This window comes from Salvelinus fontinalis, chromosome 32, assembly GCF_029448725.1.
Source record: "Salvelinus fontinalis isolate EN_2023a chromosome 32, ASM2944872v1, whole genome shotgun sequence".
Taxonomy (NCBI): Eukaryota; Metazoa; Chordata; class Actinopteri; order Salmoniformes; family Salmonidae; genus Salvelinus; species Salvelinus fontinalis.
Genome location: NC_074696.1, coordinates 44,982,353 through 45,054,441, shown reverse-complemented (window position 1 = coordinate 45,054,441; position 72,089 = coordinate 44,982,353). Strand labels below are relative to the sequence as shown.

Here is a 72,089-nt window from a genome sequence, read left to right as displayed (position 1 = left end):
CCAGGCTCTGATCACACGGAGTCTGCAGCTAACCTGTTCTTTAAGAAGGCCCGGGCAGCTACATTGTTCAGTGTGCCACCTTCACTGGCTTTTCTTACGGAGCTTCAGAGATGCTAGGCCGACACGCAAGATGGCTTTAACTCATCCTATTTCCTGGTTCTGAAGAAAGACGGAAGCTTCGGTCCAGTTCTTGATCTAAAATGGTTCAATGTTTTCCTAAAAGTTCTCCCCTTTCACACGTTCTCCAAACCGTAGCCGCAGGTTAATGGTTCACGTCCCTTGACTTAAAGGATGCTTACTTTCGCGTTCATGTGTTACTGGAACACAGGCATTTTCTACGGTTCACCTTCCATGGTCAGGCATACCAGTTTGCGGTATTACCCTTCGGTCTCTCCCTAGCTCCTCGTGTCTTCACAAGATGTGTGACCACAGCCCTGAACTCCCTCCACCTACAGCGAATCAAGATCCTTCCTTACCTCGACAACTGGCTCATCTGCGTCCTCTCTCGCGAGCGTGCGGCCAAGTGCACAGCGCTGACACTGACCCACGTCCCCGCACTGGGTCCGCACTGGGTCTTACTGTGAACAACAAAAAGAGCAACTTCACACCAAGCCAAAAGGTCTCCTTTTTTAACATGTCTCTGAACTCCCGCACTATCAGGGCATGTATAACACCCAGTGCGTGGATAGCATTCTTCTTCTTCTGCAACAATTCCAGTTGAGTGCATTGGTGAAGGTACGAACAGTCTAACTGATGGGCATGCTCGGACTCCAAGCGGGACAGAAATACCAAAATAGGGGTTACAAGGTCATGCTACCCTACTCTTCGGCTGTAGAGGAAAAGAGCTACCTGACTGCAGGTGTCCCTCTCAGATTCCAGCAAGGCGGGAAGTTGTGACGACCGGAGCTTCATTAGCAGGCTGTGGAGCAGTGTGGTAACACAGGTCTGTACGGGAAGAGTGGCGGCCTCGCTGTAGGAAAGAGCACATCAACGTACTAGAACTTCAGACAGTTTACCTAGCCCCGAATCACTTTCTGCCGGTTCTCAAACACAAACATGTCCTGATACGATCAGACAATACATTGACAGTGTTCCACATCAACCATCAAGGGGGAACGAGGTCTGTACGGTCCCTACAGGTGGCACAACAGCTCTTGATAAGGGCCCTACCACATCTGGCCTCCCTACAAGTCATGCATCTCCCAGGCAAGGTGAACGAGGTGGCAGACTTCATGTCGCGACAGAAACTGCCCCCGGGGGGATGGAGACTTCACCCACAAGTAGTGAAGATTATATGGCAGCGGTTGGACCTGTTCGCCTCAGAGCAAACGTCCCTCTGTTCCCTCTGGTTCTCTCTGGCAAAGTCCAAGAGCCCCCTGGGCATGGTGTTCAGTTTGAAATTAAAATATGACGAACACTTACCACACTGCATTTTGGTCCTCCTCTCCTTCCACCAACGAGAATCGTTACAGAAACACCCACCAAAAAAGGACCAAGCAGCATGGTAACTAAGAGCAGAGGGTTCTGGACTCCTGGACTTGGGAGGAGATACTAGACGGTAAGGGACCCTGGGCACAGGCTGGGGAATGTCGCCGCCCCAAGGAAGAACTGGAGGCAGCAAAAGCTGAGCGGCGGCGGTATGAGGTAAGGCAGCGCAACAGGCACGAGAGGCAGCCCCCCCAAAAATGTGGAGGGAGCACACGGGGAGATTGGCGGAGTCAGGTGATAGACCTGAGCCAACTTCCCGTGCTTACCGGAAGAAGCGAAGTACTGGTCAGGCACCGTGTTATGCGGTCAAGCGCACGGTGTCGCCAGTATGCGCTCATAGCCTAGTGGGCTATAGGCCAGCCCCCCGCAAGTGCCATGTGAGTGTGGGGATCCAGCCAGGGTGTATTCTGCCGGCCGGGCGTGTTTGGTCTCTGGTACGCCGTTTCGGCCCAGGGTATCCTGCGCCGGCTCTGCGTGCTGTGTCTCCGGGGCGCTGGGAGGGTGCAGTGCATCCTATGCCTATGCTCCGCCCGTGCCGGGCGAATGTGGGCATGGAGCCTAAGGGAGAGGTGCGAGTGGTATGCACCAGATCTCCAGTGCTCACCCACAGCTCGGTTCAACCTGTGCCTGAACTCTGGAGGGTCCGGGCTAATGTGGTCATCCAGCCTGGAGGAGTGGTGCCAAGGCTGCGCACCAGAGCTCCAGTGCACCAGAGCCCCTCATGCACATTTGTGGCCTGCTGGAGGTCATTTTGCAGGGCGCTGGCAGTGCACCTCCTTGCACAAAGGCGGAGGTAGCGGTTCTGCTGCTGGGTTGTTGCCCTCCCACGGCCTCCTCCACGTCTCCTGATGTACTGGCCTGTCTCCTGGTAGCGCCTGCATGCTCTGGACACTACGCTGACAGACACAGAAAACCTTTTTGCCACAGTTCGCATTGATGTGCCATCCTGGATGAACTGCATTACCTGAGCCACTTGTGTGGGTTGTAGACTCCGTCTCATGCTACCACTAGAGTGAGAGCACCGCCAGCATTCAAAAGTGACCAAAACATCAGCCAGGAAGCATAGGAACTGAGAAGTGGTCTGTGATCACCACCTGCAGAATCACTCCTGTTTTGGGGGGTGTCTTGCTAATTGCCTATAATTTCCACCTTTTGTCTATTCCATTTGCACAACAGCATGTGACATTTATTGTCAATCAGTGTTGCTTCCTAAGTGGACAGTTTGATTTCACAGAAGTGTGATTGACTTGGAGTTACATTGTGTTGTTTAAGTGTTCCCTTTATTTTTTTGAGCAGTGTATATTAAAATGAAAAGAGCAATTTGGTGCAGTGTTACAAGTGGCTTTGTGAATTTGTTTGTTGTACTGAGTCAATTGAAAATGTGCTTAGTTTTGAAACATGAGCCATTTTGATGATCTGTTTTGATTTTTGTGCTTAGAGTTGTGAAAATTGCACAAGTCAATGAAAACTTAAATACAGTGTGTGATAAAGCTCTCTTGATGACCATTTAATCAGATGAATTCTCTCACAATAACTCTTTATAAAATGTACATTCACTTTAGAGAGAGATATCAATACAACCCCCAAAAATATCTTGATGCAACATTCATACACATAAAGATTCATTAGTTGAATTAGTTACATGCTTTTGGGTGTAATACATACAGAGGTGCTGATATCATGCTACTTTCAAAGTAATGATGTCATCATATCACATTTATCCATTAACGTAACAGGAAAAGTAATAAAGACTCAGGATGTCTTCATGCGATCCAAGGGGTCGTATAGGTGATGTGGCCAGTACGTAGATGGAACCCCTTTGCATTCCTGAAGGCAGAAGCAAGCATCACTAGATTACACATTGCATACAGTGCCTTCAGAAAGTATTTGCACCCATTGACTTTTTTTCCAAAATGTGTTGTGTTACAGCCTGAATTTAAAATTGAGTCAATTTACATTTTGTGTCACTGGCCTACACACGATGCCGCATAGTGTCAAAGTGGAGTTCTGTTTTTAGAAATGTTTACAAATGAATAAAAAATGTAAAGCTGAAATGTCTTGAGTCAATAAGTATTCAACCAAAAAAGGTCAGGGTTAAAAAGTCACATAATAAGTTACATGAACTCACTGACTCTCAATAATAGTGTTAAACATTCGTTTTTTTATGACTACTTCAATTATCTGTATCAGTCGAGTAGTGAACTTCAAACACAGATTCAACCACAAAGACCAGGGAGGTTTTCCAATGCCTCACAAAGAAGGGCACCTATTGGTCGATTGACTATCCCAATGTATTTTATTCATTACACTTTGGATGAGTATCAATACACACAGTCACTACAAAGAGTCGTTCTTCCTAACTTATGGTAAGAACAGCTCAAATAAGCAAAGATAAACGACAGTCCATTATTACTTTAAGTCATGAAGGTCAGTCAATATGGAACATTTCAAGAACTTTGAAAGTTTCTTCAAGTGCAGTCGCAAAAACCATCAAGCGCTATGATGAAACTGGATCTCATGAGGTCCGCCACAGGAATGGAAGACCCAGAGTTACCTCTGCTGCAGAGGATAAGTTCATTAGAGTTACCAGCCTCAGAAATTGCAGCCCAAATAAATGTTTCACAGAGTTCAAGTAACAGACACATCTCAACGTCAACTGTTCAGAGGAAACTGTGTGAATCAGGCATTCATTGTTGAATTGCTGCAAGGAAACCACTACTGAAGGACACAAATTAGAAGAAGAGACTTGCTTGGGCCAAGAAACACGAGCAATGGACATTAGACCGGTGGAAATGTGTCCTTTAGTCTGGAGTCCAAATCGGAGATTTTTGGTTCCAACCGCCATGTCTTTGTGAGATGCAGTGTGGGTGAACAGAAGATCTCTGCATGTGTATTTCCCACCGTAAAGCATGGAGGAGGAGGTGTTATGGTGTAGGGGTGCTTTGCTGGTGACACTGTCTGTGATTTATTTAGAAATCAAGGCACAAATAACCAGCATGGCTACCACAGCATTCTGCAGCGATACACCATCCCATCTGGTTTGGGCTTAGTGGGACTATCATTTGTTTTTCCACAGGACAATGAGCCAACACCTGTTGTATTCGGCGCATGTGACAACTAAAATTTGATTTGATTTGAAAATGTAACTGACAATTAACCGGTAAGTCTAAGTCGTTGTTTTTTGTTTGAATTGTTTACGTGTTTGCTATGCGGGGGAAATGATAAGACAAGCGAAACTACGTGGCTAAGAACTGTTGTAACGGGGATTATTATCGTAGCAACACACTTTTGGAGTGAAGTCAATCCCACGCCGTGTTAGCTAAATTTCCATGTCTTCGGGGGTAGTTCGTAAAGGTTGAAGTGTGTATGTTAAGATGGTAAAATTATAATTATTAAGGATGAAGCGTGAATTCATGCCAGGAATAATAAGTGTGAAGTTTTTGATTTCCTCCCTTCTGTAATAAGCAGACAATGAGGTATTTTTCTTTTATTCGTGTGTTTAATCTGATACTGTTATAGCTCCGGCTGTCACGACTTCTGCCGAAGTTGGTCCCTCTCCTTGTTCGGGCGGCGTTCAGCGGTCGACGTCACCGGCTTTCTAGTCGCCACCGATCCATGTTTCATTTTCGTTTGGTTTTGTCTTCATCATACACACCTGATTTCTATTCCATTAATTATGTTCCTTATTTAACCCTCTGGCTTCCCTCTCTGTTTTGTGCGTTATTGTTTGTCATGTGGGTTCGTGTGCTTTGGATTATTTGTGTTTTCCGTGTTGGAACATTATCTTTATTTTTTGAGTAAACTTTCGCACTATACTCATATCTGTGTCCTGCGCCTGACTCCGCATTTCTTCCATTCAACAACACCCTCACACCGGCTAAACTGTTTATCTATGTAAGCACTTCAGAGTTATATCAAGCTAATTAGAAAGTTGTAAGAGTGTGCTTCACTGTATTTTCATTTACTTTATTGTTCTCACGGAAGGTGATAATTCTGACTAAAACTACAGAATAAAGCCACCAGGGAACAGCTGTGCTCATGGTTACTGGAGGGAGCTACAGTTAATACTTATCTAAATGAAATATTTCTGTATTTAATTTCCATTACATTTGCTAAAATTAAAATATATATATATATGTTTCACATTGTCATTATGGGGTATTGTGTGTAGATGGGTGACAAAACAAATCTATTTAATCCGTTTTGAATTCAGGCTGTAACACAACAAAATGTGGAATAAGGGGTATGAATACTTTCTGAAGGCACTGTATCCTGTGGCAAGAGAGAGGTCAAGGACAGTTGAACTCTGTTAGATGAAAATGCCTCTCCATGTGCATGAATCTGATCATTTAATTGTGTAGGCTACTATGTGCTGTGCTGCATTTACATTGTTAATACTTTGAGTTTACTTATCATTTTTCTTGCTGATTTTTTTCATGACATACCTGGGTTATTATGCCACTTGCACCCCTGCACAGTTATCTTTACCCTCCGAGGCTATAGCTAAATATTCTGCATTCCTGGAAAGAAAGGAGAAAGATAGAAATGTTTAGAATATCATCATCAGCTTATTTCCTAAAACCTGAGATTGTATCACATGGAGATTGATAGAGGACTCTCGTGCCCAAATGCCTGTTTTAGCACAGGCAGAGCCATTAAGGACTTACACCATTTTGACATAGTGAACTGGGTGGGACTTCCTATGGATTAAGGAAGGATCACATAATTCCATGCAGGGCATCAGGTGGGATCAGCCAATGAATTATACATGTGAGAAAACATTCCATAACTACAGGTGGCATTAAATCGCTAGGCTTTGCTTTATAACTGTTCAAACAACAAACACACCCCACCCTTTCAGTTTGTTTATTTAACTCATAGTGGTACAGATAAAAGGTTGTGTTCTTCTAACTGTCTCTATGTTTCATCCTAACCTTAATCATTCATCCCTCCATTCATTATTTATTCATCTATCTATCCATCTATAACCATTCGAACCCCTCTCATTACTTAAAGCATTTCAATAAGTTAAACTACACTGCATTTATCTCCGACTATTCCTATGTCTATTCCACTCTTTTTATCTATTCATATCCTCTATCAATCCGCGTACCCCTCTCACCTCTCTATCCATACAGGAACCCCTCTAACCTTCTTTCATCACTCCATCCATCCATAATAACTTCCTTTGTCCTTCTGTCAAGCAACCATGCATCCAACTTAAGTCACCAGATGTATTACTTTAATGTAGCAAAGCGAAGCAAGCAGTGTCAACTGAGCTAACATTCAATCAGAGACTGAATATCATTTATTTTATTGGCCGCTTATTCAGTTTCGCCATTCAGAAAGCACCATCGCTTGCATCTGCTGTGCTTTTGCCAACCAGCTCCCCAGCCTCCACCTGCTTTTGGTTCTGTTATTCTATCTATGCGGGGCATGGCAGATATTCTGCTCCCTACCTATAGCTTGCTTTTGATTGTATACATTAACTGAGCACTTTCCCCACGTTGGCAGCACCCCACAGAGCACAGCCTAAACACCAAGGCCAAATGTAGTATCATACACATTTTATGTTCAATGAAATGTGATGTCAACGGAATACATGAGTTCCCCTCCTGACACAACTATATTTAACTCCAACTTCTTTTCAAGTTGAATTTTACATGAGCTTTTAAGCTATTATAAACATACTTCTAGACTGCTGAAGCAAGCAAGCAAATGTTTTTTCAGGAAAAGTACCTTCTTTGGCTTTTCTAGAGAGTGGGAAATATGACGATTGTGGGACACAGAGATGGAAAGAGTGAGAGAGAATGGGAGTGGCAAGGAAGACGAAGATCGAGAGAAAGACAGACAAGAGTACAGGGAGAGAATATTGAACAAGGAGGAACAGAGGAATTGCACTACTCAGCACTATGAAAGAGAGAGGAGAGAACACAAATCAACCGGATGGACAGGTTCATAACAGACAAGCACAGTTGGGAGACCGTAATAGAGGACCTAAAACGAAAGAATACAGCCGCAGGAGAGGAAGTAGGGTTACAGTGTTACTCACGCGCTTTCTCTTATTGCTTCCTCTCCTGCAGCTGATATCTTTCTGAAGCAGTATACCATCTCTATGTAGAGCCAAGCCTGTAGCCCGATGATGGACACATACATCATCACCTCAGAGACTATGGAGGCCGTCCCTCTGGTGGCTAGAGAGAGAGAGAGAGAGAGATGGAGGGAGAGAGTGGGAGAAAAAAAGCACTCCGTAGGCACCACATAGGCTCTTAGCACTTACAAAACACTTACAAGCTTCATTTCAAGTCATAAATGTTTCCTAACAATTGGGATAATTGACATCGGAATTCAAATTGCTTACAAAAGCATGTCTGTATTGTAATACTGAACCTTTAGCCACCACTTTCAGGTGCACAAGCTTGCTGACAACGGTCTGGTATTCATAGAACTCATACGTCAAGAGCCGGTGGAAGTGGCAACTGTAGGTGCCCGAGTCATTGAAGGTGACATTGAAGAGGTAGATGGACGCATCCTGTATGTCTTGGCTCCTCTTACTGCCGTTCCAGTCGACGCGCTCCTCAAAGCGCTCATCCACAATGTGGGGGCCCTCCTCATCGTAATTATATATCTAATGACACAGTGAAATCTGGGTTGTTCACGTGGCACTGAAAATCTCTCGTTTCACTTCCTAGATCCCCACCCATATCTGGCAACATCCAAGTTAATGGACTCAAAAGGATACAACTGTGTTTTGAGAGAGGTCCCTTGATTAGGAAAGTATACCCAAAGTTACATACAGTAGCTGTGAGCCTACAGTGCATTCGGAAAGTATTCAGACCCCTAGACATTTTCCACATTTTGTTACGTTACAGCCTTATTCAAAAATGGATTTCAAAAAATATATATATCATCAATCTATACACAATACCCCTTAATGACAATGCAAAACAGGTTTTTAGGAAAGTTTGCACATTTGTGACTCGTTTCAGGAAACTTCGGCGTATGTCGAAGGGTCCCTACTTCACAGGAGAGACATTTGAATGTCAACTTTTTGATTTTATCAAAATGTGTTTTTTTGGCAGAAATGCCTTCTGGAACATGTAAACTTTCATGTGCCTTAAAAACAAAGTTGTGTGCCATCTGTAAATATGAATAAAATTGTTAAATTACGATCCTAGTTGGTTTAGTCACAGAAAAAGTCGGCAAAAATCCCGCTAGCCATGATTGGCTGAGATAATGAGTGGGCTGGACATGCCGAGAGATGAGTTCGGATTGGTCTGCAATACAGCATGCTTCTGTCTATTTGAGCTGGTCAGTATGTGTAGGTAATCCTGTCTAAAGCGGATAAAAAAAATATATATATTGCGTAGTAGAACTGCATAAGTGTTGCACTCCACTTTCTGGAGGACTGAGTTTTGAAATCAGTGGAATTAGAGTATGATAGCTAAGGAGATGGAGAAAACACCCGTCTCCGGATTACATCTTCAAACTAAGGGCAACCATGGCTCCCGAGTTGCGCAGTGGTCTAGGCACTCCATCTCAATGCTAGAGGCATCACTACAGAACCTGGTTTGATCCTGGGCTGTATCACAACCAGCTGTGATTAGGAGTGCCACAGGTGCACAATTGGCCCAACGTCATTCGGGTTTGGCCAGGGTAGGCAGTCATTGTAAAATAAGAATTTGTTCTTAACTGACTAGTTAACATTAGCTGGTTCGCTCAGTAACGGTACGTGCACAATCTTATTATTTGTATCTCCGAGCAATTTACTTGCTAGTCATAGCTAGCTAACATTGAACCTGGTTGGTTAGCTAGCTGTAGATTCATGCAGGGTAGTAACGTCATGAGTTGGGATTATGGTTCATTGTTTACCTACAGTTGAAGTCAGAAGTTTACGTACACTTAGGTTGGAGTCATTAAGGGAGGGACTGATGCACTGCACAAAATAGATGGCTTCATGAGGGGGGGAAATGATGTTGACATATTGAAGCAACATTTCAAGACATCAGTCAGGAAGCTAAAGCTTGGTCGCAAATGGGTCTTCCAAATGGACAATGACCAAGCATACTTCCAAAGTTGTGGCAAAATGGCTTAAGGACAACAAAGTCAAGGTATTGGAGTGGCCGTCACAAAGCCCTGACCTCACTCCTATAGAAAATGTGTGGGCAGAACTGAAAAAGTCTGTGCGAGCAAGGAGGCCTACAAAACTGACTCAGTTACACCAGCTCTGTCAGGAGGAATGTCACGTTCCTGACCTATTTCTGTTAGTTTGTTGTATGTGTTAGTTGGTCAGGACGTGAGTTTGGGTGGGCATTCTATGTTTTCTGTTTCTATGTTGGTTTAAGGGTTGCCTGGTATGGCTCTCAATTAGAGGCAGGTGTTTGGCGTTTCCTCTAATTGAGAGTCATATTTAGGTAGGTTGTTTCACAGTGTTAGTTGTGGGTGGTTGTCTCCTGTGTCAGTGTTTGTCGCACCATACGGGACTGTTCGGTTGGTTTGTACATCGTTCTTTTTGTGTAGTCTATTTTCCCTGTTCGTGCGTTCTTCGTGTTATATGTTAGTTCGTATAGTTCAGGTCTGTCTACGTTTTCGTTTTGTTATTTTGTATTATTCCAAGTGTGTTTTCCGTGTTTCGTCGTTGTCCTTAATAAATATTATGTATTTATATGTATATGTATATATATGTATATATATGTATATTATATGTATATGTATTCACAACCCGCTGCATCTTGATTCAATCCCTGCTCCTCCTGTTCGGTTGAAGAGGAGGAGGAATAACCATTACAGAACCACCCACCAAATAACCAGAACCAAGCAGCGGTGTAGAGGGAGGAAGGGACAGCGCAAGAAGGAGGAATGGACATGGGAGGATGTTTTGGACGGTAAAGGTTGCTACACATGGGAGGAGATCCTGGCTGGAAGGGATCGCCTCCCATGGGAACAGCTGGAGGCACTGAGGAGAGCTGAGGGAACCGGAGAAGGGAACCGGCGTTATGAGGGGACGCGTCTAGCACGGAAGCCCGAAAAGCCCGTGAGTACTACCCAAAAAATTCTTGGGGGGGGGCTAAGAGGTAGTGGGTCTAGGGCAGGTAGGAGACCTGCGCCCACTTCCCAGGCTAACCGTGGAGAGCGGGAGTACGGGCAGACACCGTGTTATGCAGTAGAGCGCACGGTGTCTCCTGTACGTGTGCATAGCCCGGTGCGGGTTATTCCACCTCCCCGCACTGGTAGGGCTAGATTGGGTATTGAGCCAAATGTCATGAAGCCGGCCCTACATATCTGGCCACCAGTACGTCTCCTCGGGCCGGCTTACATGGCACCAGCCTGGCCCCGGTTCGCCTACATAGCCCGGTGCGGGTTATTCCACCTCCCCGCACTGGTCGGGCGACGGGGAGCATTCAACCAGGTAAGGTTGGGCAGGCTCAATGCTCAAGGGAGCCAGTACGCTTGCACGGTCCGGTATTTCCGGCACTACCTCCCCGCCCCAGCCCAGTACCACCAGTGCCTACACCACGCACCAGGCTTCCAGTGCATTTCCAGAGCCCTGTTCCTCCTCCACGCACTCTCTCTATGGTGCGTGTCTCCAGCCCAGGGCCTCCAGTTCCGGCACCACGCACTAAGCCACCTGTGCGTCTCAAGAGCCCTGTACACACTGTTCCTTCTCCCCGTACTCGTCCTGATGTGCGTGCACTCAGCCCGGTGCCCCCAGTGCCGGTACCACGCACAAGGCAAATAGTACGCTTTGAGAGTCCAGTGTGCCCTGTCCCTGCTCCCCGCACTAGGCTTGAAGTGCGTGTCTCCAGTCCGGTGCCTCCAGTTCCGGCACCACGCACCAGGCCTACAGTGCGTCTCAGCCGGCCAGAGTCTGCCGTCTGCCCAACGGCGCCTGAACTGTCCGTCTGCCAAGCGCCGCATTAACTGCTCGTCTGTATTGAGCCTTCAAAGCCGCCCGTCTGCCATGAGCCTGCAAAGCCGCCCGTCTGCCATGAGCCTACAGAGCCTTCCGCCAGACTGGAGCCGCTAGAGCCTTCCGCCAGACAGGAGCCGCTAGAGCCTTCCACCAGACAGGAGCAGCCAAAGCCTTCCGCTAGACAGGATCAGTCTGAGCCATCCGTCTCCGCAGCGCCATCTGAGCCATCCGTCTCCTCAGCGCCATCTGAGCCATCCGTCTCCTCAGCGCCGTCTTAGCCATCCGTCTCCTCAGCGCCATCTGAGCCATCCGTCTCCCCAGCGCCGTCTGAGCCATCCGTCTCCCCAGCGCCGTCTGAGCCATCCGTCTGTCCCGAGCCATTAGAGCCGCCCGTCTGTCCCGAGCCGTTAGAGCCGTTAGTCAGTCAGGAGCCGCTAGAGTCATTTGTCAGTCAGGATCTGCCAGAGCCGCCAACCAGACAGGATTTGCCAGAGCCGCCAACCAGACAGGATCTGCCAGAGCCGCCAACCAGACAGGATCTGCCAGAGCCGCCAACCAGACAGGATCTGCCAGAGCCGCCAACCAGACAGGATCTGCCAGAGCCGCCAACCAGACAGGATCTGCCAGAGCCGCCAACCAGACAGGATCTGCCAGAGCCGCCAACCAGACAGGATCTGCCAGAGCCGCCAGCGAGCCATGAGCGTCCAGAGCCGTCAGCCAGCCATGAGCGTCCAGAGCCGTCAGCCAGCCATGAGCGTCCAGAGCCGTCAGCCAGCCATGAGCGTCCAGAGCCGTCAGCCAGCCATGTGCGTCCAGAGCCGTCAGCCAGTCATGAGCTGCCCCTCAGCCCAGAGCGGCCATTAATCCAGAACTGCCCCTCAGTCCAGAGCTGTCTCTCTGTCCGGAGCTGCCTTTCAGTCCGGAGTTGCCCCTCTATCCTGAGCTACCTCTATGTCCTGAGCTACCTTGTCCCGGAGCTGTCCCTTTATTTTGTGTTGCATATATTAGGTGGGTGGAATAGAGGGGTGGTCATTCTGAGGGGGATTAGCAAGCTGGGATTGACTATGGTGGGGTGGGGACCTCGTCCTGAGCCTGAGCCACCACCGTGGTCAGATGCCCACCCAGACCCTCCCCTAAACTTTGTGCTGGTGCGCCCGGAGTTCGCACCTTAAGGGGGGGGTTATGTCACGTTCCTGACCTATTTCTGTTAGTTTGTTGTATGTGTTAGTTGGTCAGGATGTGAGTTTGGGTGGGCATTCTATGTTTTCTGTTTCTATGTTGGTTTAAGGGTTGCCTGGTATGGCTCTCAATTAGAGGCAGGTGTTTGGCGTTTCCTCTAATTGAGAGTCATATTTAGGTAGGTTGTTTCACAGTGTTCGTTGTCGGTGGTTGTCTCCTGTGTCAATGTTTGTCGCACCATACGGGACTGTTCGGTTGGTTTGTACATCGTTCTTTTTGTGTAGTCTATTTTCCCTGTTCGTGCGTTCTTTGTGTTATATGTAAGTTCGTATATTTCAGGTCTGTCTACGTTTTCGTTTTGTTATTTTGTATTATTCCAAGTGTGTTTTCCGTGTTTCGTCGTTGTCCTTAATAAATATTATGTATTCACAACCCGCTGCATCTTGCTTCAATCCCTGCTCTTCCTGTTCGGTTGAAGAGGAGGAGGAATACCGATACACAAAATTCACCCAACTTATTGTGGGAAGATTGTGAAAGGCAACCCAAAACGTTTGACCCAAGTTAAACAATATAAAGGCAATGCTACAAAATACTAATTGAGTGTATGGTAACGTCTTACCCACTAGGAATGTGATGAAAGAAATAAAAGCTGAAATAAATCATTCTCTCTACTATTATTCTGACATTTCCCATTCTTAAAATAAAGTGGTGATCCTAACTGACCTAAAACAGGGAATTTTTACTAGGATTACATGTCAGGAATTGTGATAAACTGAGTTTAAATGTATTTGGCTAAGGTGTATGTAAACCTCCGACTTCAACTGTAGCTAGCTACATGTCTTAACAAAAGACTCAACTATGCAAGTAACCATTTCAATAGAATGTCACTGCGACAACTGTTGATAGACGTAGCTGTTAAATTCGCTCTGGATATCTACTCTGATTTCAGAGCACTCTCATCTGAGTGTGCCAGAGCGCAGAATAACTGACGAATTTATGAACGCTCAACACGTTAAATATGGCCGGTGTCAGTAAACGTCGGCAATAAAGCGTAAATTGATTCCAGCAGCACAGTCGCAGTCACCAACACTCTGGATAACATAAAAACAGCCTATCCAGCTCTGCTAGGGCGAGTAAAATGGTCTGTGTCTGGAAGTAGCTAGCAAGCTAGACAACGTTAGCCAGTTGGCCTGGGTGCTTGACTGCTGTTGTTAGGACAGAACACTCTGATCAGCCCTTAAAGAGATGGGTGGGGCTAAAGCTTAAGAGGGTGTGAACGATGCTAAATTGTTGTAGACAAAGAAAAACTCTCCAGTAACCACAGCGTAGCCTAGTGGTTAGAGCATTGGACTAGTAACCGCAAGGTTGCAAGTTCAAATCCCTGAGCTGACAAGGTACAAATCTGTAGTTCTGCTCCTGAACAAGGCAGTTAACCCGCTGTTCCTAGGTTGTCATTGAAAATAAGAAAATGTTCTTAACTGACTTGCCTAGTTAAATATAGGTAAAATAGCTACCAACACATTCAAAGGCCATTTTCTCAAAAGTGAGGTTACAAGTTTATCAACTTTCAAAACAGAATTACACTGCCGTTCAAAAGTTGGTGGACAGAGGCCCATTATCAGCAACCATCTGTGTTCCAATGGCATGTTGTGTTAGCTAATCCAAGTATCTTTTTAAAAGGATCATTAGAAAACCCTTTTGCAATTATGTTAGCACAGCTGAAAACTTGTTCTATTATTATTTGCTAACTGGTGCTAGCTTCTGCCACGAAGCTAGCACCAGTTAGCAAACACAATTCTACAATACCTCTTTCGCCATCGCCATCCGGCTTGGATTCTCTGTCGACACGACCACGTCTGGTCTGCAGACGAATACCCCATCTGCTGTGCCCTCAACCGGCCTCCGTCTGAGCAGACCCCCTCCGTCTGAGCAGACCACCCCCCGGGCTACTAACTTTAAACGCCGCGTGCTAGCGTAGTGGCGGCTTCCCTGCTCCATCTACTGCTGCCCCCTGGACACTACGATCACTTGGCTACATAGCTGATGCCTGCCGGACTGTCCATTAATTCACGGTACTCCATTCTGTTTATTTGTGTTTTATCTGTCGACTCTGTGTTTTAACTCAGGCTCTGTGTGTAGTTAATCCGACCCTCTCTGCCTAGTCATCGCCATTTTTACCTGCTGTTGCTGTGTTAGCTGACTAGCTGCTGTTATCTCACCTGTTGTTCTAGCTAGCTCTCCCAATCAAGACCTGCAATCACTTTATGCCTTACTGTATGTCTCTCTCAAATATCAATATGCCTTGTATACTGTTGTTCAGGCTAGTTATCATTGTTTTGGTTTGCAATGGACCCCGTAGTTCCACTCTCCGTACCTCTGATACCTCCTTTGTCCCGCCTCCCACACATGCGGTGACCTCACCCATTGAGACCAGCATGTCCAGAGATACAACCTTTCTTATCATCACCCAGTGCCTGGGCTTGCCTCCGCTGTACCCGTGCCCCACCATACCCCTGTCTGCACATTATGCCCAGAATCTATTCTACCACGCCCATAAATCTGCTCCTTTTATTCCTTGTCCCCAACGCTCTAGGCGACCAGTTTTGATAGCCTTTAGCCGCACCCTCATCCTACTACTCCTCTGTTCCTCGGGTGATGTGGAGGTAAACCCAGGCCCTGCATGTCCCCAGGCACCCTCATTTGTTGACTTCTGTGATCGAAAAAGCCGTGGCCTCATGCATGTCAACATCAGAAGCCTCCTCCCTAAGTTTGTCTTACTCACCGCTTTAGCACACTCTGCCAACCCTGATGTCCTTGCCGTGTCTGAATCCTGGCTTAGGAAGGCCACCAAAAATTCTGAGATTTCCATACCCAACTACAACACTTTCCGTCAAGATAGAACTGCCAAAGGGGGAGGAGTTGCAATCTACTGCAGAGATAGCCTGCAAAGTTCTGTCATACTTTCCAGGTCTATGCCCAAACAGTTCGAACTTCTAATTTTAAAAACTACTCTACAGAAATAAGTCTCTCACTGTTGCCGCCTGCTACCGACCCCCCTCAGCTCCCAGCTGTGCCCTGGACACCATCTGTGAATTGATCGCTCCCCATCTAGCTTCAGAGTTTGTTCTGTTAGGTGAGCTAAACTGGGATATGCTTAACACCCCGGCAGTCCTACAATCTAAGCTAGATGCCCTCAATCTCACACAAATCATCAAGGAACCCACCAGGTACAACCCTAAATCCGTAAACATGGGCACCCTAATAGACATTATGCTGACCAACTTGCCCTCCAAATACACCTCTGCTGTCTTCAATCAAGATCTCAGCGATCACTGCCTCATTGCCTGTATCCGCTACGGGTCCGCGGTCAAACGACCACCCCTCATCACTGTCAAACGCTCCCTAAAACACTTCTGCGAGCAGGCCTTTCTAATCGACCTGTCCCGGGTACCCTGGAAGGATATTGACCTCATCCCGTCAGTTGAGGATGCCTGGTCATTCTTTAAAAGTTACTTCCTCACCATATTAGACAAGCATGCTCCGTTCAAAAAATGCAGAACTAAGAACAGATATAGCCCTTGGTTCACTCCAGACCTGACTGCCCTCGACCAGCACAAAAACATCCTGTGGCGAACTGCAATAGCATCGAAGAGCCCCCGCGATATGCAACTGTTCAGGGAAGTCAGGAACCAATACACGCAGTCAGTCAGGAAAACAAAGGCCAGCTTTTTCAAGCAGAAATTTGCATCCTGTAGCTCTAACTCCAAAAAGTTCTGGGATACTGTAAAGTCCATAGAGAACAAGAGCACCTCCTCCCAGCTGCCCACTGCACTGAGGCTAGGCAACACAGTCACCACAGATAAATCCGTGATAATCGAAAACTTCAACAAGCATTTCTCAACGGCTGGCCATGCCTTCCTCCTGGCGACTCCAACCTTGGAAAACAGCCCCGCCCCCCCCGCTGCTACTCGCCCAACCCTCCCCAGCTTCTCCTTTACCCAAATCCAGATAGCAGATGTTCTGAAAGAGCTGCAAAACCTGGACCCATACAAATCAGCTGGGCTTGACAATCTGGACCCCCTATTTCTGAAACTGTCCGCCGCCATTGTCGCACCCCCTATTACCAGCCTGTTCAACCTCTCCTTCGTATCATCTGAGATCCCCAAGGATTGGAAAGCTGCTGCGGTCATCCCCCTCTTCAAAGGGGGAGACACCCTGGACCCAAACTGTTACAGACCTATATCCATCCTGCCCTGCCTATCTAAGGTCTTCGAACGCAAGTCAACAAACTGATCACTGACCATCTCGAATCCCACCGTACCTTCTCCGATGTGCAATCCGGTTTCCGAGCCGGTCACGGGTGCACCTCAGCCACGCTCAAGGTACAAAACGATATCATAACCGCCATCGATAAAAGACAGTACTGTGCAGCCGTCTTCATCGACCTGGCCAAGGCTTTCGACTCTGTCAATCACCATATTCTTATCGGCAGACTCAATAACCTCGGTTTTTCTAATGACTGCCTGCCTGGTTCACCAACTACTTTGCAGACAGTTCAGTGTGTCAAATCGGAGGGCATGCTGTCCGGTCCTCTGGCAGTCTCTATGGGGGTACCTCAGGGTTCAATTCTCGGGCCGACTCTTTTCTCTGTATATATCAAAGATGTCGCTCTTGTTGCGGGTGATTCCCTGATCCACTTCTACGCAGACGACACCATTCTGTATACATCTGGCCCTTCTTTGGACACTGTGTTAACTAACCTCCAAACGAGCGTCAATGCCATACAACACTCCTTCCGTGGCCTCCAACTGCTCTTAAATGCTAGTAAAACCAAATGCATGCTTTTCAACCATTCTCTGCCCGCATCCGCCCGCCCGACTAGCATCACTACTCTGGACGGTTCTGACTTAGAATATGTGGACAACTACAAATACCTAGGTATCTGGCTAGACTGTAAACTCTCCTTCCAGACTCATATTAAACATCTCCAATCCAAAATTACATCTAGAATCGGCTTCCTATTTCACAACAAAGCCTCCTTCACTCACGCCGCCAAACATACCCTCGTAAAACTGACTATCCTACCGAAACTCGACTTCTCCGATGTCATTTACAAAAAAGCTTCCAACACTCTACATAGCAAACTGGATGCAGTCTATCACAGTGCCATCCGTTTTGTCACCAAAGCCCCTTATACCACCCACCACTGCAACCTGTACACTCTAGTTGGATGGCCCTCGCTCCATATTCGTCACCAGACCCACTGGCTCCAGGTCATCTATAAGTCTACGCTAGGTAAAGCTCCCCCTTATCTCAGCTCACTGGTCATGATAACAACACCCACCCATAGCACGCGCTCCAGCAGGTATATCTCACTGGTCATCCCCAAAGCCAACACCTCTTTTGGCCGCCTTTCCTTCCAGTTCTCTGCTGCCAATGACAGAACGAATTGCAAAAATCACTGAAGCTGGAGACTTATGTCTCCCTCACTAACTTTAAACATCAGCTATCTGAGCAGCTTACCGATCGCTGCAGCTGTACATAGCCCATCTGTAAATAGCCCACCCAATCTACCTACCTCATCCCATATTGTTTTGATTTACTTTTCTGCTCTTTTGCACACCAGTATTTCTACTTGCACATCACCATCTGCTCATCTATCACTCCAGTGTTAATTTCCTAAATTGTAATGGCCTATTTATTGCCTACCTCCTCACGCCATTTGCACACACTGTATATAGACTTTTTTTTAATTGTGTTATTGACTGTACGCTTATCCAATGTGTAACTCTGTGTTATTGTTTGTGTCGCACTGTTTTGCTTTATCTTGGCCAGGTCGCAGTTGTAAATGAGAACTTGTTCTTAACTAGCTTACCTGGTTAAATAAAGGTGAAATACATTATTTATTTTTTTAACTGGCAGCTTCATTAAATAGTACCCTCTCAACGTCAACAGTAAAGAGGCGACTCCGGAATGCTGGCCTTCTAGGCAGAGATGCAAAGAAAAAGCCGTATCACAGACTGGCCAATAAAAAAAAATGATTAAGATGGGCAAAAGAACACAGACACTGGACAGATGAACTCTGCCTAGAAGGCCAGCATCCTGGAGTTGCCTCTTCACTGTTAATGTTGAGACTGGTGTTTTGCTCTATGGACAATTCCTTTAACCTCATAGCTTGGTTTTTGCTCTGACATCCACTGTCAACCTTATATAGACAGGTGTGTGCCTTTCCAAATCTTGTCCAAGCAATTGAATTTACCGCAGGTGGACTCCAATCAAGTTGTAGAAACATCTCAAGGATGATCAATGGAAATAGGATGCGCCTGATCTCATTCTCGAGTCTCATAGCAAAGGGTCTGAATAAATAAGTCATTAATGTATTTCTGTTTAAACATTTTTATACATTTGCAAAAAATATTCTAAACCTGGTTTTGCTTTGTCATTATGGGGGATTGTGTGTAGATTGATGAGGGGGAAAAATTATTTTATCCATTTTAGAACGAGGCTGTAACGTAACAAAATGTGGAAAATGTCAAGGGGTCTGAATACTTTCCGAATGCACTGTATCTGCCTATCGGCTGTCCCAGTGGCCCTAGTGACCTCTGAGATCTAAAATGTCATCCAGATTGATTCTATCTGAACTGCACGCAGCACTCTGCCATATTATGTGGTGGGGCATTGTGGTATGTGCGTACGTGTGTGCATGTGCATGTAAGCGTGTAAATCTTTGTGTGTTGTGCCTTGTGGTTGTGGGCTTAAGAATGGGCTCTGGACCATATGGAGTAAGACAGGTTTGTCTAAAGGACAACGTAAACCTAGTCCTAGCCAATCTGCAATGACGCTGTCGGTGTGATTGAAGCACAATCCTACAATCTACTTCCATGGCAGAAATTTGGACTACTATAGCTATCATAATCCATCTCAGATACTCACATGAGCAAATTCAGCTTCCCCTTTGGCCTTGAAATACCAGTTGACTGTGGCAGAAGCCTCCACCTCAGGCCTCATCTTACAGGAGATGCAGCCCAGTTTGAACCCTTTGCCTGCAACGGCCTCAGTGTCCGAGTCCACCTCTGAACAGGCCCCATGGCACAGGGACACTTGACACAGGAGAGAGAAGACATGTTATTAGTGCTTAACATTTTGGTTGTAGAAATGGATAGATTCATAATTCAACAGTACACTGAAGAATATCCATATACTGAAAGATGTGACCATACACAAATGGTCAATCCACAACGGTGGTCAACTCCACTTACCAAACTGGGAACAAAGCAGAAACAGGAGCAGCAGTCGCACAGCAGACATGTCCTTAACTGTAATGTAGCTATGAAAGTAAAGATCCTAGGGCTGAGAAGCCTCAAAAGGCTCTTCTTTGAACACTTGATAGTAAGATATTCCTTTGAGATGTTATCCAGGAAGACGTTGCTTGAGCAAAGTATAAGAAATGGTAGGGACTGAAGTTGCTTCCTCCGAAATTACCTTAGAAATAACAAAAGTAGAAGTCCCAACACCTTCAATAATACATTTGACATGATAAAATACTTAAACTAACACTTAATATAATAATAATAATAATAATAATACAAATATATTCCATCAAGCAGATGCTTTTATCCAAAGCAATTTACAGACATGCATGCATACATTTTACTCACTGGTGGTCCCGGGAATGGAACCCACCATCCTGGCATTGCAAGTGCTATGCTCTTGGTGCCATGCTCTTAGTGCCATGCACTTCTCTTTAAATGGAAACAATCTTTTCATCAAAGACATTCATTAATTTACTTTGTTACATAGGCTACTGTTTCCATGCACAGTGAGGATACATGCAAGTATTACCATGAATATTTGATTACAATTAAAGTGTTTTAGGAAGACTCTGGAGCTTGTTGATTTCAATTAAATACTGTTCCTTTGAGTGGATGATTACTCACTCTAATAAAGTGTAAACTAATAAACGCCAGTAGGCCAAGAACAGACTTTCTAGAGAACAAGCAGAAGAACAAGCACACATTTGTTGTTGTTTTGGCTATGTACTCTAGCACTATGGATTTTAAACTATATAATGACTATGAGGTTAAAATGCAGACTGTCAGCTTTAATTTGAAGGGATTTTCATCCAAATCAGGTGAACCGTTTAACTATAGCACTTTTTGTACATAGTCATTCAGGATTCTCTGTAATCACGGTAGCATCCACATTAATGTAGACGGGTTTACAAAACATACTATAGTCTTATTTACAATAAAAGGGACTCCTGTAAGAAATTGTAATCTCCTGTCAACAGTAAACGTTTTACTAACACTACACAATTACACGAATTACTTACCATTAATTTCTATTGGACACAAAATAATCTGAAGTCACAAGCTTGATGTAATCATTGCATGCTAGGAATATAAGTGAATTTGTCCCAATACTTTAGGTCCCTTAAAATGGGGTGACTATGTAGAAAGCATGCTGCAATTCCTAAACGGGTCAGCCGATATGGATGAAAATACCCCAAATGAAATCTGACAGTCTGCACTTTAACCTCATAGTCATTGTATCATTTCAAATCCAAAATGCTGGAGTACAGAGCCAAAACGACCAAAAAAAATGTATTTTGCATTGTCTCACATTTTACTGCCCTCGCGTTGTCCCTTCAGAAAAAAAATGCCTCCTTATCCCGATTCGTCCGTTCTCCGGGGGGAAAATGTAGGCTTTCCTTTCCTTCTGATGGATCAACAAATTATTTAATGAAGCGCAGTTCTTTTGAGTGGCAAAAATTATCCCACGCATCAAAGGACCCTGGATATTTCTCACGGGCTGGCATTGCGAATAATACAGACTTCTTTCTCACTGCCTGTCTGGCGTTTTTTTTACCGCAGTGCATCTGACTGCAGCATCTTCCAAGCTGAGCAGGACAACTGTGTGAAGCTAGCCACAAGGATTAGCCACAATAGTTGAATGAGGTTCGCCTTCACAATAAAAGTCCCAGCAGCCCCAACACCCTACCACTGCTGCAACTGGCTATCAGCGCAGACTTGTCTGGCAGCGAAACAGTTCATGCAGCCTCTTTTACTGACTTTAAAAAATAATACGCAGCGTCACCGCCCTGTTCAAGTGAGCACAGCACAACAAGGTGAATTCAAAAATGTCTTGTATGCTGCTGTATATATGATGTAATATGCCAGGGAGATATGCAATACTCTAGCTAAGAAAGTAATACAATATGTGGTGTAGTAAGCTGTTAGTAGCCCATGTGCCTCACTCTAATAATTTGGTCTATTTTCACCTATTCATTTTGCCTACTGTTCTGACTTGGGGGTTTTGTCATCAAACTTTGTCATCAAAGTCTGGCATTCTCTGGATTTATGGGGGGGAACTCTGAAGAAAAAAAACAGCCACTCCATTGAATTGCAGGCTACCGGTTGCTTTGCACTGCTTGCAGTTAACCACTGATTCCTTCCAAACGACTCATTGTTGAATTTGCGATTTCCAACTTGTTGTGTAATCTTTATGTCCAATGGCCGATGAGCACCGATACGTTTTATCTATAATTTCTCTTCATTATTTCTCTTCATGTGACAAGGATTAAAAAGGATTTGCCAGTAGATTGTCAAACGGATTCTTGATGGTGACTGCTAGCTAAGTAAGATGTTGACATGATCAGTCCAATCAAAGCTACTGTACATATAATGCAATTTGATGTCATTTTATCTGTGGCCAATGACCTTGAGCCTTCTTGGAAGGGCACTTGTAATAAAACTCTATGGCAGGACCCAAAGGTGTCTACCCTTACTAAGGACATTAACTTCACAATGACATAGTGTCCCCATGAGTGACAGAACACAGAGCCAATCACGGCCCCACCTGCCCGGGCCGCCACTGCAGCCGGGGTTTAACTCAAAGAGAGGTCACAAGTGTTTCCCTAAAAGCTGTCTGGGTTTAAACATCTTCTATTGTACAGAAAGTGAATACCTTAATCAATAAATATAGAGGGTCTTATTCTGGGGTCTTATTCCGTCTTGACTGCTGTTTGACAAATACAAATATCATCACTCTTATCCATAATAATCTCATCATGTAGACTAGACAACCTGCACAGACTAACCGCACTGTATCTGTGAGCTGTTAGTTAGAGCGCAGGTTCCAAGACCAGAGTAGGCCCATTTTCTATTTAACACAACAGTTTTTATGACAAAACTATTGTAGAGTTGAAAATGCAATGGAAACGCATTGAACTTTAGATTTTTATTCGGTACATGAATATACTTCAGTGGAAAAAATAGGCTACATTTTGTGTGCGCAATGTCATCACTCACTGATTTTTATACACAACAAGTCAATTTTGTGGAAATACCAATGGTTGGAAATGATCATATTTTCTTTATGCGGATTCTAAAATATTCACATGAAAATCTATCGCCAAAACAGGCAGGTTTCCATTGACCGATTGACCCCCAAAAATGAATCATTGCGACTTGGAATGGAAACAAAGATATAGGAGACTTTTTCTAAAGATCGAAAACATTTTTATTCCATTTGACAAGGGCGAATTTTTATTTTGTCAAACTTTTTTTACTGAGGCAAATGTGTTTTTCGAATAAATTATGATTGCCGAATACATTTGAAGGTACGCAGGGCACATGGACCTTGGCAATATGTTGGCACATGATAATTATTAGAATATTGCAAATATTAGCCAATTATTGCATTCTATTAATGCTGGCTTTTGCGGGCTACCTAAGACTTGAAACAGATAGGTGGGAGGGCATACAGGCTGTCGCCAATTTATTAATGCGCAATTTGTCTAAATGGGTAGGCCTAGTGAAAACACTTCAACGACTGCATTTTTATTTGACACTGTAGGTTTTTGCTTAAGCTTTTCTTTTTCATAGGTGTGACGTCATTATGTCCAGCTCTTTTTTTATCGACACACGACAGTTAGGCCTAAATAGAAACACACCCTAGCAGGCAATTGTCGATTCTGTTTTCTATGTGAACTAAATGTCGACAAAAGAAATCACTGGGCATAGCTACAAACCACGTTCCCATCCAACCATTTCATGATGTGTAATATTGTTATTATTGTTGCAATAAATAAATGTATATATATTTTTTTTAAACAACCCCCCAAAAATGTATTATATTTTAAAAAAAGACAAAAACTTGTATGTGGATGAAATACCTTAAGCTTTAAAAAAAAATCACGACTGGGCTGATGGAAACATGAAATGCATGTACAATTTTAGAAATGCAGACAGACAATTTGTTCTCTGTGTCGGAAAAATTAATAACGCGAGAAATGCCGGTGGAAATTATATAATAACCATCATATCGAAGTAAACTTGGAGTCACGTGATGAAATGCGGTGTGGTCTACCCACTGTGACTTGGGAAAGAATGCAGTTTATTCGGCTACAGATGAAATAAATTATGAACTTCACAGGGTGGTAAATGTGCAAGGTGATGAGCTTGACGTGTCTTTCCAATAAATATCGAGGGTGTTATTCTGGTGACATGATGATTGATGCTTGGTTGCAATTTGACAAATACAAATAATATCACTCTTATCCATAATAATTTCATAATGTAGGTAGCCTACATCTAGATCATACTGTATATGCAAGCTGTTGGCTAGAGCGCATGTGCCAAGACCAGAGTGGGCACAGTTTTTGTGACAAACCATCAGTAGAGATGGAATAATGGAAACCCATTTAACTTGTACATTTCATTCATGCGAATTTAATGGTAAAACAGTTCGTAAAACATGATGACTCCTTGCTCTGCCCAGTCCACCTGGCCTTGCTGCTGTTCCAGTTTCAACTGTTCTGCCTGCGGTTATGGAACCCCTACCTGTCCCAGACCTGCTGTTTTCAACTCTTAATGATCGGCTATGAAAATCCAACAACAGCTATATAAATACATTTGATTTGATTTGATTTAAAAGTAATTTGTATGTGCACTACGTCATCACGCACAGCCTTTTATCCACAAAAAGTCAGTTTGCTGGAAACTCTTTTTGTTATTTTTTTATTCCCTTGCCTGTTTGCCTGTGAGCATGTAAAACAAAAAAATATGAGTCAGGATACTATGTGTGTAGTAGACATGAGTAGGTTGATGTGTGTGATGTTGGATGTGTGTATGATTTATGGATAAGAGTAAGACTATATGTGTGATGTCCAAATAGATAATTACCAAGCCAATTTGCATGGTTGAGTGTCTATGTTTGTAACATGAAGTGAATATGGCCTTATTATTCAGGATGATAATTGTAATCCATATCGTATCACCATCATAGTTGCATCATAATTACATTAAACATAATTTTAATAGAAAAACACATCCCAGCATTTCCATAGTAATTGACGTTTCACATGATTATGAAAGAGACATTGCATTACTACAGAGTTGGCTTCACTACATTACAAATGTATCCCGTACAATATGCTATTATTCCCCAATATCCCTGTTCTGATATCTTTCCATTGCTTGATGTAAACATAGATAAACATGTGGACAAAGACATACAAAAGAAAGACAAACAAAAAACATAGAATTATAGAAAAGTTCTTGATTATAAAGAGAGGAGAGGGGGAGAGGAGCGAAGAGAAAGTGAGTGAAGAGAGCGAGATCAAGTGTGTGTGTGTGTCCATCCGTATGTGTAAGCGAGCGTGTGTGTGTATAATCGTCATAGTGTTCAGATATTTTTACGGTCCCCATTATTTTCCCCGTGGAATTTAGTACAGCCACGGTGTTATGGAGCTGTCTCTGAAGAGCTGTCGGTCTATAAAGAGTTGAACTGTAACTCTTGAACTGTTCAAGATAGACACATCAAACCAACTTTCACATGTTTAGGCTATCCTAACTTCAAATTCTTAAAAACTTTTATCAATTTTAACTATATAAGTTAGCATAAATTAGCTCACTAACAGTAACTCTTGAACCATTGAAGCTAGAGATACCAAACCAATGTTCTCATGTTCAGGCTTTCCTAACTTCAAATGCTTAAAGAATTTTTATCAACGATTACTATATAAATTAGCATAATTGAACTCACCAACCGTAAATCTTGAACTGTTCAAGTTAGACACACCAAACCAACTTTCTCATGTTCAGGCTATCCCAACTTTGTCACGTCCTGACCAGAGTTCTTATATGTTGTGCTTGTTTTAGTGTTGGTCAGGACATGAGCTGGGTGGGCATTCTATGTTGTGTGTCTAGTTTGTCTGTTTCTGTGTTCAGCCTAATATGGTTCTCAATCAGAGGCAGCTGTCAATCGTTGTCCCTGATTGAGAATCATATATAGGTGGCTTGTTTTGTGTTGGGGATTTGTGGGTGGTTGTTTTCTGTGTCAGTGTTTGTGCCACACGGGACTGTGACGGTTAGTTCTTTTGTTGTTTTGTATCTTGTCTAGTTTTCGTGTATATTAAATCATGGAACCTTACCACGCTGCACATTGGTCCTCCGATCCTTCTCGCCTCTCCTCGTCTGATGAGGAGGACAAAATAGACTGCCGTTACAAACTTCCAATTCTTAAAAACGTTTAACAACTATAACTACGAAAATTAACTATAATTATATAATGTTGCATAAATTAGCATAAAATAACCAACCCACAGTATCTCTTGAACCTATTTAAGCTAGAGACACCAAACCAAATTCACAAGTTCAAGCAATCCTAACTTCCAATTATTGAAAAAAAATTATAAACTCCAATTATATAAATGTGCATAAATTAACTCACCAACAATAACTGTTGAATCATTCAAGCTAGAGACACCAAACCATTGTTTTCATGTTCAGGTTTTCCTAACTTCAAATGCTTGAAGAGTTTTAATCAAATATAACTATTTAAATGAGCATAAATTAACTCCCCAACAGTAACTCTTGAACTGTTCAAGCTAGAGACACTAAACCAACTTTCACATGTTTAGGCTATCCTAACTTCCTATTCTTAAAAATTATAACTATATACATTTGCAGAAATTAACTCTGGGGGAGTGGGGAGGTGGGTGAGATATTGTCAATATAATTGCACAATTGAACTGTATTTGATTTGTATGTGAACTGTATGTCCAATTACAAAAAAAAGGAGCTTTGCACTCCAGACTGGGACTCATCAAAGCCAACATCAGGGCCAGGAAGGGTGAAATGGCTGAAGGCCTTCTTCTACAGACCTACTGTACTTCACCAACTGTTGGTCTGCCTACATCACTACCAGTATCTTCAGAGGGACCTAGGAGTTTGTCGGTAGGCAAGGGGTCCTCAGATTCAGGGTTCTCAATGGCAACAAGGTTTGAGGACAGCTCCTCACTGTCACTGACATAATCTGATTCCTCACTGACATATTCAGAATCATTGTCATTGAGTTTCCACATTTGTGAGTTGTCTCATTTTGAAAGACATTGCTAATGCTACTGCTTAGCCCACTAGATACATACATAAGTAACAACACTGAGGGTGTCACGCCCTAACCTTAGAGAGCCTTTTTATGTCTCTATTTGGTTTGGTCAGGGTGTGATTTGGGTGGGCATTCTATATTCTTTATTTCTAGGTTTTGTGATTCTATGTTTTGGCCGGGTATTGTTCTCAATCAGGGACAGCAGTCTATCGTTGTCTCTGATGGGGAATCATACTTAGGCAGCCTGTTTTTCCACTTTAGGTTGTGGGATGATGTTTTTTGTTAGCTCTGTGTAGCCTTCAAGACGTGACGTTCGTTGTTCTTTTGTTGTTCTGTTTAGTGTTTGGTTTTAATAAAGAAGCATGAACACGTACCACGCTGCACCTTGGTCTCATCCTTCCGACGAGCGTTACAGAGGGGCTCTAAGAGAGTGTCAGGGGTGACCTGATTGGCTGCCGGTGTGGGGATTTTGAAGATTTGTCTCCACAGATGGTTTGTTTACATAGCAGATTAGAATAATTAACGTGGCAGATTAGGAGAACTAACGCAGCAGGTTAGGCTTAGTTACGATGCTGCAGTTGTCAACAACTGTTGTCCCCAACACGACCACTAGTCACAATGGTAGAAATGTAAACAAACCATCTTTGGTGACAAATCATCAGTTTTGTAACAACGGCACTGGCCAATTGTATCCATGAATCACTATCACAAAAGGGTTTGAGTGGTAATAATTTATTTATTTAGCGTTTTATTCATGTTTTCAAGTACTGGTGGCAATCATGCATTCTGATTCTTGCATGGATTGTAATGTACAGTGGTGGAAAAAGTACCCACTTGTAAAGGTACCTTAATAGTAAATGACTCAAGTAAAAGTGAAAGTCACCCAGTAAAAAACTACTTGAGTAAATGTCTAAAAGTATTTGGATTTAAATATACTTAAGTATCAAAAGTAAATGTAATTGCTAAAATGTATTTCAGTATCAAAAGTAAAAGAACATGTATAAATCATTTCAAATTCCTTATATTAAGCAAAGCAGACGGACAAATTTTCTAGTTTTTATTTATTTACAGATAGCCAGCACGCTCCAACTCTCAATTTATAAATGCAGCATGTGTTTACTGAATCCGCCAGATCAGACGCAGTAGGGATGACCAGGGATGTTCTCTTGATAAGTGTGTGAATTAGATCATTTTCATTGTCCTGCTAAGCATTCAAAATGTAATGAGTACTTTTGGGTGTCAGGGAATATGTATGGGGTAAAAAGTACATCATTTACTTTAGCAATGTAGTGAAGTAAAGCAATGTAGTGAAGTAAAAAATATGAATAGTAAAGTACAGATACCCCAAAAACTGCTTAAGTAGTACTTTACACCACTGGTAATGCACACATATGATGTGTGAAAAATATATATTTTTAAGGTTGTACTGATTATGATGAGCTAATGCTAAGCTATTTGCCGGCAATGTATGGAGACATATTGACATCATTCAATTCATTCTGGATGTCACGTAAACGTTTGTCAGACCAAAGAAGCTATAGCAAAATGAGGTGAAGGGATGTTTCACTCATCTTTTGAGTAAACTTACGGAAATGAAGGATGGGAAGTGAATGATGGTATACGACCATGACAACTTAGCCTTCAACATGCATACTGCAAACAAACCAAACTCATATTGTCACCTCTTCTTATCTTTGGTTGACGAAGAAAAACAAACATGGCGGTGTGCAAAAACTTCCCACCGCCGGATTACTTTTGAATTTTAGAAATAGTTTTACTAAATTATTTTGATCACTGATGAGCTCACCCGTGATGTGATGAATTGTAAATAGTAATTGCTATTAACTAATTCATACTATGGTTTCTATCAGCCGAGAGTTGGCTAAATATGACCGTTTGCGTTAGCGCTAGAAATAATATAGCCTACATTTTCAGACTTGGATGAGAATTGTGTTATGCTAAACAGGTCAACATACACAAGGCTGCGGGGCCAGACGGATTACCAGGACGTGTTCTCCGGGCATGTGCTGACCAACTGGCAGGTGTCTTCACTGACATTTTCAACATGTCCCTGATTGAGTCTGTAATACCAGCATGCTCCAAGCAGACCACCATAGTCCCTGTGCCCAAGAACACAAAGGCAACCTGCCTAAATGACTACAGACCCGTAGCACTCACGTCTGTAGCCATGAAGTGTTTTGAAAGGCTGGTCATTTCTCACATCAACAGCATCCTCCCGGATACCCTAGACCCACTCCAATTCGCATACCGCCCCAACAGATCCACAGATGACGCAATCTCAATCTCACTCCACACTGCCCTTTCTCACCTGGAGAAAAGGAACACCTACGTGAGAATGCTGTTCATTGACTACAGCTCAGCGTTCAACATCATAGTGCCCACGAAGCTCATCACTAAGTTAAGGACTCTGGGACTAAACACCTCCCTCTGCAACTGGATCCTGGACTTCCTGACGGGTCACCCCCAGGTGGTGAGGGTAGGTAGCAACACATCTGCCACACTGATCCTCAACACTCGAGCTCCCCAGGGGTGCGTGCTCAGTCCCCTCCTGTACTCCCTGTTCACCCACGACTGCATGGCCAAACACAAGTCCAACACCATCATTAAGTTTGACACAACGACACAACAGTGGTAGGCCTGATCACCGACAACGACGAGTCAGCCTATAGGGAGGACCGAGTGGAGCAAGGACAACAGCCTCTCCCTCAATGTGATCAAGACAAACGAGATGATTGTGGACTACAGGAAAAGGAATAACGTGCACGCCCCCATTCTCATCGACTGGGCTGTAGTGGAGCAGACTAACATGGTCCAAGCACACCAAGACAGTCGTGAAGAGGGCATGACGAAGCCTATTCCCTCTCAGGAGACTGAAAAGATTTGGCATGGGTCATTAGATCATCAAAAGGTTTTACAGCTGCACCATCAAGAGCATCCTGACGGGTTGCATCACTGCCTGGTATGGCAACTGCTCAGCCTCCGACCGCAAGGCACTACAGAGGGTAGTGCGTACGGCCCAGTACATCATCGGGGCCAAGGTTCTGGCCATCCAGGACCTCTATACCATTCGGTGTCAGAGGACGGCCCTAAAAATTGTCAGAGACTCCAGCCACCCTAGTCATAAACTGTTTTCTCTGCTACCGCACGGCAAGCGGTACCGGAGTACCAAGTCTAGGTCCAAGAGGCATCTAAACAGCTTCTACCCCCAAGCCATAAGACTCCTGAACAGCTAATCAAATGGCTACCCAGACTATTTGGATTTTTCCCCCTTCTATGCTACTGCTACTCTCTGTTATTATCTATGCATAGTCACTTAAATAACTCTACATACATGTACATATTACCTCAATTACCTTGACACCTGTGCCCTCGCACGTTGACTCTGTACCGTTACCCCCTGTATATAGCCCCGCTATTGTTATTTACTGCTGCTCTTTAATTATTTGCTATTCTTATCTCTTACTTTTTTGTTTGTTATTTTCTTAAAACTGTATTGTTGGTTAAGTGCTTGTAAGTAAGGTCTACACCTGTTGTATTCGGCACATGACAAATAACATTTGATTTGATTTGATTCTATAGACCAAGCAAACTAAGGCGTGAGCCAGATGTTGCAAAATGGTTTAAACTACAACTCTACCAAAGGACAGGACCAGAGACCCATGCTGAAATGGCTAAGAAATCTACAAACTAAAGACCAATTATTCAGTCTGCAGCTGTTTAAGTACTTTAGTCTGGTAAACGCAACTGATCGAACAACCGAATGATATGCCTGACGTATCCATTATAACAAGCTACGACTACGAAAGACTTTGATCTCTGGTGGACAAACCAGAGACTTTCTGTCGACTGACTATCCAGCAGACGGATTGGCGATCACAGAGAGAGACTACAAAGGCATACACTCGTAAATATGTAAATTGCCATTTATTTTTTAATGAGCGGTTGTGCATGTTCAAAGTATTAGCATTTCCATGAGTGTAGTCAACTGTATGTACGTGGGTCTACTCTGAGTTTCCCGCTCTTGAACTGTCCCCACCCCTTTCCTTTGTCTACCAAGCCGTCTTTTCGGTTTAGCCCACTAGGGACTTTTCAGTGTATCATGTGAGTAACCAATGTATAACTATCATGTGTGTGTTTATGTAATTCCGTGATTGATTAGTTAGTTAATAAATAAATAATTAAGCAAATTTGTATATTGCTGATTCATGATTTATGTTAGGGTTCGTGTGTCACGCCCTGGCCTTAGTATTCTTTGTTTTCTTTATTATTTTAGTTAGGTCAGGGTGTGACATGGGGAATGTTTGTGTTTTGTTGGTTTTGGGTGATTCTATGGTAAAGGGTTTGTTGGGTGTAGTATATGGGTTTGTGTTGAGTACATGTGTCTAGCGTTGTCTATGTATGTTTAGTTGTCTAGGAGAGTCTATGGTTGCCTGAATGAGTTCCCAATTAGAGACAGCTGATTTCGGTTGTCTCTGATTGGGAGCCATATTTAGGGTAGCCATAGGCTTTCATTTGTTGTGAGTAGTTGTCTATGTGATACGTTTGTAGCCTGTGTGTGCACATCGTTATTTAGCTTCACGATCGTTTTCTTGTTTTGTTTAGTGTGTAAGTGTTTTTGTTGCGTTTTGCCTTCATATTCATTAAAAGGAATATGGCTTACTTTCCTACTGCTGCGCTTTGGTCCGTCAATCCTCCACACGATCGTGACATCGTGCAGATATCCAAGGGTTTGCGACATTCAGGAATGACACTGATGAGATAAAAATACATGAATAGAAGACTGTAATCGATAATGAAAATATCTAAAGAGTTAATTCAGGAAATAGAGACTCTTTAAACATTTTCCCATGGTGCCCCTGACTTCCTAGTTAATTAAAGTTTACATGATTCGTTTAATCACGTAAGGAATTGATTTGATAATATAACAGTCTTCACATTTAATGATAGTTATGCTCCGACAGTACTATATTTATAGAAATTATATGAATCCTATAAATTAAAAAGGCCAATTTTGGTGCAATCAATGAACTAGATTTCTCAGAGGTAAAATTATATTTCAACAAAATAATGTTGCAGTAATCCTAATCTTATCTGTTTCTAACTACAGAAACAATTTCAGAACAATCTGAGATGGTGGGTGTCATGGATTGCTGAAATGACATGGCAAGCCAACAAGGGCATCTATCACCAGGTTGTAAGCCTCGTCAATCACCACTGCCTAACAGGAGCATCTCTGTCACAGGTTAGGGCTCTGTGCATGCCAGTCAAGTTCTTCCACACGGATCTCGACAAATCATTTCTGAATGGACCTCACTTTGTGCACGGGGGTAACCGAGGACAGATGATTTTTACTCGCTTCAGCACTCGGCGGTTACATTCTGTATGCTTGTGTGGCCTATTGTTGTTCCTAGACGTTTCCACTTCACAATAACAGCACTTACAGTTGACCGGGGCAGCTCTAGATGGGCAGAAATTTGACGAACTGTCAGGAACACCTGTCAGGAACGGGTGTGGTTGAAATAGCTGAATCCACCAATTTGAAGGGGTTATGGTAGCAAAAATACAAGATTATGTTATGATACTGTTTTTGTACCAAAAGCTTGTTTTCATGCGATAGAGAAGGGTCCTTAGGACTCTCTCTCTTCATTCTGAGTGAACTGAGGGGATTCTTTTGAAGCTTGGGTTGGCAACTGAATAAGTGATGGCTTTGTGATAAAATATTTTACAGCCACATTCCATTCTATGATTAGTGGTGCATGTGAGACATATGTCTCCGGTCTGACTGAGCCTGCATTCATAGATAAGATGTGGTGTGCGTGTGACTCTAGATAGAGATAGTAGCCTGAAGGAATAGAACAAAGTGGCTTATGGTGCCCCAGCTATGTGTCGTAGTGTGACTATCATTAAATGTGAAGACTGTTATATTATCAAATCAATTCTCTATGTGTAATTATTCCTTACGTGATTAAACTAATCATGTAAACTTTAATTAACTAGGAAGTCGGGGCACCATGGGAAAACATTTTGAGTCTTTATTTCCCAAATGTATTATACTCATGAGTAAACATTCCATAACTGCAAGTGGCAGTAAATCTGCAACATTTTGCTTTATACCTAAAACAACACACTGCAGGTTTGCTTTCCATCTCATAGAAGTAGTAGAAGAAGAAAATTGACTACTTCAGAATGAAGATGCCTCAAGAGCATGCTGCCCGGAATAGAGAGCATGAGCATGCTGACCCCATAATGGGACAGACAGATACAATGAAACTATCTAAGTCTATGGGTGGACTTCAAAGCGCTGGTCCCTGTATTACATGGCAAAAACAATTTTGGGAAAACTGTGTTCACTTGTGTTTACCCTCCACTAAATTTACTCAAACCTACAGACACAACAGATGCTTATAATGGTAATGAAAAAAAGGTACAAGAATGTAGAAGCTGGCCTTTTTAATTATTGGGATATTCTGATGGTAATAATAGCTAATGAATGACTAGATAAATAATGAAGAAGATCCTCATCTATTCCTCCTAAATAGAGGTTAAAGGAAAGGTTCATCCATTTTGATTGTTATTGTTTTTGTGCATCTCTGAGCGATGTTCTATCAATTCCTGGGGTCATTTTATATTTTAATGTGTAACTGAGCTATTGTCGTTCAAGCAGACATAAACTGGTATGATGTAGCATTGGGATAAAGCCACTCTCAGTTAATAGGAATACGACTTTTGGATCGCGAACACGTTTATCATACATGTCAGATTTCAATACTGACCAATGTCATAACGCGGGAGGTTGTATTCTCTCGAATGAGACATTGATCATATTTTTGCAATATTCCTACCTTGAGAAATTGTCAGAGTCTATCTAAAAGATAGCGAAGGAGTCAGGCGCAAGGAGAGGGAACAACTTCGGTGGAAGTCGTGACAGAAATATGTAGTTTAACAGAGGGTCCACCACATTTCTCCTATTTGTCTGCCTCTTCAGTCCAGGGCTATAGCCACGGGAAGATGTTTTGAGTTGGGGGTGCTGGAATTCTTGCAATTCAATGTTATTTACATGATAGAAGGCATTAGCAGAATATATATATTATTTTTTTTGCAATTCGCCATTCAGGTAGGATGCAATTTGGGAACTTAATTTATTTATTCTTTCGTGTTTGTAATAATTTGTTTTGTTATTATTATTATCATATATCATTGCTATTATTGTAGGCCTATTTATTATCTTAACCAGTTCTTAAGGTATGCAAAATGTGTTTTGTTTCATTCTGCTGAGACATTTTTGTTGGCTAAATTAAGTTCAATCGTATTTAATTTAAGATATGTCATAAGTAGGACTTTTGTAAAATGTATGTAATTTGGTGGGTATGGTAGGCACTAGCATTTCTTTGTAATTGCTGCAATATAGCTTGTTCAAAACTTTTGTAAAGGTTTAAACCAGTTTGCCAGTGCTTTGTTTAATTATGTAATTTTCTTTGGCCAAATTAAGTTCCAAATGTGTTTGCTGCAACATAATATCATGCATGTAATTTTAATATTACCCTAATAAAGTTTAGAAATGACACCAGTCTCAACATCAACAGAGAATGGGCGACTCCGGGATGCTGGCCTTCTAGGCAGAGTTGCAAAGAAAAAGCCATATCTCAGACTGGCCAATAAAAAAGAAAAGATTAAGATGGGCAAAAGAACACAGACAGGCCAATAAAAAAGAAAAGATTAAGATGGGCAAAAGAACACAGATATGCCAGCATCCCGGAGTCACCTCTTCACTGTCGACGTTGAGATTGGTGGTTTGCGGGTACTATTTAATAAAGCCGCCAGTTGAAGACTTGTGAGGCGTCTGTTTCTCAAACTAGACACACTAATGTACTTGTCCTCTTGCTCAGTTGTGCACTGGGGTCTCCCACTCCTCTTTCTAGTCTGGTTAGAGCCAGTTTGCGCTGTTCTGTGAAGGGAATAGTACACAGCGTTGTATGAGATCTTCAGTTTCTTGGCAATTTCTCCCATGGAATAGCCTTCATTTCTCAGAACAAGAATAGACTGACGAGTTTCAGAAGAAAGTTCTTTGTTTCTGGCCATTTTGAGCTTTTAATTAAACCAACTAACGCTGATGCTCCAGATACTCAACTAGTCTAAAGAAGGCCAGTTTTATTGCTTCTTTAATTAGCACAGCAGTTTTCAGCTGTGCTAACATTATTGCAAAAGGGTTTTCTAATGATCAATTAGCCTTTTAAAATGATAAACTTTGATTAGCTAGACACAACGTGCCATTGGATCACAGGAGTGATGGTTGCTGATAATGGGCCTCTGTACGCCTATGTAGATATTCCATTAAAAATCAGCCGTTCCCAGCTACAATAGTCATTTAAAACATTAACAATGTCTACACTGTATTTCTGTTATTTTAATGGACAAAAATGTGCTTTATTTCAAAAAACAAGGACATTTCTAAGTGACCCCAAACTTTTGAACGATAGCGTATATAATTGAGTTAATAAAGCCGCATACAAATATGGTCTCTTTTTTGTTTTCTTGAGTAAGGCAGCTCCAAAATGCAATTGTTTCAGCCTAGCTCAGTGCTTTCTGTGGTGGTGGGGCAAGCCAAGAGGAAATACTGAGCGTTGTGCTGTGATTGGCTCAGTGTTCTGTCACTCATGGGACACTACCTCGAAAATTCTAGCCCCTTGGGTGCTGCCATAGTTATATTCGAAGTGCCCATCCAAGAAGGCTCAAGGTCATTGGCCACAGATAAAATGACGTCAAATCACATTATATCTACAGTAGATCATGTCAACATCATACTTTCAAACTCTTAGCTAGCAGTCATCATCATGAATCAGGTCGACAATCTACTGTCAAATCCTTTTTAATCTTTTTCATATGAAGAGAAATTATAGATAAAAAGTATCGGTGCTCATCGGCCATTAGACATAAACATTACAAGTTGGAAATAGCTAATTCAACAATGAGTGTTTTGGAAGGAATCAGTGGCTAACTGCAAGCATTGCAAAGCAATCATTAGCCTGCTATTCAGTGGAGTGGCTGTGGCTGTGTGATCCCAAGCATAAGATTAAGGGTCTCTTTTTCAAGTTTAAAATTATAAACATTTAACATTGGCCATGCTGTCAATGAAGCATGATTTGTGCCGCGCCCAAAACAACTGTTAACTCGGAAATGCAAAACCGTCTTTGGTGAGTTCAAGACAACTGGGAACTCGGGAAAAACGAGCTACGACTGGGAAAATACATTTTGAACTTTCATCCAACTTGGAATTATAAATTGGGAACTCGGGCCTCTTTCTAGTGTTACGACCTGAAGATCACTGACATCATCATGACTCAACCTTTTTTTTGTCTCAAGACAACCCAGTTGTCTTGAAAGCAAAGAATGATGACAAAATGTGGTCACAAAGGAACTGTTCAAGTGAGCACAGGACAACAAAGTAAGTCCTAAAATGTCTTGTATACTGCTGAATAATTTTTTTATTTATTTTACCTTTATTTAACTAGGCAAGTCAGTTAAGAACAAATTCTTATTTTCAATGACGGCCTAGGAACAGTGGGTTAACTGCCTGTTAGGGGCAGAACGACAGATTTGTACCTTGTCAGCTCGGGGATTTGAACTTGCAACCTTCCGGTGACGTAATATGCCAGGGAGATATGAATACTGTAGCTAAGAAAGTAGTACTAAGTGTATTTTGTTGTCACGCCCTGACCATAGAGAGCTGTTTATTCTCTATGGTGGTTGAGGCGTGACAATGACTAGGGTGGGTTATATAGGTGTTTAATCATCTATGTTGGCCTGGTATGTTTCCCAATCAGAGGCAGCTGTTTATCGTTGTCTCTGATTGGTGATCATATTTAGGCAGCCATTTCCCTTTGTGCTTTGTGAGATCTTGTGTTTGTGTAGCTGCCTCTGAGCAGCACAGAACGTCACGTTTCATTTGTGCTTGTTTTGATTGGTGAGTTTCAATGTATTCAAATATGTGGAACTCTACGAACGCTGCGCCTTGGTCCAATCATTTCGCCGAATGTGACAGTTGTGTAGTAAGCTGTTAGTAGCCCATGTGCCTCACCCTAATAATTTGGTCTATTTTCACCTCTTAATTTTGCCTACTGTTCTGACTTGGTGGTGCACATGTAGCCTATAACCTGTTTTTGAGAAATGTAATCATTGAATATTGTAAGAGCTTTCATTGTCTGCTTATATGCCCCTTGTATTTATCCTACGGTTCTGATTTGGTGTACAGGGAGAACACTAAGAACGGCCCATGTTCTGAATTCTGTTGCTGTACATTTCAAAAGTGCTGAACAAATACTTATGTTGACTATGTCCATCCTAGCTCGCTCATCGCTCATTAATGTCTTAATCAAAATTACGGATTGCCTCTTATCGACTTGTCATCCCCTTATGCCATAGTTTGTGCATCTCAATTGTCAGTAGAAACCACAATTGTTTAAGCAAGTCAGCCATGTCAGCTATGTTTTTTTGAAGCCAGTAAATGAGGCTGAATGAATTGTTTCACTGCCAGACAAGGCTCCGCTGATAGCCAGGTGTAGCAGTGGTATAGTGCAATCAATGTATTGTTCAGTGTTGTGGCTTTGCTCGTATGCATCCCACATGTATTATTTTCCCCACCAAGATTTACATGCTAAAATCGCCACTGGTCCTGACTGTATGCTGTCGTGGTGGGGCAGCATGCATCACGTGTCTCTATGACACTGTGGGCTGAACCCTCAATGTTGTTGAGGCCCTGTGCTCCACTAAGAGCTAAAATAAAAGTAAGTCATATGCCCCCCCCCCCCCCCCTCCTCAATTCGTCAAAAGCTTTCCACAGGGATGCTGGATAACCTTTGGACGGTGGACCATTCCTAATATACACGGGAAACTGTTGAGTGTGGAAAAACCCAGCAGCGTTGCAGATCTTGACACACATCAGTGTCCCTGGTACCTACTACCATACCCCGTTCAAAGGTACTTACATATTTTGTCTTGCCCATTCACCCTCTGAATGGCACACATACAATTCATGTTTCATTGTCTCAAGGCTTAAAAATGATTTGTTAACCTGTCTTCTCCCCTTCATCTACACTGATTGAAGTGGATTTAACCAGTGACATCAATACGGGATCATAGCTTTCACCTGGATTCACCTGGTCATTCTATGTCAAGCTTATTGAAATTACAGCTTGAATACGCTATCACGATTCAGGGGGAAACGCTTGATAGGCTTGACGAACAAAATTAACTGGCAACAGACAACCAGAGAACACAGGTATAAATACACAGGGGATACTGAGGAAGATGGGCAACACCTGGAGGGGGGTGGAGATGGGCAACACCTGCACAAAGACAGGTGAAACATATCAGGGTGTGACATACTCTGTGTCTTTTTTTCCTTAATGTCCCGTACACTCTCAGGTTGTACAACTGATATAAAGCATTTGACACTTGTTTAAAAAAAGTGTTGTACAACCTGAGCGTGTAACTGGACAATATGTGTTTGGTTTTCAGGTTGAAGTTGACCTTCATCCAGCCCTCAAGAGTATGAGTGACGAGAAGGATATCAAATCAAATGTGTGTGTGTGTGTCTTCTACATATTGTCCATAAGTGTTTTTATTTCATTGATAGGACCATGAGAAAGGTGGGTCTCCATAAACCATGTTATAAACTGATTGACCCCATAAACCAGAGGTGTGGACTCGAGTCACATGACTTGGACTCGAGTCAGACTCGAGTCACAAATATGATGACCTGCTACATGATGACCTGCTACAAAAATGACCTGATACATTTTTGATTTGTTCGATAAAGTCCATAATTTATGTCCAAATACCTCCTTTTTGCTTGTGCGTTTTGTACACAATTCAAGCTCACGAGGCGCGGGCAAGTCCAGGCGAAAGTTCAGACGAAAAGTCATATTACAGTTCGTAGAAACATGTCAAACGAAGTATAGAATCAATCTTTAGGATGTTTTCATCATAAATCTTCAATAATGTTCCAACCGGAGAATTCCTTTGTCTGTAGAAATGCGATGGAACGCAGATCACTCTCACGTGAGCATGCGTGATCAGCTCATGCCACTCTGGCAGACCCCTGACTCATTCCCCCCTCCTTCACAGTAGAAGCATCAAACAAGGTTCTAAAAACTGTTGACATCTAGTGGAAGCCTTAGGAAGTGCAATATGACCAAATTGCCACTGTATCTTGATAGGCAAAGAGTTGAAAAACTACAAACCTCAGATTTCCCACTTCCTGGTTGGATTTTTTCTCAGGTTTTTGCCTGCCATATGAGTTCTGTTATACTCACAGACATCATTCAAGCAGTTTTAGAAACTTCAGAGTGTGTCCTATCCAAATCTACTAATAATATGCATATATTAGCAACTGGGCCTGAGTAGCAGGCAGTTTACTCTGGGCACCTTATTTATCCAAGCTACTCAATACTGCCCCAGTCATAAGAAGTTAACGGATTAGTTTGAATCGGAGAGCAGCCAATCAAATTGTGCCAGCTGAAAAAAAAGTTGTGCATGGCAGTGCAGAGGAACGTCGGCGGGTGAATTCAGATGGAGCCCTTGGAATGATGATACCCAAAAGTATTATTTTCGGATATAAAGACGACGCTGTATCAACAAAAAATGGATTGCAACTTGCAAAACATGCGGGAAGAAAATTATGGACAGAGGCGCAACAATTTCCAACTTTGTTCGACATTTGAAGCTGCACAAAGAACTGTAAATCGTGGCTTATTTTGCCAGCAGCTATATATTTTATTACTTTACTGGTGTAACATGTAGGCTAACGTAAAGTTAAATCAATGAGCCTCCACACAGTCAGTCAGTGCTGGAACGTGATCATTGCACCCAAGATTGAGCTACTACTGGCTAGGCAGTTGGTAGCCTAAATCCTGCCTGATGTTACTGCTGTTCCTAAAACCATTGACATACGTTAACCTACTGTAACCACATAGAGAGAGAGTGTGTGTGTTAAGGTTGGGCAATTGTGTACAAGCCTACATCGCCCGATTGCGCCCCATAGCGTTCCTCGATAGTCGATCACTATTAGGGTGTGTCTTTCTCATGGCTACCCATGTATTTCCAGGGAAATATAACGTTTATTTGGAAATAAATATATAGAGATTTTTAAAAGCATTCATGATTTGCGTAAATGTAATATACTATTACTCTGGTTAAAAATATGAAATGGTATTACATTTGGTGAAGAGCACATTATCGAAACTCAAAGTTTAGGACTTGAGACTTGACTTGATACTTGACGGTCTTGACTTGAGACTTGACTCGATACTTGCCTGTCTTGACTTGGGACTTGAGTGCTAAGACTTGAGACTTACTTGTGACTTGTAAAACAATGACTTGGTCCCACGTCCGCCATACACCATATAAACAGGTATGTGGGTGTGTGTATATGTGTGTGTGTGTATGTGTGAGTGAGTGAGAACAGTTCCTATACTGTATGAAAAAGTACCTGATAAAATAAAAACAATTTTATGAAACCCTTGACTAAGACTGTTGAATCCCTGATAGTCAAAATAGCATGAGAAAAATATATTGTTCCTTCATAGACCGATTGCTTTGTGAGGTTCAACCAAACAGTTGGTGTTTTGTTGGTGTCTCCATATTCTCAGAAAGGGGGACATTGGCAAATCAGAATAGATAAGGCCTGACAAAATACTAACTCTATATCCTGTGGTCGACATCCTGAGGTACCATGGACCTCCAGTATTACTGTCATCACAGCAGCCAGATAACTGCTGATGCAAGACTCCAAGCCAAACATACTGCAAGCCAAACATGTTGAATAGCAGGTTCATTCATAGGGTCACAGTCAAAATGGCTTTAAACTGCATTTTTCTCCTAATGTATAGCATTTGTCAAAGAAGTCAAGATGGGAACCACTATGTCAAATTCTCCAAACGTGTTTACCTATCATGTGACACCTGTCCTTATTCTCATTATATAAAGGACTGTGAAAACAATGAACGCAATATATTTTGGGATGTAAACCAGAGATATTAATCACTGTTGTTCTGTTCTAATCTAATTAGATGAATGTCATGGAGGACAGAACATGCACCTCACTGAAGACCACTACTGAATTGGGGGTAGGTCGGATATTGTGGTAGTACATACATTTTTCACAGGTTAGGGTTAGGCATGATATTCCATGTCCGACTCTTCAATGCCACTATTCTCAACATTAGACCCCAAATGTTGTTAATTAACCAATTCTAAGCTCATATGACTTGTAATATTTTGATAGAGGGCTGAAAATCTCAGCCGAATGGGTTACAACTGACAATTTCTATATTGTCTCTTACACAGATCACAAGTTAGGGTATGTATTCCATATCAGACTTTTCCATGCCACTTATTCTCAACATTTTAGACCCCAAAGGTTGCCAGGTCAAGTTGTTTCTCATACATACATTCAAATTATGGACATTGAAACAGAGTATTGGGAAAATAGAGTGGTGCAAAAATAATTGGAGTAGTCGTAAGTGAATAACAAAGAATGTCACTTTTGTATGTGCAATAGGTTATTAAAAGTATTAACAATTTAACGTGACCTCATGGTGAGAGCGAGAGTGACAGATGTAATGATGGATTATTATTTACATTCATTAATTCAAGTTCTCTCTGTACACATAAAATTGCTTGAAAAAACAACCCCAAAATGAATTAAGAAAAGACCCATGAAAATATCAAATCAAAATGCACTTTTTCAATACATGAAAATAATAGAAAATAGAAGTAAAGCCTCACTGTACTGTGCCATAGACTACTTCCTTATTCAAAGAGTATCGTGCATATCCATTCTCCGCAGCTATAACATTTTAGATGAATGAGTGATCCAAAAGGGAATGTTAATTGGTTGCATGTACACAGTGAAAAACATATCCGCATTTGGCTTTGTATTCACACACATCTATTCCCTGCTCTTCAGCGAGAGGGCTGAGCTCATTACATCTTCCATGGTCTTAATAACTTAAATGGATTAAGTTTTGACCAGTTCAAAGGCAGGCTGAAACTCTCCCCTAAAATAGTCTTTATCAACAGGATCATATTGCACTTTCAGGTTAGAATGTGGTCTAAACATCAGGGAGTAAAACGGTGGGTTAACCGAGACCTCTGTAGGTTAACAGACACCTATTCTTAGTTTTTTGAGGAATGGCTTTGCATGTAAGTCCATCTCTTGTGAGGTATTAGCTACAATATCTGCTGTACAGAGACTATTCCACAATGGGTGGTACCACATACACATAGTTATGCAGTAGACTCCTTATGTCATAAAAACACCTGTTGTCAGTCAACATGCATCGGGACCTGTCTGCCTGTTCTCTGATCATGCAAGTAGCATCAGTGGATCAATCCTCCATATGTCGTCAAGGGGGAAGGATAACGACAGTGAAAAAAACAGTATGTACAGAAATACAGAGATGAAAAAAAGCAGACATACACTTTTAGAAATCATGAGTAAAAACCCTGTCCAAGCTCTGTCCCACTCCCAAACTACTATCACCCAGGAATACACTGGGTACAACACCTCTCCTTAAGCTTTCCTCCTTCTCTTCTCCTCTCTCAGTTCATCCTCCACTCTCACCCCAATCTAGGTCAAGTGACCTCTGTTGGCAATGGCATCATAGAGTCCCTCTTCCCTCCTCCCCACCCTGGGTTCTTAACATGCCTGCCCCATCTGGTGAAGGGGCGCTGGAACAACAACTCTGTGTTCGGGGCCGGACTGGAAAGTGGGAAAGTCATTGGTTGGCCACACTACAGGTGGCCGGGGGATCAGATGCAGCTGGTTGGATGGCAGCGGTAGGTACAGTTGGCCTGGGAGTCTCGTTCTGCCCCGCCGGTTGGCACTCTGGGAGCAGCCACCCTCAACGGGAGACTCTGAAACAGAGGGAGAGGGAGAGTTCAGGACCAGACACACTGTGATCTTGGAAATCAAGGCTCTTTACTAAAAGATTTACATTTTAGTGAGTGAGAGACTTGTTTTGTTATTCCACTACATGTCATCCTAATGTGTGGTGCTGTGAGCCACTGACCTGTGTGTTCCTCCTCAGCCTCAGGCAGCAGCAGGTGGCTTCTACAGGGGCTGGGAAGGGTGGTCTGGCTGGGAGCCACTTCTGCAGTGGCTGAGCAGGGTGGTCTGGCTCGGCACGTCCTGACAAGGTCCCAGCTAGAGATGCCTCGTGTGTGACGGACCACCGCTGTGGCATTAAACGCTTGCTGCAGGACCAAACATATTCCCATTAGAGACGTACCCATTTATAAATGATTCATTAAACATTAATAAACTAATTATAAACCCTTTATAAACCCCTTGTAAAGGGACCCTTATTGTAAAATGCTATTTTGCACCATAAAGCTCACAAAAGTTATTTATCTGGGCACTGACAGACTCATGTATGTTTTTATCCAGGGCTGTGTCTCCAGCAAGCCTGAGCGAGGGAGAGAGACATGAGGGCCAGGCTCTGTTGGGGGGCACAAGAATATGTGCAAGAAGGTGTGTGCTTGTATGTTTGTGTGCATGCGGGTGCACTGTACCAGGGGTGCTGAATAGCCTGGACACATGTGTAGCATACCCTTTGGACCATCTATTGTGGGGCGGCAGGTAGCCTAGTGGTTAGAGTGTTGGGCCAGTAACTGAAAGGTTGCTAGGTCGAATCCCTGAGCTGACAAGGTAAACATCTGTCATTCTGCCCCTGAACAAGGCAATTAACCCACTGAACAAGGCTGTTAACCCACTGTTCCTAGGCTGTCATTGTAAATAAGATTTTTTTCTTAACTGACTTGCCTAGTTAAATAAAGGTAAAAAAAAATATATATCTATCAAGACATTTTGCAGGAGAATCTGTCCGCCAATAGAAGCTCTCTCGGTCACGCTCTGACCTTAGATATCTCTGTTTTCTTTATATTTTGGTTAGGTCAGGGTGTGACGAGGGTGGGTATGCTAGTTTTTGTATTGTCTAGGGTTTTTGTATGTCTAGGGGTTTTGTAGGTCTAGGTATTTGTATGTCTATGGTGGCCTGATATGGTTCCCAATCAGAGGCAGCTGTTTATCGTTGTCTCTGATTGGGGATCATATTTAGGTAGCCATTTTCCCTTTTGTGTTCGTGGGTTCTTGTTCTATGTTTAGTTGCCTGGCAGTACTATTCATATAGCTTCACGGTTTGTTTTGTTATTTTTGTTAGTTCTGTGTTCATTCTTTAATAAATAAAATGTACGCATACAACGCTGCGCCTTGGTCCGATTCATACGACGAACGGTGCTGTGGCATGACCTCAAGAGAGGGGTTCACACCAGACATTCCAATAATATTGTGGAACTGAAACAGTTTTGTAAAGAGGAATGATCCAAAATTCCTCCTGACCGTTGTGCAGGTCTGATACGCAGAACTACAGGTTGAGGTTATTGCTGCCAAAGGAGGGTCAAACTGTTATTAAATCCAAGGGTTCACATTCTTTTTCCAACCTACACTGTGAATGTTTACACAGTGTGTTCAATAAAGACATTTTTTTTTTTTTGTGTGTGTGTGTTATTAGTTTAAGCAGACTGTTTGTCTATTGTTGTGACTTAGATGAAGATCAGATCAAATTTTATGACCAATTTATGCAGAAATCAAGGTAATTCTAAAGGGTTCACATACTTTTTCTTCCCACTGGAAGTCGCTCTGGATAAGAGCGCCTGCTAAATGACCAAAAATTGTAAATGTAAGTCACAGTCAGGATGGGAAGGAAGAAGATATGACCATCTTTTGGTAGTAACAGACTAATATTCAACTTCAACATTTTTCACAAAAGGGGGTCGGATCAAATAGGCCTACACATTTCATTTACCATGGAATGAGCCTTGCGTAAATAAGTAAAGTATGTGTGTGCACAGTGCATTCAGAATGTATTCAGACACCTTGACTTGGATTCGGGGTAAACTTTGAACATATAAAGGAGTGTAAGATACTGTTTTTTACATCAGAAGTGAATGGTTCTCTGTAGAAAGACAGATGGCTTTGGAATCTGTTGGATGGACGGGAGGATGTCACAGGATTGCTATATGGGAAGTGGGTGGATATCTGTGGATTAGGCGAAGGAGGGGTTGAGGTCAGGTCAAATCCCCTGAAGGGAAAAATTATGTTTTATTATCCTATTATCCTCTTCCTGTCGAACCATAAGATGTAAGGATTGGAGAGAAGGAAGAGTGTCTAAAGTGGAGTATATATACTTGTAATGGTGGAAACATGTCTTCGTCTGAATATAGCTGTGTCGACACTTTGGGAAGAATTAAACTTGGTTAAGCTTCTCTAGTGTCTGTGAGTTATATACTCTGAAAAATTAGAACCTAACAGCTTTTTGTACATTTTATTACATTACAGCCTTATTCTATAATTGATTAAATAGTTTTTTTTATCTTCATCAATCTACACACACTAAACCAAAATGACAAAGCAAAAATGTATTCAAAATAAAATACAGAAATACCTAATTTACATAAGTATTCAGACACTTTGCTATGAGACTCGAAATTGAGCTCAAGTGCATCTTGTTTCCATTGATCATCCTTGAAATGTCCACCTGTGGTAAATTCAATTGATTGGACATGATTTGGAAAGGCACACACCTGTCTATTCAAGGTCCCACAGTTGAGAGTGCATATCAGAGCAAAAACCAAGCCATGAGGCCGAAGGAATTGTCCGTAGAGCGCTGAGACAAGATTGTGTCGAGGCACAGATCTGGGGTAAGATACCAAAAAAATTCTGCAGCATTGAAGGTCCTCAAGAACACAGTGGCCCCCATAATTCTTAAATTGAAGAAGTTTGGGACCACCAAGACTCTTTCTAGAGCTGGTGTAACGGATGTGAAATGGCTAGCTAGTTAGCGGGTACGCGCTAGTAGCATTTCAATCAGTTACGTCACTTGCTCTGAGACTTAAGTAGTGTTGCCCCTTGCTTTGCAAGGGCTGCGGCTTTTGTGGAGCGATGGGTAACGACGCTTCGTGGTTGACTGTTGTTGATGTGTGCAGAGGGTCCCTGGTTCGCGCCCGTGTCGGGGCGAGGGGACGGTTTAAAGTTATACTGTTCCATTGATGCTGTTGACCCGGATCACTGGTTGCTGCGGAAAAGGAGGAGGTTGAAAGGGGGGTGAGTGTAACGGATGTGAAATGGCTAGCTAGTTAGCGGGTACGCGCTAGTAGCATTTCAATCAGTTACGTCACTTGCTCTGAGACTTAAGTAGTGTTGCCCCTTGCTTTGCAAGGGCCGTGGCTTTTGTGGAGCGATGGGTAACGCTGCTTCGTGGGTGACTGTTGTCGATGTGTGCAGAGGGTCCCTGGTTCGCGCCCGTGTCGGGGCGAGGGGACGGTTTAAAGTTATACTGTTACACTGGCCGTCTGGCTAAACTGAGTATTCGAGGTAGAAGGGTCTTGGTCAGGGAGGTGACAAAGAACCCAACGGTCACACTGAAAGAGCTCCAGAGTTCCTCTGTGGAGATGGGAGCACCTTCCAGAAGGAGACCCATCTCTGCAGCACTCCACCAATCAGGCATTTATGGTAGTGGTCAAACGAAGTCACTCCTCAGTAAAAGGCACAAAACACCCCACTTGCCAAAAGGCACCCAAAGGACGCCCAGACCATGATTAACAAGATTCTCTGGTCTAATGAAACCAACATTGAACTCTTTGACCTGAATGCCAAGCATCACGTCTGGAGGTAACCTGGCACCACCTTAAGGTGAAGAATGGTGGTTGCAGCATCATGCTGTGGGGATGTTTTTCAGCGGCAGGGACTGTTCAGGATCGAGGGAAAGATGAACGGAGCAAAGTACAGAGAGCTCCTTGATGAAAACCTGCTCCAGAGCATTCAAGACCTCAGACTGGGGAAAAGGTTCACCTTCCAACTGGACAATGACTATAAGCACACAGCCAAGAGAACACAGGAGTGGCTTCGGGACAATTCTCTGATTGTCCTTGAATGGCCCTGCCAGAGCCCGGACATGAACCTGATCAAACATCTCTGGAGACCTGAAAATAGCTGTGTAGCGACGCTCCCCTTCCAACCAGACAGAGCATGAGAAGATCTGCAGAGAAGAATGGGAGAAACTCCCCAAATACAGGTGTGCCAAGCTCGTAGCGTCAAATCCCAGAAGACTCGAGGCTGTATTCGCTGCCGAAGGTGCTTCATCAAAGTATTGAGTAAAGGGTCTGAATACTTATGTAAATGTGACATTTAAGTGTTTTATATTTAATAAATTAGCAAAAAAAACAAAAAAAAGTGTATTTGCTTTGTCATTATAGGGTAGCCCAGCTGTGAATGGAATTTATATGTTTAAATGAATGATTTGAATATTCCACCCTGAAACCATATAATTGTATGAAATTGATTAGAATCGTAAAATTATTATTAATGATGTGTGTAGTTTTAGTCAGTAAAATTATAATAAATGATGTGTGTAGTTTTAGTCAGAATTAGGGTAAAACAATATATCTGTACAATATGTCTCTATAGTATCTTAAACACAGACTGTCTAAGCAAAATTCGGTGCCGACCTTGGCTAGGGGCCACAGAGATTTGGGAGAGGGCAGGGAGTACTTCTCACGCTTTTCCTAATCTTGGGGGAGGACAGGGAGTGATTCACACCGTCTCCCTAATCTTTGTCGGCTGGGTAGTGGAACAGTATGTGTGTAGGATACCTACTGTTTGTGTGGAATGATGTGCGGCGCTATAAAATGGATGTCTTTGTATTGTGGACTTCATAACGTTCTCGTGAATAAACATTTGACTATTGTAGGCTGGGTCTCTGTCTGTTTTCATTTCAACCAGTATCTTACAAATTCTGGGTTGCAGACTGAGAAGTTAATTGAAGTTCAGTTTATGAACATTGAGAACATAATTGTCTTAACACCAGCCCAAAGCAGCCAGGCCACTGGGGAAATAAGAACAGAAGACAACATCGTCAATACAACAATAACAACAGGCCAGAGACGGACAGAAAAGAAGTCAGTAAAGGACAGGGTAATGTTTAGAAGGCACAACATGTAATAATATTATCTGAACTTGTGCAATATCAAATGCTTTTTTGTTTTTGTTTTTTGGAAACACGTTTTATTATGTTGTGTGCTCTAATGAATACAACCCAGCTTCAATAAAGAGCATAAATAAAGAACTGCATCAACAGGTTTCAGTTCAGATGAATGAAAATGCACACGTTGAAGATAGTAGTAGGTCTAATTTAATGAATAGAGATGATGTGATCACTTGCTAGACCTGCCTGGCAGAAACACACATAGATAATATCTAGACAATGAATTTATATCTGAACTTTCGACAATGTTGTTATCTACTGAACACAGCCCGGGCACACACACTTTACAATGACAGAGAGAGAGGTGAGCGACTACACCTAAATAGAACAAGATAACCAAACCAGGCTATCTCAATCCTTTGGTGTGTGAGTGTATGTTTGTGTGAATGTATGGACAATGGAGGAGGTACAGTGCCTTTCAAAAGTATTCACCCCCTTGGCATTTTTCCTATTTTGTTGCATTTCAACCTGTAATTTAAATGGATTTTCATTTGGATTTCATGTAATGGACATACACAAAATAGCCTATATTGGTGAGGTGAAGGGAAATGTAAAAAATAATTTCAAATAATTCAACAACAAAAAAACAGAAAACGATGCGTGCAAATGTATTCACCCCTTTGCTATGAAGCCCCTAAATAAGATCTGGTGCAAACAATTACCTTCAGAAGTCACATAATTAGTTAAATAAAGTCCACCTGTGTGCAATCTAAGTGTCACATGATCTGTCACATGATCTCAGTATATATACACCTGTTCTTAAAATTCCCAGAGTCTGCAATACCACTAAGCATGGGGCACCACCAAGCAAGAGGCACTATGAAGACCAAGGAGCTCTCAAAACAGGTCAGGGATGAAGTTGTGGAGAAGTACAGATCAGAGTTAGGTTATAAAAAATATCAGAAACTTTGAACATCCCACAGAGCACCATTAAATCCATTATTAAAAATGGAAAGGCCTCCCGGGTGGCGCAGTGGTCTAGGGCACTGCATCGCAGTGCTAACTGCGCCACCAGAGTCTCTGGGTTCGCCCCCAGGCTCTGTCGCAGCCGGCCGCGACCGGGAGGTCCGTGGGGCGACGCACAATTGGGCCAGCGTCGTCCGGGTTAGGGAGGGTTTGGCCGGTAGGGATTTCCTTGTCTCATCGCGCTCCAGCGACTCCTGTGGCGGGCTGGGCGCAGTGCGCGCTAACCAACCAACCAGCTTCATGAGGTAGTCACCTGGAATGCATTTCAAATAACAGGTGTGCCTTGTTAAATGTTAATTTGTGGAATTTCTTTCCTTCTTAATGCATTTGAGCCAATCAGTTGTGTTGTGACAAGGTAGGGCTGGTATACAGAGGATAGCACTATTTGGTAAAAGACCAAATCCAGATTATGGCTAGAACAGCTCAAATAAGCAAAGAGAAACGACAGTCCATCATTACTTTAAGACATTACTTCAAGAACTTTGGAAGTTTCTTCAAGTGCAATTGCAAGAACCATCAAGCGCTATGAGGAAACCATTACTAAAGGACACCAATAAGAATAGACTTGCTTGGGCCAAGAAACACAAGCAATGGACATTAGACCGGTGGAAATCTGTCCCTTGGGGTGATGAGTCCAAATGTGAGATTTTTGGTTCCAACCATTGTGTATTTGTGAGACGCAGAGTAGGTGAACGGATGATCTCTGCGTGGTTCCCAACGTGACGCATGGAGGAAGTGAGATGGTGCTTTGCTGGTGACACTGTCTGTGATTTATTTAGAATTCAAGGCACACTTAACCAGCATGGTTACCACAGCATTCTGCAGCGATACGCCATCTCATCTGGTTTGTGCTTAATGGGACTATCATTTGTTTTTCAACAGGACAATGACCCAACACACCTCCAGGCTGTGTAAGGGATATTTGACCAAGGAGAGTGATGGAGCGCTGCATCAGATGACCTGGCCTCCACAATCACCTGCCCTCAACCCAATTGTGGTTTGGGATGAGTTGGACCGCAGAGTGAAGGAAAAACATCCAACAAGTGCTCAGCATATTTGGGAACTCCTTCAAGGCTGTTAGAAAAGCATTCCAGGTGAAGCTGGTTGAGAGAATGCCAAGAGTGTGCAAAGCTGTCATCAAGGCGAATGGTGGCTACTTTGAAGTATCTAAAATATATTTTGATTGATTCGACACCTTTTAGGTTACTACATGATTCCATGTGTTATTTCATAGTTATGATGTACAAATAAAGAAAACACCTTGAACGAGTAGGTGTGTCCAAATATGTGACTGGTATTGTACATTCACACGTATAGTATCAGACAAACGTTTGTACACACCTACTCATTCAAGTATCTAGGAGACAATAAATAACGAGGGATAGATGTGTAACAGTATAACTTTACACCGTCCCCTCGCCCCGACCCGGGCGCGAACCAGGGACCCTCTGCACACATCGACAACAGTCACCCACGAAGCAGCGTTACCCATCGCTCCACAAGCACGGTCGTTACCCATCGCTCCACAAAGGCCGAGGCCCTTGCAAAGCAAGGGGCAACACTACTTAAGTCTCAGAGCAAGTGACGTAACTGATTGAAATGCTACTAGCGCGTACCCGCTAACTAGCTAGCCATTTCACATCCGTTACAGATGCGTAGATGATTTTAGTAGTTCCATGAGTTGGCTATGGTTGGTAGCTCTATGGGCACAGTCACAGACAAGTTCTCACACCCAACACCCATAATGGAACTGTCGAGTGTGCTTTACCAAACGAGGACGGGGTGATTGAACAACGCTGCATAGAATGTGCTTTAGCTGAAATTGCTGGCATATTTTGAAGACTCGTTTCGCTTTGAGAACCTTAAAACAGAGGTAATTATCTAGCTAAAGCTATTGTGGAATTGCACATTTTGTTTCGTAGTGATTTAGCTACTGTTAGCCTACTGTTAGCCTAGCTACTGACTACGAGTTGAGCGCACTGAGGTGAATGGACAAGCAAACTAGCCAATTTTCGGTATTTCTGATCACTATTCCTAGCTATAATATCAGACTGGCAATAAATGGCGGTACGGTTAGGGCTGCGTATATATAACGTTTAGTCCCTTCAACCCTTTCCTGTTGTAGCTAGCTAGCTAATATAGTTAGATACATCCCCACTACATATAAGATTATCGTTAACCTAGGAATATTGAAGGCACTAGGTCAATACAATATTGGGTAAATTATCCTCCACCACCATAATCCGACTGCTAGTTAACTATATATTCACAGTTTAGATAACTAGCTATAAGTTAGCGGACTAGTTAAAAAGCAAAGGTAGCTAACTGCTAGGTGCTTGCTATCAGGGATCCTTGGGACGTCCCTACCCCATTGAAGTTGTCATTTTTAAAAGGGTAAATGTTTGGGCTGGGAATTGCCAGGGACCTCGATATTATCACGATACTTAGTTAAGTTCCGATGCGATATGTATTGTGATTCTCACGATTTCTATATGCGATTCGATGTTCCAAACATATTGCTCACTATATCAGCCGCAGATAGGCTGGGCACATGACATTTCTAAAAAGGTATTTTTTTCTAATAGAAACGAGTTCATTGCATCCGCCATTGAGCCCAGTTTCGTACTATTTGTCCCAGCTGTTTGCTGTAGTGTTTAAGTAATCGCGAAAAAACGCCTTATTTTAGGTTAATGTTTCACCCTGCCAGCCCCTATTAGTTCTATAGAGCACCGTGGCACCAACTCGCCTTCCGAACGATATATTCCCTTCCCATTGTTCTGCTTAACCTTGTAGGCTTACCTCAGGTAACTCATTTGATTGTAGTTAACAAGGTTACGGCTACTTGGTGAGCGCTAACAGTTCGCCTGTGTACACGTTGTGGTGACCTACAGTGCGTTTTTTTTTACCTCACATGCTGACAACACCGCTCGCATCGCGTGCATTGCAAAATAAATTAAAACATACATGTTATTCAATTATTGCACCCACACTGCTTGCGCACCAACGAGTGTCTGCGTTGCCAAGCGCTAAAATAGAAGTCAGTTCTAATTGTGACACTGAACGCTGTGCAAGTCCTGCCTCCCATCTCATTGGTTTGTAGAAGCAGATACCGACGTGCCATCTCCTCATTGGTTATACCCACATGGGTATAACCAATGTAAACAATTGTTTACAGACATTATTTCACTGTATCACAATTCCAGTGGGTCAGAAGTTTACATGCACTAAGTTGACTGTGCCTTTAAACAGCTTGGACAATCCCAGAAAATTGTCATGACTTCAGAAGCATCCGATAGGCTAATTGACATCATTTGAGTCAATTGGAGGTGTACCTGTGGATGTATTTCAAGGCTTATCTTCAAACTCAGTGCCTCTTTGCTTGACATCATGTGAAAATCAAAAGAAATCAGCCAAGACCTCAGAAGAATAATTGTAGACCTCCACAAGTCTGGTTCATCCTTGGGAGCAATTTCCAAACGCCTGAAGGTACCACGTTCATCTGTACAAACAATGGTACGCAAGTATAAACACCATGGGACCACGCAGCAGTCATACTGCTCAGGAAGGAGATGCGTTCTGTCTCCTTAGAGATGAACATACTTTGGTGCCAAAAGTGCAAATCAATCCCAGAACAACAGCAAAGGACTTTGTGAAGATGTTGGAGGAAACGGGTACAAAAGTATCTATATCCACAGTAAAACGAGTCCTATATCGACATAAGCTGAACGGCCACTCAGCAAGGAAGAAGCCACTGCTCCAAAACCACCATTAAAAAAGACAGACTACGGTTTGCAACTGCACATGGGGACAAAGATCGTACTTTTTGGAGAAATGTCCTCTGGTCTGATGAAACAAAAATAGAACTGTTTGGCCGTAATGACCATCATTATGTTTGGAGGAAAAAGGGGGAGGCTTGCAAGCCGAAGAACACAATCCCAACCGTGAAGCACAGGGATGGAAGCATCATGTTGTGGGAGTGCTTTGCTGCAGGAGGGACTGGTGCACTTCACAAAATAGATAGCATCATGAGGATGGAAAATTATGTGGATATATTGAAGCAAGACATCAGTCACAAAGGTAAAGCTTGGTCGCAAATGGGTCTTCAAAATGGACAATGACCCCAAGCTTACTTCCAAAGTTGTGGAAAAATGGCTTAAGGACTACAAAGTCAAGGTATTGGAGTGGCCATCACAAAGCCTTGACCTCAATCTCATAGAAAATGTGTGGGCAGAACTGAAAAAGCGTGTATGAGCAAGGAGGCCTACAAACCTGACTCAGTTACACCAGCTCTGTCAGGAGGAATGGGACAAAATTCACCCAACTTATTGTGGGAAGCTTGTGGAAGGCTACCCATAACGTTTGACCCAAGTTAAACAATTTAAAGGCAATGCTACCAAATACTAATTGAGTGCATGTAAACTTCTGACCCACTGGGAATGTGATGAAAGAAATAAAAGCTTAAATAAATAATTCTCTCTACTATTATTCTGACATTCCACGTTCTTAAAATAGTGGTGATCCTAACTGACCTAAGAGAGGGAATTTTTACTAGGATTAAATGTCAGGAATTGTGAAAATCTGAGTTTAAATGTATTTAGCTAAGGTGTATGTAAACTTCCGACTTCAACTGTATTCTACACCATATACTGCATCTTGCCTCTGCCGCACGCCATCGCTCATCCATATGTTTATATGTACATATTCTTATTCACCCCTTTACATTTGTGTGTGTAATAAGGTAGTTCTTGTGAATGTTAGATTGCTTAGATTTGACTGCATAGTCAGAACTAGAAGCACATGCATTTCACTCGCATTAACATCTGCTAACCATGCGTATGTGACCAATAACATTTTATTTGAGATATTAATTGTTTTGCTCTCAAGACAAGGGTGCTATTTAAAGGAGTGAATCCTGTGGTAGTGGAAATGTGAACGTTGACCAATTTGAAGGGGACGATTCCCTGTGTTTGTGATGCTCGTCGCGACGCTGACAGGGTGGCGTGAGTGGTGAAACAGAAGAGCCGTAGGTCTGTTCTTTTGAGTTTTAATGTTGAGTCTTTGCCCGACAAAGTGATGTTAGGTCATACACTGCCTCTGGAAAGTATTCAGACCCCATGGCCTTTCCCACATTTTGTTAGGTTACAGATTTGTATATATATATATTTTAATCTAAGTATTCAGACCCTAATACTTTGTTGAAGCACCTTTTGGTAGCGATTACAGCCTTGAGTCTTCTTGGGTATGATGCCACAAGCTTGGAAGGTCGCCACAAGCTCTGTTCTTCGCTCCGTTCATCTTTTACCTCGATCCTGACTAGTCTCCCAGTGCCTGCCGCTAATAAACATCCCAACAGCATGATGCTGCCACCACCGTGCTTCACCGTAGGGATGGTGCCGGGTTTCCTCCACACGTGATGCTTTGCATTCAGGCCAAAGAGTTCAATCTTGGTTTCATCAGACCAGAGAATCTTGTTTCTCGTGGTCTGAGAGTCCTTAGGTGCCTTTTGGCAAGCTCCAAGCGGGCTGTCATGTGCCTTTTTGCTGAGTAGTGGCTTCCTTCTGGCCACTCTACCATAAAGGTCTGATTTGGTGGAATGCTGCAGAGATGGTTCTCCTTCTGGAAGGTTCTCCCATCTCCACAGTAGAACTCTGGAGCTCTGTCAGTGACCATCAGGTTCTTGGTCACCTCCCTGACCAAGGCCCTTCTCCCCCGATTGCTCAGTTTGGCCAGGTGGCCAGCTCTAGGAAGAGTCTTGGTGGTTCCTAACTTCTTCCATTTTTAAGAATGAGCAGGGCCACTGTTCTCTTGGGGACCTTCAATGCTGCAGAAATGTTTTGGTACCCTTCCCCAGATTTGTGCCTCGACATTCCTGTCTCGAAGCTCTACGGACAATTCCTTTGACCTCATGGCTTGGTTTTTGATCTGACATGCACTGTCAACTGTGGGACCTTCCAAATCACCTGTGGTAAATTCAATTGATTGGACATGGACTCCAAACAAGTTGGAGAAACGTGTTAAGGATGATCACTGGAAACAAGATGCACCTGAGCTCAATTTTGAGTCTCATAGCAAAGGGTCTTAATACCTATGTAAATAAGTTATTTATGTTTTTTGATTTTAATAAATTTGCTAACATTTCTAAAAACCTGTTTTCGCTTTGTCATTATGGGGTATTGTGTGTAGATTGAGGAAATAGTTTTATTTAATCCGTTTTAGAATAAGTCAACGTAACAAAATGTGAAAAGTCAATGGGTCTGATTTACTTTCCGAAGGCACTGAATACTTCAAGTGATATTGTACAAGCTTTTGTGCTGACAACATTACATTGTTACAGGTGTCAAGCTTATGGGCAAGTGGCAGCAGTGTGTAGGAGGGAGATGTGAGAAGTGTGCAGAAGGACATGAGACAAAGGAATGTGTAGCATTGGGGAAAGTAGTGTTATTTGTTAATTGTAGGGGTGCCCATAGGGCTCGGGATCAGAATTGTCCTGTGCGAGAGAGGCAGGTTGAGGTTTCCAGGGTTAGAGTATTGCAGAAGTTGTCGTATGCAATAGGCAGTGAAGAAAGTGGTGGAAAATGGGTCAAGGGGGAGGGATCCTGAGAGGAGTAGTAGATCTGTACCAGTACAGAGGGATAGGCCAACAAGTAATATATGCTTCAGTAAGATTTTGATTTTTTGCATTTTATAGCAATGGTTGCTGCAGGGAAGGTTGTGGTGGCAGCTGCAGAGAGCTATTTGGGTGTGCGAGATTTGACATCAAAGTTACAGGGTGTGTTGAGTGGTGGTGTCCCATCCTTTCAGGCTGTCGGCCTGAGGTAGAACTAGATATATTTAAATAGTGGAGTAGGGTGGTGGATTAGATGGTAGGGTATTTGTTGATTTTAACATTTTTATTTTCAAGCAAAGTATAAAGGGATTATCTAGAAGGTGGCAGTAATCCCAACATTTATTGGATGCCAACCGTCATTAAACCTCATCGAAGAAGGAAAAGTAGGCTTAGGGCCATATTTCCATGTTACAGCGCTTGTCTATGGAAAGCAGAGTAAGACCGTGTGGACTACCTGTGGTTATTAAACGGAAGACAGATGGCACAAACTTGTTGTCACTGAAAAATACTGTTGGTCGCATCTGAGGTAAAAGAGTGTAAAGTGTGTGTTTTGCATTTGTTGAAATTTATTTTGGTGTGATGAAATTAGAGAACCGTACTGAAATTGAGAATCGATTCACATTTTAAATAGAGTATTTGGCTGTTTTTGGCTTCCAGAGACAAACGGAACGTGCAGGGTCCTTGGGCTAAGGAGTAACGTTAGGCTCTTTTAGTCCAATATTGGGCTACAGAGGGACAAGAAAGAGCTATGAGAAAGTGTTGATGAGTCATGGGGGAAAAAAGTGCTGAAAACAAGCTATGAAGGAAAAATAATATCCTGATATGTAAAGGTATCGATTTATCCCCCCCCCCCCCCCCCCATCACAAATTAAAGTTTTGGGTAGGGACGTCCCAAGGATTCCCAGATAGCACTAACCTTTACTGCTAGCTAGCTAACACAAATTTCTTCTTCCCTGGCTTTAGGCTCAATGGATCAGGGCTGCATTAGCATAGTCTCTGGTGCCCCTGCTGGCCCGATGGTTCAAGTATGCTTCCCCGGTGTGCGTGCAGCGGTTTTGGACAGCCTAAATCGACAGCGGGAAGAAGGACGGCTCTGTGACCTCTCCATCCAGGTGCAGGGACAGGTGTTCAGGGCCCACCGCTGTGTGCTGGCTGCCTCCTCGCCATACTTTCACGATCAGGTTTGTCTGTCCATGTTTATATGAGTGTGTGTACTAGTAGTCTTTCTTGGGTTGACACAATGTACCAATGTTCTGGCTTACACCTCTGTTTGTTAACAAGGTCAGTTTGGCATAGAGGAAAAGGCAGTGATGGGGAGATCTGGCTTTCGTACGTCACTGCCTTATCCGTTTGTTGCCCTAGCACAATTCCCGCCCACATTTTTAAGCCGACACAAACTTGTGATTTGTTGTGAGAGTTGTCTATCTGAAGTTGGACCTGTTCCGAAATAGATCTGGTATTTCCCATCCGGACCCGATATACATAAATACTTTTCTACAATATAGAGACCCGTTCCAAATGGACCTGAGTACAACAGATCAAGTGAGGGAAGCAGCAGAAACGCCAATTTTTAAGCTACTTTAGTAACCGGAGCTAATAAATTGAGGTAGATAGAGGTGAAGCTCTAGGGGCCATGGGGCCATGCTCTCTCTCTCTCTCTGTGTGTGGGCTACTGAGTGTGAGTGACAAATGGAGGAGGGAGGGAGAGACGAGAGACCGCAACTAACCAAGGCGACTCATGCTATAATAGACTATTAGTTGCCCTAGCTAGGTTATTTATCATCGAATATGATTACATAATACCTGTCTTGACTGCATCAAACCGGGAGAAGCTAGTTAGGCTAATGGCGGCTGCATGCGCTTTCTCGTCCTACACAGTTACAAACAACAACTCCATTCAGAATATAAAGTAATAGCCTACCTGTTGGCTCTTGGTCATTGTAGCATATCTCCTTTTGCCCCACAGGAAGGCTCTGACTGTAGCTTGTTGTTGCTTTGATGACTTATGATTGGCCAACAACAAGCTACACTCGCCACTCTTGTGAAAAGCAAAGAGCAGCAGCATAAATAATATTTCTCTCTCGCTCTACTGCAGCAGTCGCGTTCCATCTATATGGGTTCTTCCGGACAAGTCCGTTAGGATTGTCACGGGTATGTGTAATTTTATCAGACCCGTGACATTATTTTAAATTCTGGATCCGGACACGCTCAGATCCCGTCTCAGATATTCGGCTACAGGTGGAGCCTTGTGGACCTCTATTGTGAAATCCAATTTTTTTGTTATCACTTTCACCAGGTGTTGCTGAAGAATGTGACGACAGTGTCTCTGCCCTCTGTCATGGATCCTGTGGCCTTTGAGAGTGTCCTGAGTTCAGCCTACACCGGCCAACTGAGCATAGTGCGTGATGACATTGTCAACTACGTGACTGTAGCCAGCTTCCTCCAGATGTGGCATATTGTTGACAAGTGTACAGAGATCCTGAAGAGACCTCGACCCCCAGCAGAATGCAACCCTGGGGATGCTGCAGCTGCCACACACCACGGTGCCTCCTCAAGGCAGCAGTCCCCAAGCAGCACCGACTGCCTATACATGGAGAGAGAGGGGAAAGGTAAGGAGAGGAGGCCTTATGGCCAGGAGCAGAATTCTCTGCCTCCATTGGCCACGTGGAGGAGGCCCCAGCAGTTCCCCAGGTGGAGCCGCCCCAGGTCCTCACCCCAGCAAGTCATATCCATGCCTGCCCAGCACCTAGCTGACTCACACCTGGACTACCACCCTGCCGGGGAGAGTGACTACTCCAGCTGTGAGGAGGTGTGGATGTCCAGCCACAGCAAAGCCAGCCCCCTAAGCCATCATGATGGGAGAGGACTGGACCATAGCCACACCAGGCATGGGGGGATTCCTGGTGAGGCGTTGAGACTGCGAGCTAGACTGAGACAGAGGGCAGTGCCACCAAGTGCTGAGAAACTCCATGGCAGGGATAGAGGAAGTGGAGGGGGCTTTGGGGAAGAGCCTCAGGAGAAGAGAGGGACTGAAAGAGGGATTGAAGCAAATGAAGAAAGGGGGGAAGAGGAGAAGAGGGAGGTGCCTGAGCGGAGAGAAAACTCTGGTATGTACTCCTAGAATGTGAAATGTAAACCGGACTTGGCGATTGATATGCCTGGGTTGGTTGTTTATAAAAGTCTCTCTCTCAAATGGGCATTCTGCAGTTGCTACATTAATTTTTGGACTTATAAATTAATGATATGTACCCATTTGATTCTTGAAGATTATACCTTATAAATGCCACATGAGCTTAGTTCAACTGTCGTAACCCCTCAGAACCCCAAATATAAGCTTGTTTTACGGTGTAAATACTTGTAGCGCCTTGCTATGGGGTAGTCTTCATTGCCTACAGTGCAAGGTGTTCTACATTGGACAGACAAAGTGACACCTTCAAGACCGCTTAGCGGAACACAGGTACGCCATACGGGTAGGCAATGAAGACTACCCCATGGCAAGGCACTACAAGTCCTTACACCATGGCAACCCTGCCTCCCTACAAGCTATGGGTATTGATCATGTTCCGGCCTCTATTAGAAAAGGGGACCGTCTTAAACAGTTAAACCAAAGGGAAAGTTTTGGGATTTACAAACTACAGGCCACTAAGTACCCTGGTTTAAATTAAGATATGAATTTCTCACCCTTCCTGTAAGGTCGTGATAGGTCCATTTGCTGTCATCTAGTGGACAGTTCGCTTAATTGCCCTCAGCTATGTTTAGACTGTTGTTCATGTTTTGCTGTGTTCTAGTGTACTATGGAATATATTGCTTTCTTATTCTTGACACTTCTCCCAGTCATATTTTAAAGGTTAGAACTACCTTTTTAAGTGTTCTGATACTTCTAGCTTGGATTTGTAGTTTTATGATAACATAGCTACAGTATTTCACTTTTTAATATGTATAGTATTGCTTACTAGGTTGTGTCCCATCAATTTTGTAACCACTCCCTCTTCAAATTAGGGCTAATTAGAAAAGCTGTTCAAAAGAGGACATTGTATAATTTCTTTGTACTCCCCGACGAAGGCCATGCAGCCGAAACGCGTTGGATTTTTAAAACTTTGTTTCTATTGAACATGCCATACAAATAAAGGCATTTTAATTAATTATATTTAGAGTGCCTTGGTCCTCCTTTCTTTTTGTAGTTTTAACCATGTTGAGGCTATAATTTTTAAATCATGGATGCACCCATAGCTATGTTGTGTTTTTTGAGTGGTTACATTTATCTAACCCCATCCATCAGCTTTTTACCGAAACTGGGGCAGGGAATATCCTTTATTGTTTCAACTGCTGATAATTTTAAACAATTGTCTCCTATTTATGAGATGATCAGCACCAATATGTGATAAGCACACATCCCTGTACCTTAAATAGAGTACCATTATATAATTATCTACGTGTATGTCCTTTGTACATTGTACATCTCTCTGTTTTGTATTTCTCCAGGAGACTTCCACACTAGTGTACACCAAGTTGAAGAGGGAGGACAGCCAGAGGGGAAAAAGAGCTCAGGGGAGCTGCAGAAGAAAGAGGAGAGACCGCTGGGGAGAAGCTCAGCCCTGACTTCTCCCCATGTTGTTGATCCAGATGATGTGATTCCTGGCCCTTCCTGCCCAGCTCCTACACCCTCATCCCGGATGCAGTGGCAGGCCGGTCCCTGGTCTCAGCAAGTAGCTAGGCCGCAAGCTGGAGAGGAATACTACAGAAGAGAAGACGATGAAGAAGATGAGGAGGAAGTGGACTTTGGCCGATTTGCAGATGGTGCTTTTGGAAGGGGCACCTATGATGAGATTGAGGATGGCACCGGGCAAGTTTCTCAGAGACCCTTAGTACCTGACTCTCCTGATAACAATGACTTTATCCTGGGGGCCCAAGAGTTGAACTGGCCCTCTGGGGCAGAAATTACCCATGGTGATGGTACCCCAACATCCAGCTGCCACCTGTCCCCATCCCCTGCTCCATTCCCCCCTTCCTCCTCACCCCCCATCCCCTCTTCCTCCTCCCTCTCCCTTGCTGGGGCCCCTTACACGGGCAAAGTGCACTTCTGCCACTGTGGGAAGGCCTACACCCTGAAGAGCATGCGTGACCGCCACGTCAAGATGCAGCACCTCAACCTGCGGCCCTTCGCCTGCCCTGTGTGCACCAAGAGCTTCAAGATGAAGCACCACTTGACCAAGCATCTGAAGACCCATGGTGGGCTGCGGCCTTATGAGTGTGGCCTGTGTGGGAAGAAGGTGATCTGGAGGGACAGTTTCCTGCGCCACCAGGCCCGCTGTGAGAGACTGGCCGCCAGCTGTGATAGCGCTGCTGCCAGTAGTAACACCAGAGCGGCTGCCGACACGGACGATGGTTATGCTTATGGGTTCGGGGAGGGGTTTCTCTCACAGGGCGGGCAGGTGAAAGTGGAGCAGGCAGACTTTCAGGGGGAGGCAGAGTCTGGGATGAGTGGGTTGTTAGGGGTTGGGGCTGAGTTAGGCTCTCAGTCAAGGACTCTGGTTAGTCACAACTTTAAGGAGGAAGCCAGCGACAGGTTTAGCTGAAGCTAAACGAGGTAAACAGGTGGAATATAGGGCCCACAGCACTTGAATCGAGTATTAGATTGGTTGATGATTATGCTCATAATGGTCATGTATAATCCATTAACACTCCGATCCATGTTAATGCACCTGTTTGTGAACAATTATTCTACGAGGGACATTTATGTTTATTATTTATTTAAATGACTATCCCATCATGCTATTGATATCTCAAAAGAGGGCACAAACACGTCATTTGTGTGATGTGAGTCTGTGTACATTTTGTATATTTAAATGAGCCAATTTATCTTATGAGCTGTCTTGTGAATGTATTTGAGTCACAATAAAATCTTGTTTGCACAGATGTGGTTTGAACAAGAAGTTATCAGGGTCATATTGGATAACTAACATAATGCCATAACTGTGGTCGTTTGCTTCCCAGGAATATTGGAAGAAATTCCTGAATATTAATTGAAAGTGTATGCAGGGTAAATACAGGGAACACAAGAAGGGAAAAAAAGGGTGAGGTCTTATTTTCATAGTTTGCAGCTAGGTCTGTCCCAAATGGCACCATATTCATTATGTAGTGCACTATATAGGGGAAAGAGTGCCATTTGGGACCCATAGAACACGGAGTAGATCAAAACCTGTACAAGGACACTGCAATCCACTTTCATCAACCCAGCCATCTAGACATTATCTCCCATTTTATTTTCGAATAACATTTCAATCAAATTTCATTTGTCACATGCGGCGAATACAACCGGTGTAGACCTTACCGTTAAATGCTTACTTACAAGCCCTTTAACCAACAATGCAGTTCAAGAAATGGTAATAAAATATTGACTAAATAAACTGATTTTTACTTTAATCAAAAAGTAAGACAAATGTACTTAACAATAACGAGGCTATATACAGAGGGTACTGGTACAGAGTCAATGTGCGGGGGTACAGGTTAGTTGAGAGAATTTGTAAAGTGACTATGCATAGGTGGTAAACAGCGAGTAGCAGCAGTGTAAAAACAAGGGGGGTCAATGTAAATAGTCCGGGTGGCCGTTTGATTAGTTTAGTTGTTTAGCAGTCTTATGGCTTGGGGATAGAAGCTGTTAAGGAGCCCTTTAGTCCTAGACTTGGTGCTCTGGTAACGCTTGCTGGGCAGTAGAAGGGAGAACAGTCTATGACTTGGGTGACTGGAGTCTTTGACAATTTCTTGGCCTTCCTTTGACACGCCTAGTATATAGGTCCTTGATGTCAGGAAGCTTGGCCCCAGTGATGTACTGGGCCGTACGCACTACACTCTAGCGCCTTACGGTCAGATGCCGAGCAGTTGCCATACCAGGCGGTGATGCAACTGGTCAGGATACCCTCAATGGTGCAGCTGTAGAACTTTTGAGGATCTGGGGACCCATGCCAAATATTTTCAGTCTCCTGAGGGGGAAAAGGTTTTGTCGTGCCCTCTTCACAACTGTCTTGGTGTGTTTGGACTATGATCGTTTGTTGGTGATGTGGACACCAAGGAACTTGAAACTCTCGACCGTCTCCACTTTTCCTGTAGTCCACGATCATCTCCTTTGTCTTGCTCACGTTGAGGGAGAGGTTGTTGTCCTGGCACCACACTGCCAGGTCTCTGACCTCCCTATAGGCTATCTCATCATTGTCGGTGATCGGGCCTTACCACTGTTGTGTCATCAGAAAACTTAATGTTGGAGTTTTGCTTTGCCACACAGTTGTGGTTGAACAGGGAGTACAGGAGGGGACTAAGCACCTATGAGGGCCCCCAGTGTTGAGGATCAGCGTGGCAGATGTGTTGTTGCCTACCCTTTGGGGGCGGCCTGTCAGGAAGTCAAAGATCCAGTTGCAGAGGAAGGTGTTTGGTTCCAAGGTCCTTAGCTTAGTGATGAGCTTTGTGGGCAGTATGGTTTTGAATGCTGAGCTGTAGTCAATGAACAGCATTCTCACATAGGTGTTCCTTTTGTCCAGGTGTGAAAGGGCAGTGTGGAATGCGATTGAGATTGCGTCATCTGTACATCTGTTGGGGCGGTATGCGAATTTGAGATTTCAACAGCCGAGATTTGTATAAACCTTGCTGTCTGTCTTTCTGAAATTTGCAACATTGTTTAAATATTCAAATTCTATTTCTAGCTGTCCCATAGTAATGCATGTGTAGGGGACGAGACAGGCAGGCAGCGTTTCTCAGCCAGTCGAAATCATGAATCAGCTGACATCATTTTTATTGATATATGCAAAGAAATGTAAATTGGAAAAAAGTCAAACGAAACGAAGTGCACCAAGTTTGCAGTCTTTACAGATTCAGTGTTTGAAGTAATTGTGTTAGCTGTGTTGTTGGCTAGCTCATCTGAGCAACTGTCCTGAGCAGATTTTTTTTATGCCAGGCAAAATTCGCGCTTCATTAGCTCATTGTTATGCATGTATCCAAATAATTGTCACTAGAAAACAGCTTATGCAAATGCAGCTCCTGTTATTCTGTTTAATGTTTGACGTAACTGTAAGTTAGCCGTAGTTGGCTAGCTAGCAAGCAAGTGATAATAATGTTGCCTGACAGTACGGCAATGGAACATTTAGAACGAACGACTGGGTCGCGTCCATAAATACAGAACGAAAAGACTGAACGACTGGGTAGCGTCGCTGGCAAACGAACCAACAGAATGAACGACCAGCCGGCTTGGGTAGCAACCCTAGATTTATGTCGGGACCATATCTTGTGGAAGGATGAAATAGTATGAATAAATTAATGAAAATACGTTTTTTTATTTTACAATATGCACATTTTCCCACCAAAAGTGTTTCCATCAAACAGACTTGTTGCAGATAAAAGGCTGTGCCTGATAACGTAGTGCACATAAAAATAAAAAGTGAAATGGGTTTTAATTGCATTTTCAACACTATGATGGTTTTGTCACAAAAACTGCTGCAATAAATCACAAACTTGCCCATCATAACTTAAATATACAGTACCAGTCAAAAGTTTGGACACAACTACTCATTAAAGGGGTTTTATTTTATAATTTTCTACATTGTAGAATAATAGTGAAGACATCAAAACTATTAAACAACACATATGGAATCATGTAGTAACCAAAAAAGTGTTAAACTAATCAAAATATATTTTAGATTCTTCAAAGTAGCCACCCTTTGCCTTTGCTTTGCACGCTCTATGGCATTCTCTCAACCAGCTTCATGATGAATGCTTTTCCAACAGTCTTGAAGGAGTTCCCACATGCTGAGCACTTGTTGGCTGCTTTTCCTTCACTCTAAGATCCAACTCATCCCAAACCATCTCAATTGGGTAGAGGTTGGGTGATTGTGGAGACCAGGTCATCTGATGCAGCACTCCATCACTCTCCTTGATCAATTAGCTCTTACACAGCCTGGAGTTGTGTTGGGTCATTGTCCTGTTGAAAAACAAATGATAGTCCCACTAAGCGCAAACCAGATGAGAAGGCGTATCGCTGCAGAATGCTGTGGCAGCCATGCTGGTTAAGTGTGCTTTGAATTCCAAATAGATCACTGACAGTGTCAACAGCAAAGCACCATCACACCTCTGTGCTCTACGGTGGGAACCACACATGCGGAGATCATCTGTTCACCTACTCGGCGTCTCACAAAGATATGGCGGTTGGAACCAAAAATCTCAAATTTCGACTCATCAGACCAAAGGACAGATTTCCACCAGTCTATTGTCCATTGCTTGTGTTTCTTGGCCCAAGCAAGTCTGTTCTTCTTATTGGTGTCCTTTAGTGATGGTTTCTTTGCAGAAATTCTACCATTGAAGGCCTGATTCACGCAGTCTCCTCTGAACAGTTGATGTTGTGTCTGTTACTTGAAATCTGTAAAGCATTTATTTGGGATGCAATTTCTGAGATGCAGTTAACTCTAATGAACTTATCCTCTGCAGCATAGGTAACACTGGGTCTTTTAAATTTTTATAATTATTTATTACAAAAGACACAAGGAAGGGGTAACATTAAAGTATTAGAACATGAAGGACAAACAACATCAAGACACTATCAAACATGTATCAGTCTTTCCGCAACAGAGCCATCCTTATGTGTGATGGTGCGTGTGCATGATAGTGATATGTCATAGTTTCCTTTTTCACGATCACCATCTTGTGAAACCCGATTCCTACAAGATCACCCCACAGTTCCCCAATAGCTGTCTTTTAGTCTTTTTGCCCCCCCCACAGCCCCCCCCCCCCCGGAAAAAAAATACAATTCATTCTATTCCCCACCCCCAAACCCCCCCCAATGCACCAACAACCAAGAGAATGAACTAAAGAGAAAAAAGGAAAAGACAGAAGAAAACAGCAAACAACAATGCATTTTTTTTAACAAACTAATACATTTAAAATTGTACTTCCGGCGCCGACCGAGATGGCCGCCTTGCTTCGCGTTCCTAGGAAACTATGCAGTATTTTGTTGTTTTATGTGTTATTCCTTACATTGGTACCCCAGGTAATCTTAGGTTTCATTACATACAGTCGGGAGGAACTACTGAATATAAGAGCAACGTCAACTCACCATCGTTACAACCAGGAATATGACTCTCCCGAAGCGGATCTGGTGTTTTGCCTTCCACCCAATACAATGGATCTGATCCCAGCCGGTGACCCTAAACAACGACGCCGAAAAAGGGGCAAACGAGGCGGTCTCCTGGTCAGGCTTCGGAGACGGGCACATCGCGCTCCACTCCCTAGCATACTACTCGCCAATGTCCAGTCTCTTGACAATAAGGTTGATGAAATCCGAGCACGGGTAACATTCCAGAGAGACATCAGGGATTGTAATGTTCTTTGCTTCACGGAAACATGGCTCACTCGAGAGAGAGACGCTAACGGAGTCGGTGCAGCCAGCTGGTTTCTTCACGCATCGCGCCGACAGAAACAAACATCTTTCTGGTAAGAAGAGGGGCGGGGGTGTATGCCTTATGATCAACGAGACGTGGTGTGATCATAACAACATACAGGAACTCAAGTCATTCTGTTCACCAGATTTAGAATTCCTCACAATCAAATGTCGACCGCATTATCTACCAAGGGAATTCTCTTCGATTATAATCACAGCCGTATATATTCCCCCCCAAGCAGACACATCAATGGCCCTGAACGAACTTTATCTGACTCTTTGTAAACTGGAAACCACACACCCTGAGGCTGCATTCATCGTAGCTGGGGATTTTAACAAGGCTAATCTGAAAACAAAACTCCCTAAATTCTATCAGCATATCGATTGTGCTACCAGGGCTGGTAAAACCTTGGATCATTGTTATACTATCTTCCGCGACGCATATAAGGCCCCCCCCCCGCCCTCCTTTCGGAAAAGCTGACCACGACTCCATTTTGTTGCTTCCAGCCTACAAACAGAAACTAAAACAGCAAGCTCCCGCGCTCAGGTCTGTTCAACGCTGGTCCGACCAATCTGATTCCACGCTTCAAGACTGCTTCGATCACGTGGATTGGGATATGTTCCGCATTGCGTCCAACAACAAGATTGATGAATATGCTGATTCGGTGAGCGAGTTCATTATAAAGTGCATTGACGATGTCGTACCCACAGCAACGATTAAAACATTCCCAAACCAGAAACCGTGGATTGATGGCAGCATTCGCGTGAAACTGAAAGCGCGAACCACTGCTTTTAACTAGGGCAAGGTGACCGGAAACATGATCGAATACAAACAGTGTAGCTATTCCCTCCGCAAGGCAATCAAACAAGCTAAGTCCCAGTATAGAGACAAAGTAGAGTCGCGATTCAACAGCTCAGACACAAGAGGTATGTGGCAGGGTCTACAGTCAATCACGGATTACAAAAAGAAAACCAGCCCCGTCGCGGACCAGGATGTCTTGCTCCCAGACAGACTAAATAACTTTTTTGCTCGCTTTGAGGACAATACAGTGCCACTGACACGGCCCGCTACCAAAACCTGCGGGCTCTCCTTGAGTAAAACATTTAAACGTGTTAACCCTCGCAAGGCTGCCAGCCCATACGGCATCCCTAGCCGCATCCTCAAAGCATGCGCAGACCACCTGGCTGAAGTGTTTACGGACATATTCAATCTCTCCCTATCCCAGTCTGCTGTCCTCACATGCTTCAAGATGTCGAACCATTGTTCCTGTACTCAAGAAAGCAAAGGTTACTGAACTAAATGACTATAACCTCGGAGCACTCACTTCTGTCATCATGAAGTGCTTTAAGAGACTAGTCAAGGATCATATCACCTCTACCTTACCTGACACCCTTGACCCACTTCAATTTGCTTACCGCCCCAATAGATCCACAGACAATGCAATAGCCATCACACTGCACACTGCCCTATCCCATCTGGACAAGAGGAATACCTATGTAATCCTGGTAATTGACTATAGCTCAGTATTCAACACCATAGTACCTTCCAAGCTCATTAAGCTCGAGGCCCTGGGTCTGAACCCCACCTTGTCCAACTGAGTCCTGGACTTCCTGACGGGCCGCCCCCAGGTGGTGAAAGGAAACAACACCTCCACTTCGCTGATCCTCAACACTTGGGCCCCACAAGGATGCGTTCTCAGCCCCCTCCTGTACTCCCTGTTCACCCATGACTGTGTGGCCACGCACGACTCCAAATCAATCAAGTTTGCAGACGAAACAACAGTAGTAGGCCTGATTACCAACAATGACGAGACAGCATACAGGGTGGAAGTGAGGACCTTGGGAGTGTGATGCCAGGGAAATAACATCTCACTCAACGTCAACAAAATAAAGGAGCTGATCGTGGACTTCAGGAAACAGCAGAGGGAGCAGTATCACCGCCTGGTACGGCAACTGCACCGTCCGCAACCGCAGGGTGGTGCAGTCTGTCCAACGCATCACCGGGGGCAAACTACCTGCCCTCCAGGACACCTATAGCACCCGATGTCACAGGAAGGCCAAAAAGATAAAAGAGAACAACCACCCAAACCACTGCCTGTTCACCCCGATATAATCCAGGTGAGGTGAGTATAGGTGCATCAAAGCTGGGACCGAGAGACTGAAAAACAGCTTCTATCTCAAAGCCATCAGACTGTTAAATAGTTAAATAGCACATTAGAGGCTGCTGCCCTACAGTATATAGATGTGAACTCATCACTGGCCACTTTAATAATTTTTACATATTTTGCATTACTAATCTCATATGTATATACTGTACTGTATCCTATTCTTCTGTATCTTAGTCTTTGCCACTCTGACATTGCTTGCCCAAATATTTATATATTCTTATTTCCATTCCTTTACTTTAGATTTGTGTGTAGTGTTGTGAAATTGTTAGATATTACTTCTTAGATATTACTGCACTGTTGGAGCTAGAAACACAAGCATTTCGCTACACCCACAATAACATCTGCTAAACACGTGTATGTGACATAATTTGATTTGAATAACTTCCATTTCAAGTTTCCACTCGGGCAGCCCTGAGATCCAATAACCGAGCATGCATAAAGCACTTCGCTTGAGACCGTTTTATTTAAGTGCGAATGTATGTGATGCGCTCTAGTGTGCCCAAAGTCGTTTTCCAGTGCGTTGTCTCCATTATTTCTTGATGTGAATCAGTTCTAGCGTATTAATGTTTTATGGAAATAGGGTTGGAAATAGGTGTTTCCATAATGACAATCTAAAGAGCCTAACTACAACTGGTAAAAATGTGTCACAACGTCCACACGTGCTGCTCTCTCTCCTCTCGCTCATGTGACTCGGACAATAACTGTAATGCTCTCTCAACGCACACACGCACACCCATCCCCACCACTCACTCAACAACAGCCTACCTCACTGCCTGACAGTCAGCAGCAGGTCACAGTGAAATGTATATTTTTAAAGAAATGCAATGTTGGCCACTGTGCAACTTAGAAATAGCCCAAAAACCTGCAACCCGCAGCCAAAACAGTTTCACCCGCGACATTGTTTTCAAAGTAGCCCAATTTGTCGGGAAAACCGCTAACATGGCAATACTGCCTGTAGAAATGTGTCAACATTCACTGAAGTCACTAGCAAGTTTACTAGACGGCTAGTTGATGGCTACAGACTTGCTAGTTTAGCTAACCAAGCCATCAGTCCTAGCTTGCTATTATGAAAATCGAATTCAGCCAGGGGCACAATCGAATCTAATAAATACTCCAAACAGCCTACCCTACACGATGCTCAGAGGCATCCGCATGGTCCTAAAGCAGACCTTTGCCTCATTTTGTATCACATTCCAATGATAAAACTGGGGGGGGGGCAAAAGTTGCGCCCCTGAATTCAACAATACCAATTGTTCAATTCAGCTTTTGTTTTCAAAAGCACCACAAACAAAACATGTAAAAATGTACAATATCCATTGAATTCTACCACGCAAATGTACCGTGCGTTGTAGAGAAATAATAGACGCTTTAGAATGCCCTTCATTAAAAAGGATTCATCCAATCGCATTGAGGAGTATACCACCTCAGTCACCAGCTTCATCAATAAGTGCATCGACGACGTAGTCCCCACAGTGATCGTACGTACATATCCCAACCAGAAGAAATAGATTACAGGCAACATCCGCACCGAGCTAAATGCTAGAGTTGTCGCTTTCAAGGAGCGGGGCTCTAATCCGGATGCTTATAAGAAATCCCGCTACGCCCTCAGACAAACCATCAAACAGGCAAAGCGTCAACAAAGGACTAAGATTGAATCCTACTACACCGACTCTGACACTCGTCAGATGTGGCAGGACTTGCAAACTGTTACGGACTACAAAGGGAAACCTAGCCACGAGCTGTCCAGTGACGCAAGCCTAACAGACGGGCTAAATGCCTTTTAATCTCACGTCGAGGCAAGCAACACAGAAGCATGCATGAGAGCACCAGCTGTTCCAGACGACTGTGTGATCATGCTCTCCGTAGCCAATATGAGCAAGACCTTTAAACACGTCACCATTCACGAAGGCAGACAGTTTACCAGGACGTGTACTCAGAGCATGCACGTACCAACTGGCAAGTGTCTTCACTGACATTTTCAACCTCTCCCTTACCAAGTCTGTAATACCTACATGTTTCAAGCAGACCACCATAGTCCCCGTGTCCAAGAAAGTGAAGGTAACCTGCCTAAATGACTACAGCCCCATAGCACTCACATCCGTAGCCATGAAGTGCTTTGTAAGGCTGGCCATGGCTCACATCAACACCATCATGCCGGAAATCCTAGACCATCTCCAATTCGCATACCCCCCAACAGATCCACAGATGATGCAATCTCAATCGCACTCCACACTGCCCTTTCCCACCTGGACAAAAGGAACACCTATGTGAGAACGCTGTTCATTGACTACAGCTCAGCGTTCAACACCATAGTGCCCACTAAGCTCATCACTAAGCTAAGGACCATGGGACTAAACACCTCCCTCTGCAACTGGATCTTGGACTTCTTGATGGGCCGCCTCCAGGTGGTAAGGGTAGGCCTCAACACGGGGGCTCCTCAGAGGTATGTACTTAGTCCCTTCCTGTACTTCCTGTTCACCCACGACTGTGTGGCCAAGCACGACTCCAACGCCATCATTAAGTTTGCTGACAACACAATGGTGATAGGCCTGATCACCGACAACGATGAGACAGCCTATAGGGAGGAGGTCAGAGACCTGGCAGTGTGGTGCCAAGACAACAACCTCTCCCTCAGCGTGAGCAAGACAAAGGAGATGATTGTGGACTACAGGAAAAGGAGTGCCGAACGAGTCAATAGACTGTTCTCTTTGCTACTGCACGGCAAGCGGTACCGGAGCACCAAGTCTAGGTCCAAAAGGCTCCTTAACAGCATTCTCTCAACCAGCTTCACCTGGAATTCAAGATGACTGGTACTGTATGCATTGTATAAGAATAATGAAACCATCTACTATTTGTTATATTCAGCACTTCAAAAAGAACAGTTTTAACATTTGAATCTTGTATTTTTTAGTTGTTAAAATTGCATAAATAAATAGTTAGCATTATCTGATGTATTGGTGACTAAACTAAATGTTGTCATAGTAATTCACAGAAAACATAGATTTTGCATGAATGACTCATGGATGAAATGTGTGAAACCCCAATTAATGCACAATAAAATGTTTTGAACATAAGATAAGGGGTATTACAAGTGTTATCAGTTTAAGAGTTAAAATTCACCCCATAACTGAAAATCACACCAATGCGATTAAAAAATATAATCAATCAATCCATCCATCCACTCCCCCTGTTGTATGTCTTATAAATTATGCACAATCATCATGAAATATACTAAACTTCAAAAGGTATTTATAATAGAATGTGATCGACTATGATAAACTGTCTTCTCAGTTCGATTGGTCTTGCTAGATGTACATTTTATTAAGACATACCTACAATTTACAATGTTAAGTGATAATAATGACAAAAAAATAATAATTTAAGATTGACCATTTATAATATCAAACTTAACATTTTTTATATTTAAATAACAGACTGCAATTATAGCTGTCCATCCAAACTCTTAGAAGAATGCCAAAACATTTCAATCAAACTGCAACTGCAAAAGACCCATTCATTTAGATAACCTTTTGTGCAAACAGTACATAAAAAATCTCATCCAATTCCTAATTGATCCACTGACGTTGATAACCTCTCAAACCCCAAGTGTACTTACACAGCCTTTCACCTATACAGCTGACACCAGTGGTGTAGCGGAGGGTAAATGCACATACATGGGAGCATTACTTTACTCACTGCGAACAGCATTTACCCACCAATCTTCTTTCTTTACATGTGTATATACACATACATATATACACACACATATATATTACTGGTTGGCACTACTGCAGCTGGTACACACAGTCAGTATTGGGGTACGGAGGAAGGTTGAGCT

At 43.2% G+C, this 72,089-nt stretch overlaps 3 protein-coding genes across 7 annotated transcripts in view; 1 reads left to right on the top strand and 2 right to left on the bottom strand.

Moving 5' to 3' along the window:
• Window positions 1-2,969: 2,969 nt before the first annotated feature.
• On the bottom strand, window positions 2,970-21,562 carry LOC129831461 (sodium channel subunit beta-1-like). Of its 4 annotated transcripts, XM_055894867.1 has the most exons (8): window positions 21,203-21,562; window positions 20,239-20,322; window positions 19,840-20,062; window positions 19,514-19,680; window positions 7,879-8,116; window positions 7,541-7,682; window positions 5,934-6,008; window positions 2,970-3,315 (listed from the first exon to the last, which is right to left on the bottom strand). In XM_055894867.1, the coding sequence occupies exons 3-7, from the start codon at window positions 19,886-19,888 to the stop codon at window positions 5,942-5,944; spliced, it is 663 nt and encodes a 220-aa protein (XP_055750842.1). In that variant the 5' UTR covers window positions 19,889-20,062; window positions 20,239-20,322; window positions 21,203-21,562; the 3' UTR covers window positions 2,970-3,315; window positions 5,934-5,941. The 4 variants fall into 4 exon arrangements, with proteins under 4 accessions (XP_055750842.1, XP_055750841.1, XP_055750844.1 ...); XM_055894866.1 differs by lacking the exon at window positions 20,239-20,322; XM_055894869.1 differs by lacking the exons at window positions 20,239-20,322; window positions 21,203-21,562 and adding an exon at window positions 20,913-21,111.
• A 29,152-nt stretch (window positions 21,563-50,714) lies between these two features.
• Window positions 50,715-61,582, top strand: LOC129831459 (zinc finger and BTB domain-containing protein 22-like). 2 transcript variants are annotated; one of them, XM_055894862.1, is made up of 4 exons: window positions 50,715-50,932; window positions 56,630-56,847; window positions 57,963-58,773; window positions 60,149-61,582. In XM_055894862.1, the coding sequence occupies exons 2-4, from the start codon at window positions 56,635-56,637 to the stop codon at window positions 61,240-61,242; spliced, it is 2,118 nt and encodes a 705-aa protein (XP_055750837.1). In that variant the 5' UTR covers window positions 50,715-50,932; window positions 56,630-56,634; the 3' UTR covers window positions 61,243-61,582. The 2 variants fall into 2 exon arrangements, with proteins under 2 accessions (XP_055750837.1, XP_055750838.1); XM_055894863.1 differs by lacking the exon at window positions 50,715-50,932 and adding an exon at window positions 57,762-57,817 and having other exon boundaries at window positions 56,755-56,847.
• Window positions 61,583-71,551: 9,969 nt separating this feature from the next.
• naxe (NAD(P)HX epimerase) overlaps window positions 71,552-72,089 on the bottom strand; it is a 3,991-nt gene continuing 3,453 nt past the window's right edge. The window contains exon 7 of the mRNA XM_055894865.1: window positions 71,552-72,089. This exon is cut by the window's right edge and continues 150 nt beyond it. Coding sequence (XP_055750840.1) covers window positions 72,037-72,089 — 53 coding nt within the window. The 3' untranslated portion in view covers window positions 71,552-72,036.

Bases quoted from the DNA above. Each gene is read 5' to 3' on its own strand.
- LOC129831461 (XM_055894867.1), bottom strand. From the start codon at position 19,888: ATGTCTGCTGTGCGACTGCTGCTCCTGTTTCTGCTTTGTTCCCAGTTT. The intron at 19,681-19,839 runs GTAAGTGGAGTT...TCCTGTGTCAAG, and splicing joins TCTGCTTTGTTCCCAGTTTG to TGTCCCTGTGCCATGGGGCC. The intron at 7,683-7,878 runs GTTCAGTATTAC...CTCTCTCTCTAG, and splicing joins CCTGAAAGTGGTGGCTAAAG to CCACCAGAGGGACGGCCTCC.
- LOC129831459 (XM_055894862.1), top strand. From the start codon at position 56,635: ATGGATCAGGGCTGCATTAGCATAGTCTCTGGTGCCCCTGCTGGCCCG. The intron at 56,848-57,962 runs GTTTGTCTGTCC...CACTTTCACCAG, and splicing joins CGCCATACTTTCACGATCAG to GTGTTGCTGAAGAATGTGAC. The intron at 58,774-60,148 runs GTATGTACTCCT...GTATTTCTCCAG, and splicing joins TGAGCGGAGAGAAAACTCTG to GAGACTTCCACACTAGTGTA.